Source organism: Elaeis guineensis, chromosome 7, assembly GCF_000442705.2.
Source record: "Elaeis guineensis isolate ETL-2024a chromosome 7, EG11, whole genome shotgun sequence".
NCBI lineage: Eukaryota > Viridiplantae > Streptophyta > Magnoliopsida > Arecales > Arecaceae > Elaeis > Elaeis guineensis.
In genome coordinates, this window is record NC_025999.2 from 76,376,893 (window position 1) to 76,448,981 (window position 72,089).

The 72,089-nt window shown below is 36.7% G+C and overlaps 2 protein-coding genes and 1 long non-coding RNA gene across 4 annotated transcripts; all 3 read right to left on the reverse strand.

Annotated features, from left to right (window-relative positions):
* Positions 1 to 2,182: 2,182 nt before the first annotated feature.
* Positions 2,183 to 8,150, reverse strand: LOC105048928 (triacylglycerol lipase 2). Its single transcript, XM_073261475.1, is given in 11 exon segments — positions 2,183 to 2,405; positions 2,408 to 2,524; positions 2,527 to 2,541; positions 3,077 to 3,172; positions 3,318 to 3,397; positions 3,530 to 3,588; positions 3,666 to 3,809; positions 4,315 to 4,425; positions 4,601 to 4,741; positions 7,704 to 7,814; positions 7,889 to 8,150. Coding segments are annotated over 11 exon segments (1,257 nt in total). The 5' UTR covers positions 8,093 to 8,150; the 3' UTR covers positions 2,183 to 2,226.
* Positions 8,151 to 24,696: 16,546 nt separating this feature from the next.
* LOC114914385 (uncharacterized) lies at positions 24,697 to 26,734 on the reverse strand. Its single transcript, XR_003801439.2, has 3 exons — positions 25,634 to 26,734; positions 25,051 to 25,551; positions 24,697 to 24,973 (listed from the first exon to the last, which is right to left on the reverse strand). It is a non-coding gene; the product is annotated as an uncharacterized lncRNA (long non-coding RNA).
* Positions 26,735 to 28,809: 2,075 nt separating this feature from the next.
* On the reverse strand, positions 28,810 to 35,156 carry LOC105048929 (uncharacterized protein At3g27210). 2 transcript variants are annotated; one of them, XM_010928427.3, is made up of 4 exons: positions 35,001 to 35,156; positions 34,649 to 34,900; positions 29,846 to 29,926; positions 28,810 to 29,735 (listed from the first exon to the last, which is right to left on the reverse strand). In XM_010928427.3, exons 2-4 carry the CDS (start codon positions 34,848 to 34,850, stop codon positions 29,278 to 29,280), a joined length of 741 nt encoding a protein of 246 aa, XP_010926729.1. In that variant the 5' UTR covers positions 34,851 to 34,900; positions 35,001 to 35,156; the 3' UTR covers positions 28,810 to 29,277. The 2 variants fall into 2 exon arrangements, with proteins under 2 accessions (XP_010926729.1, XP_029121524.1); XM_029265691.2 differs by having other exon boundaries at positions 34,649 to 34,890; positions 35,001 to 35,148.
* Positions 35,157 to 72,089: the final 36,933 nt, after the last annotated feature.

The window sequence follows — 72,089 nt, forward strand, 5'->3', positions numbered from 1 at the left end:
CATTGGTTTTGGCAAGATACTATCAAAACCGGCCTTTCACTCTGAAGCCACCACATCATCAGCAACTGTCGGTACTCTGGAAGGCAGTCCTAAAGGTTAAAAACCTATTCCAGGCATTAGTGAAATTCCAACTTGGCGATGGATTGAACATTATATTTTGGCATGATTCGTGGCTGTTTCACCAACCCATCATGGATAGGTTCCCTTGTTTGTTTGCGCTTTCGCCCGCAAAGGACATCTCTGTCGCAGAAGCTCATGCTCTTGCACCGGCAATGACTGCTGGCCACTTGCATCTCCAACACACTGTGATCTTGGCCATCAGCAGCTAAGGAAAGAGATGTCAGCAGTAGAAATCTCGGACAAGAAAGATTCAATAGGCTGGAAATGGTTTCCAGATAAGAAATTCTCCACAAAACAATGCTATCATTTCTTACTGGATGGAGGAATTAGGTCTTTTTTTAGTACAATTATATGGAAAATTAGAGTTCCAGAGAAAGTTAAATACTTTACTTTTTCTCTATTTCGAAGACACAATTCAAACTAAATCCAATCTCATCAAGCAAGGGTGGAAAGGTATGGATAGCTGCTCCTTATGTGACTCTTAACTCTGAAACAGTTGATCATCTGTTTCTGCAATGCTCATACTCCAGAATGGTCTGGTCAATACTCTTACAAAATTTCGATCTTAGCGATCTCCCACAAACCCAATTTCTGTGCTATGGAGTGCTTGGCGATCGGACATAAACATGCTTCCTCTGCAGAGTGGACTAGATATTTTGATGACAACAGCTCAATGGACGCTGTGGAAGGAAAGAAACAAAAGATGTTTTGAGTACCAAGCTTATCTATCAAAACCTGTGGCCAAGCAAATAGCAAATCTCTTCAAATCGTGGACAGAACACTTGTCTGATGAAAATTGCACTCCAATTCAACTGGTCAGAAACACCATAAATGAAAGGCTGCAGTCCCTGAAAAATTAAGGTTTTTTGTGGTTGGCTCTCAAACCAGTTGCGTGCGGAAGATTTTGGCAAACTAGTGTTGGGCAGCCAGTTAAGGATATCCACCATGTGGAGCTTCAATGGGAGCACGTCTCATCTTTTTATCAAATTCCTTTCAAAATTACCTAATTTGAGAGGTTGGCCAGCAAATTTTCAATCTCTTTAGACCTCACGAAGGGAAAAAAGAAGGCATGGGACCAATGATGATGGCGTTATGTTGGCAGATTTGGCATAAAAGAATGCACGTATCTTTCTCAAAGAACTCTTCAGTCTTACACTCTGTGTAAAATTTCCATGCTTGCCAACTTTGGGAATCCATCTGCCCATCAAATGGAAGGACACCGCAAGAAGCTAATGTCTATACTTTCTCCATTCTGTTAACATTCAAATGATCCATCTACTCTTGTTTTTTCCTGTTTCTATCTTTGTACAGACTTATCATCAGTAAAAATTGGGGCAAGTGTCTCATTCCTCCTTAACTTCAAAAAGAAGAGTTGACTTGGTCATTAATGAGAAAAATGTATAAGTTCTTTTTAGAGGTTATTTGACATGACCAATTCAAGACTTCAAGAAATGGCCTTCTTAGTCCATTGAATTCTTTAGGATAGGCCACGGGAGAGAAAAGGGTGGAGGGATGTGGTGATAACAGAGGAATTGTGAGCATGAATGAAGTTGGTGAATGTACAAAGATCAAAGGAGGCCCCTTATAAGAATACTAGTGGTCATGTGTTAAGAGACAAGCAAAGAGAACATGAGTGTAAGAAATGTGAAAATAAATGACTGTAGATATTGTTCCCTATGGAACGAAGGGTAAGAAGGATGCAATGCTGAAGCACATGCAATCAACTTTCCAAGGGTTTCGATAAGCTAATTAGATATCGACGAGAACTTTCTTGATGGCCTTCCATGGTTTTTCTTATAGTGATGGAACTAATTTTTGGTGAGCTGCATGTCAGTTACCACTGCTTTATTATAAGCTCTTCTAGTTAATATTTGAATAGGCCATTAATACAATAAGTTCCATTTCAGGGAGGAGAGCTATGAATCTTGTAATACGACATTATTACACTGTAACATTATAACTTTCTATCTGGTTGCAGGGAGATCCCATTTCAGACAGAATTTTTTCTGGTACACTTTGGCACACGACACATCCCTCATTTAGAGACTAGGATTATTATCTTGCGTCATGACTTTATCGTCCCCTCGATGCAACAAATATTGGTTCCTATTGGCGATTGAAGAATGCCATGACTGCAATATACAATTTGTGCAGCATTAATGCCATGACAAAGTCAGCATGGGCATAGTTCTCCACAAATTGAACAGTCAGCTTATCTCCATCATGAAACTTGAGATTATCCAACAAGAGCTCAACATCACGAACATCGGCGAGCGAGTCACGGCACCATAGCTGAGGAATAGAGGCAGATTGTTTGGAATGTTTGACATGTTGTAGATTGGAGGAGCGCTCTGCCCATAATTTTCAATGTTAATTTCTCGGTTCTCGAAGTTGTACTTTGTGAGATGCCCTCTCGAAAAGCTGTGGATTTAAGAGCCAAAAACTGTTAAGACTTATTATGAGAATAGAAAACTGCAGACAATATGGCTGTCAATCCTAATTAGCATGTTATATGTGATTATATGATATTTCTCTATGATAGTTTGTAGGTTATAGAAACAAATGTCAAAAAATCTGCAATAAGATCTGAGTCAGTTACGGAAAATTGACTTTATATCATTCACTTTCTTGTTCTTGGGTGGAGTGTTACAACTTTACATATTTCATAATATTACTGAAGAAATCCATTGATCCAATTATGGTATTATACATATAGTTGTCCACATGTGAGAAAAGGTATAATAAAATTAATTTAAAATATGGACATGGAAATGTCTACTTGAAGTAGAATCTTCCACTCATCAACCAACATTGCTTCGACAAAAAGAAGATCTCAACTTTGATATAATGTTCTTAATTGCATGAAGGTTAAGAAAAAGAGAGCAGAATTCATATTTCAGGGATATAGACAAATATCAAATGAAACAGATTTTCGCAATCTGCTTAAGAGTCTTACTTTGTGCCAGGTGCACCATGGTCCTTGTTGCTGTGGATTGCGGTTCATACTGCAAGAACAGCTCGACGGTGGAGGTATTAAGGCAGCAATTGTTCCCTAAGCTCAAAGGTTATATCACAGAAAGAACCATATATTAATTGACATTTTTATCATTTTGACAATCTAATGTTTATCAATATGCAAAGAAACAAATCTTATTATCTTGTTGCTTACAACATGGCGGCATCAGATGAATACATACCTGTAATGGATTGCAGAAGATTGTAGCAATCCACTCCTGGTTCACGGCAGAGTGTCTCCAAAAATTGTGCCACTTGTGGTCTATTCTCCTCAGTAAAAAAGAATAGCCCAAGTTAGAAGAACTCAAATCTAGATATCATTAACAAAAGAGATGGAGATTATTGGTGCAATCTTTGGAGAAAAGGCCATTGGATTGGTATCTATAAGAAGAACACTTTTAGTGTTGTATTACCCTTGGGATTGAACTCTGCCACTCCAAGCCATTTAACTATCTGTATGAGAGAAACAACAATCCCTCAGACAACCATACAACTATAGTTACAATAGTAGCAATATTATGGTAACTTACTTGGTCTACAAAAGCTCTAGCTCCAAGAATACCTAGTGGGGTTGTCATGTGAGACAGATAGGCCACTGGGCTTAGCAGTGCTGCTGACATTAGCTTATCCACTAACTTGCCTTCAGAGAATGATGCTAGTGCAATTAGAGTGCCCTGTAACATGAAGAAACAAAATATCACCATAGAAATTGTCTGTAAAATATGTTAAATAAAATTAATGGTGCACAAAACACCTATTGTAACATAGTCGATATAGGGATGCAAATGGCTCTGTTTCAGATGGAACTCGACCTTGTTTTAAACCAAAAATTATGCGCTATTACCGTAAAATTTGAACCTAGATGCATCACATTTTGCAAGTGGTTTAAGTTTAGTTGATCAAGCTGATTATTTCTATGTGATTACTGGTTGACTGGGTTGAACATGGACCTAAATGATTCTGATTTCCTGAATCTTATCTAATTTTGATACAATTGTTTGGTCCCATTTAGCACTTAAGCTGTCTTAGTCCAGTTGCTTGTCAGCATGGTGGAGACAGAAAACAAAGTAGCAATGATTATTCAAGATGGTTTGGACGTGTACAACTGAATGAATGATCATAAAAAAGAAGATGGAGACCGACCGAAGAAATGTTTGATAAAGGCATAAGAAAATTTACCAAGGAATGACCAACATAATGCAACTTCTGGCCAGTCTGCTGATACACAAAATCGAAAGTAGCAGGGAGATCATGAGTGACCAGCTCATCCCAAGACCAATGCCAGTATGCCTGTTCAATAATCCATCCTTTCTTCTGTAATCGATCTTAAATAAGACAAGCCATAATTTGAAAAAAAACAGTACTAATGTATTTTGATTCAAATAAATCAATAATATATATATATATATATATTTTTTTTTTATTTTTTTTATTTTTTTTTTCAGAGTAAGAAATGCTAATGAACCGGGTTGGATGGAGCAAGGGAAACATGGCGACGGCTCCACTTAGTTCCCCTAGTGTTTGCAATCCATACATCAAATCCATTGTCAGCTAAAATGTATGCAAGTGATTCTTCAGGAGGGTTTAGTATCCATGTCGCGCCGTCCTGCCATTATGGACAAATGAGTTAAACGACTAAGAATTTTGGTTAATGATCTCAATAAATTCTTGACACGAGATTTGTATTGATACAAATCGTAATCAAATTTTATGAGTACATATTTAGATAGCCAGCAGATAGATGAAATTGAAATTATGCTGTTATATGATTCATAAGAACTCTTGCTTCACTATATCACAGGGAAAAAACTATGGAACAAAAGATTGTTCCCAAAATTGGCATGTTTTGTCGGAAATATTACCAATGGAATGAGCCTTAGCTGCTAGGCATGCCCCAAATCCGATTGCCATTAGCAGGTCTTTTCTATTCATACTCTCTTCAAGCCCCAAAAAAAAAATCAAGTATATAGACATTTCAACATGCAGTATTTCTTTTCCTTTTTGTACTTGTTGAAGCTCTGATGCTACTGTTATATTTATCTTAAGTTAATAATTGACATCATTTATGCCAATTAGATCCATGGATCAAATCCACTGGATCCACAGATCGTCCGTTGTAGGGTATGTGTGATTGGAGGAAATATTGTTCTGAAATGAGAATGAAATGAGTGATTTCTTTGATTGAAGAAAACCCCGTCCATTCTAATTCGAGGGGATAGAATGCTCCAACGTCACAAAATTCAATTCAGATTCTCACCAAATATTCAAATATTATTTCAATTTTAGCCACAAACCAAACACATGGGAAAATATGATCATTCTAACTCCAACCGCGAGTCAAATGCATCTAGTATGCCGTATATAAGGCTCCAAACGCATGATTGAAGGCTTAGGATTAGAGATGGCAACGGACCGGATATGCATCGGATCGATCGATATCCGTATCTATCCCGTCAGCAAAAAATTCATATCTATACTCGCTCCATATCCATCTCGAATTTAGTTGGATTAGATCGAGCTCCAAGAATAAATTGGATTGGATCGGATCGGATATATCTGAAATTTCTATATAATCTTTTTAAAAAAATTCTGTAATACAATAGAGCCCTATAAATTAAAAATTTTGTAATCTAAGAAGAACCATTTCAATTAAAAATCTCCAATCCTATAAAATATCATGCTTCTACCAAGATTAATTAAGCTTTCAAAACCTTAAGGAACCAACTCACATCGCCGCAACATGAACAGAATCCCATATACTTGAGGCAAGAAAACCCAATCAAAACCTCGAAAACCCCTCTAATCTCTTTCAAGTGCTCTTCTTTTCCATATATTTTTGAAAAAAATAATAAAATAAAAAATAAAATAAAATAAAAAATAATCTATGTAGAAAAAATTATCTCTTAAATTTTTTTTATATATTTTTAAATTCAAATTAGATACCTAATGAATCGGATCAAATTAAAATGTGAATTTGAGTAACGTCCTTGCTGCTTACCTGTGCTCACGATGAAAGACGAGATTAGCAAATAGTGATACAATAAGAGATACATCAAATCGTACAATCTCATGCCACGTGTTGGGTTTATATAGTGGTGATATACCGTCTAAATTCTCGTGCCAATCGAGCACCCAGCAGTCCAGATTCCAAGATTGGGACCCCACCTTTTTCTTCATAGTCCACCAACTCCAGCAAAAGAAGGAAACAACCGAAAATTACGCCCAAAAAGCTCCTTCCACTCCATTGATGGTACGAACTTTGATCATCGTCACTCATGTTGTCGAGAACTCGGACTTTTCCCTTGCGGGGACATAGTTTAAGTTGCAGATGCATGCCTTTTTTTTTTTCCTTATAATAATGGAGGCTAAAATGGAGCCATCCGAGTTTTATTAAAAAAGAATGCATACCAGTTTAGAAATAGTTCATAACTAGATGATGGGATATCCAATAAATTATTCAATGTGGACGTGGGGATGGCCAAAAACGTGAGTAAAACTTTGGAATGGCAAAAGGAAAAATAAATATTATTCAAACTCAAGTTTTAACGCCCGTCTACCCGAGTTTCTGCTGTTGTGACCCTTGACTCTGCCAGTTCTATCCATTTAAAAGTAAGAGCCAATTAATAGCCACCAAACAAGGAGGAAAAAGTACATTGAACAAAGATCAACTGCTAATTTGATGTATATAGGTGCAACTAAAAGAAAAGGTAATGATCAATATGCATCAGCATTAGTATCTAAAAAGATGGGAATATCTCTACTGCATCATATAGATATGAACTATGATAACAGGAAAAGATCCTCTTCAGCATTAGCTTGCTTCAGACAATCCTCGCAGCTTTGGAAATTGGTAGCCGCCTTTAATGGGTCCAAAAAAGGAGAGCAGCCCATGAGCATCCAACTTATTATTTATATCTTCTTAGATCATGTGCCACCTTATTCTTTATATGGAGGAGTACTCTTATTTTGGATCCTACATCTGACTCCATATTATCTCATCCATTTGCAAGTTAAGGGTAAAGTTAGATATACATTATAAGATGAAGGGTGAGGACCACTTTCGGCTTTGATGCTGCTTTTCTTTGCAAGATCCGTCATCGTCTTTTGGTATGGCAAGGGGCAGTCTAAGTTGGCTGATTACTTCAGTAGAATATTTCTTTGTAAAAGAGGTTAAGGATATTCTCCTATAAAATGTGCACCGGAGTTAAAGTTGAATGATTAATTGGGACCCATTTAGTTGGCATCTACCAATTGCTACCATCTTGATGCATGACACGTTTTAATCATTACTATCATAGATGACATGATGGGTCTTCTTCATCACATATTTTAAACAAATAAATCAATGGAGAATTGAACCTTCAAGATTTCCCTATACACATCCCTGAAAGAGAGAGCATACCAAAAGAGGGGAGGGGGACAAAGAGAGAGCATAAAAATGTACTATTTCTTAGCAAGTTCGATGCATCATTATATTATAATATGAAGACCAATGCGGGCTTATAAGGACAGAGAATCTAAAATTAAAGTAGATGAAATTAAGTGCTTTCATGCATCAAAACCCATACCATGAGTACCCCATGTTGTAGCAGTACAGGCTTCCTCCTCCCTTCACCACCTCCAATTCTACCCACTGGGATCCTCTGCATGCTGAGTATGTATCCATCTTCTGTTGTCACCTGAAGGAAAAGAGAAAAGGAGTTCATAACCATGCAAAATTATACAAAAAAATTAGGGAATTTGGAATCACTACCTCATGTTCTTCACATTTGTAGCCTCGTGGGATGATAACTGAAGTGCATGCCCCGGCCATCTCCTGTGGTGGAACGGCGGTGTCGACATGGTCGATCGTTTGGAGCTCTTGCCGGTACAAGACACGAGCTTCGATGAGCTCCAATTGGAAGACAAGGAGGAGGAGGACGGAGATCATAGCACATGCCAAGCCATGAGAGCCCATGTTGATAAAGCTTGGCTTGTGCTATGATTAGTAGTGGGAGTGACATCTAGCTAAGAGAGATGGGGTGGCCTTTTATAACAGAAAGAAGAAGAGGGGGAGAAACAGATAGCGAAGTGTGAAAGCAAGGAAAAGGTAAGCATTTCTTGGCTTTTCTCCATGAGATAACGGATCCAAACGCCACCTTAAAGTGTGTGCATCTTTTCATGTTCGGTTTTAGCGTGGTACTGCACGGGATGGGGTCTTTTCCTTTTGATGTTTTAATTTATTTGGAGAAGAGTATTAATGCAAGTATGGGAGACGATTGGGTGAGAACAAGCACTGAAAACATCAATTGTAATAGAAAAATCATTCTATTTGCGATTATTACATACACGGTGCATTGTCTTGCCAATCTTTTTAAGGAAACAGTAAATGTATAAAACCTTCAAATATTTTATAATATTTTCTTGCAGCAATCAACTTTTGGGGGCTATATATCCTATCATGAATGGCTGGGAACTGGGAAGCTTGTTAGAGATAGCACACATTAGCCTTGATGGGCCATAAACTTCACCTGCTCATGTCTTATGCCTTACTACTTGTTCGGGGGATAATTTGTAATTCAGATCGAAGACATGAGCCAGAAAAAAGATATGTGATAAAATGTACAGGACCAACACCACAATATTGTTGGAGATGAATGTGTCCTAATGATCCTTATTTCCGACGATCTCCCTAAGCAAAACATTAGATTTCAGCTGGTCCGGACTTCGGCTTGTAACCAAGACTCCACCAACCAATCCCAATCCCCATAGCGAGCTAACATCTGAATAGATCGATTTCAGACTTCGACAGTAGATATACTTCAGACCCCACTGATCTTTATTCCAGTGAACACAACTGGCCCCGACTACCTCCTTCCTTCAGTGCCTATATTCATCAAACCGCTCTGAAGCCTCCTTAACCAAAATCGGTCCAATCATACTTGCGCTCTCATTTCAAATTCAAAAATATCTGTGACACCATAGCTAGCCGAAATAGATAAAGTAAGTGTAACAACCCAGTCCCGAAGATCTATGATGAAAATCTTACCATATCATGTCTAAATCGGCCAAACAACCTATCCAAAATGGTTTTTCAATCCTAACCTACCAAATGGTCTACAGGAGACCTCCAAGGTACGTGTATAATTTCTTCCAAAATGCTTCTTCTCCTCTATTTTCTAAGATCTGACTTGAACATCGGAGGATCGCCATTGGAGCCAACTCCGGTCAGGACTTGTCTTGCAAGTTGCTCTCCCGAAAGGATGCACCATCGCTCCAGTCAATTCGATCGAGAGCCAAATTTTAGTGGCAACAGATTGGTGCTAGAGAAAGGCCCCTGATCTGATTTTGAGGAGCAAGAGATTGAGACCATGGCCCCATGCAAAGCAACTTCTCGACGATCCAATGCCACCACCTCCCGATTGACGGAGATCACGGCCAATCATCAAGCCCAGGCGCAATTGCCAAAGATTCCTCAATCGCCTCCATAGCTGATAATGACCATCAGCATGAAGCAGTTCAACCTACAATTTCAGTAGGTGCAGAACTTGACCACTGCCATCTAGGTGATGCATAGATTAATGCCACACTGACGACAGCAGCAATGTAGCCGACCAATGCTGCACCGATGGTGGAGCCATGATCAGCCAACCCTATGCAACAACCTACACCGCCACCACAGGAGCGACTGCAGATTCTCCTGTAGAGCCCTGAGTGGGGGAGGCAGACTCACTATAGCTGGCCTCGAGACCCAAAGCGAAGAAGGTGGCGATCTTCGAGACTCTATTCTAAGCAGGACTCAACCCCTAACCAGCGATCTCTTCCATAATGTTTGGAGGACCGCATTGCCCGAGATGCGGTTATCAACCGCAAACTCCGAAAGATGAATGAGCGGATTGAAGCAATCCACAACCAAGCTCCAATACAAGATGAGGGATACAACACTGATCCACCATTTAGCATTTGGATCGTACAAGAGCCGCTCCCCAATAACTTTAAGGTGCTGCAAATGGAGAGCTACTATGGGATTACCGATCTCGTGGACCATCTGGAAGGCTTCAAAACTATAATGCTCTTTCATGGAGCTACCAACACTGCCCTCTATTGAGCTTTTTCATCTACTTTAAAGGGCATAGCTCAGTATTGGTATTCAAGCCTAAAGTCATGGATGATCCACTCATTTGACCAAATGAGTTGCTTGTTCGTGGATCACTTCATCAGCAGTAGGAGGCAGTGGAAAGAATCAAACTCTCTGGTCAATATCAAGCAGAAGGAGGAAGAATCAATCCGATTCTATCTTAGTCACTTCAATACGGCTATATTGGAGATCCGCGATCTAGATTAATCGATCGCCATGACTGTCCTGAAGAGCGGGCTTCTATAGAACGATCTTTTGTATTCTCTAGAGAAGACCTACCCTCGCAAATTCGTCGATATGTTAGCTCGAATGAAGAAGTATACACGAGCCGATGAAGCATTTGAAGATGAGCCCATGATAGATGTGGCTACCAGAGAGAAGAAGAAAGAAGAGGAGATGAAGTCTCCACCAAGGAACTAGCAGCGTTCTCGCTCTCCACCCAAAAGTTAGAGATCCCGAACTCCCCCATAAAATCACCAACAAAAGAATTCTTTTAGAGGGGAGAGATGTGTGTCTCCATCTAGAAGGTTTATAAACTACACGCTACTGAACGCTGCCTAAACGCAAGTGTTGATGGAGATTAAGGATTGGATCCCTCGTGTAAGGAAGTTGCGGTCTCATCCAGATCAGCAAAATCCTAACAAATACTGTCTCTACCACTGCGACCACAGCTACAAGACCGAAGACCATCTTCAACTTCGAGATGAAATCGAGGAGCTTATACAATGTGGGTGCTTAGATCGGTTCATCAGACGTTGGCAAGAGCAGTCGGAAGAATGACGGAGGCCGCCTCACCAACCAGAACAGCGGCATAGAGAATCCTTCAGAAATCGACCTCCTATCAAAGTAATAAACACAATAATTGGAGGACACCAAAGCTGAGCAGAAGAGTCAGCCGAACCTATCAAGAAGCAGAAAACTAAAGAATCCATTGCCTTCACTAAAGAAGATGCTCAAGGAGTTCTGTTTCCATATAATGATATGATGGTTGTATTTCTAAATATTGCAAACTATGATGTACGTCGTATTTTGATTGATAATAAAAGTTTGGTAAACGTGTTATTTTATGATACTTTCTCCTGAATGGACATTCCTCCTGAGCGGTTAGGGTGATTAGACTCACCTCTTGTGGGATTTACTGGAGATGCAGTATATGTTGAAAAAGTCATTACCCTCCCCATAGTCGTCGAACGATCTCCCCAACGATCCAAGACTCAAATTGATTTTCTCGTGGTTCGGGCACCATCAGCCTATAATGCCATCCTCGAACGTCTAAGCTCAACGCATTTCGAGCTATGGTGTCCACCTATCACCTGAAGATGAAATTCCCAACTAAGTTCGAAGTTGGCGAAGTCAGAAGAGATCAGGCTCTGGCGTAACAGTGCTACACTATCGCACTTCATGGCATGGAGCCCTCAGAAGTCTATCTGGTTGACGAACTGGACACCCAGGATGAACTAATCGAAGAACATGGGATGCCGGCAGAGGACCTTGAGACGATCCCACTGAATGATGACAATCAGGAGCACACTATCCAGATCGGATCGAACCTCAATCAAGTAACCAAAAAATATCTCATCTTCTTTTTGCAGAAAAATACAGATGTGTTTGCCTAAACCCTAGCTGATATGCCAGATATCGAGAGATAATGCATCGGTTAAGCATCAATCTGAACTATCGGCCCATTAAATAGAAGAAAAGAAGCTTTACTCCCAAACGATAGAAGGCAATAGCTGAAGAGATGGACAAATTACTCGATGCAGGCTTCGTTTGGGAAATAACCTATCCAAGCTAGATCATAAATATGATCCTGATGAAAAAGAAGAATGGCAAGTGGCGAATCTGTATCAACTTCACTGACCTCAACAAAGCATGTCCGAAGGATAACTATCCCTACCTTCGATCGATCAGCTAGTGGATGCCACTTCGGGATATGAACTCCTCACTTTCATGGGTATCTTTTTTGGATACAATCAAATTTGGATAGCACCCAAAGACGAAGAGAAAATCATTTTTGTTACTAATCAAGACCTCCTCTGTTATAAGGTCATACCTTTTGGTCTAAAAAATGCAAGTACAACTTATCAGCATCTTGTGAATAAAATTTTCAAGGATCAGATTGGATGGAATATGAAGGTCTACGTGAACGATATGCTTGTCAAAAGCAGAACCTCATGAACCCACTTTAAGGACCTCGAAGAGACCTTCATCACTCTAAAGAAGTATTAGATGAAGCTGAATCCAGTTACGTGTGCCTTCGAAGTTACTTTGGACAAGTTCCTAGGCTTCATAGTATCCAGTCGGATGGTAGAAGCCAATCCTGAGAAGATCCGAGCCATACAAGAGATGGACCCGTCTAAGAATATAAAAAAAGTACAGCATCTCACAGACAGAGTGGCGGTATTGAACTGGTTTGTTTCTAGACCAGCTGAATGCTATCTTTTATTTTTTCAGACCCTAAAACAACTAAAGAACTTTCGATGGATCGAAGATTGCCGGTGCGTCTTTTCGGAATTATAAAATTATCTCAGTTCTGCACCACTCCTCAGCAAGTCAAAGTTTGATGTAGAACTTTACTTATACCTGACGGTCTCACCAGCTACCATAAGCACGCTATTGGTCCATAAGCAGGATAAAGTTCAAAGGCTAATCAACTATATCAGCCAGATCTTGTATGATGCAGAGACCAGATATACTAGACTGGAGAAGCTAATCTTCGCCCTCATTATTACAATCTAAAAGCTTCAATCCTACTTCCAAGCGCATCCCATTGCAGTGCTAACTGATCAACCGCTCAAGATAGTTTTGCATCAGCCTGATACTTCTGGGTGATTGGCGAAATGGGTGATTAAACTTATAGAATTTGAGGTAAAGTTCTAACCTCGGCCTCCTATTGAAGCTCGATTCCAGCTGGTCCAGACTTCGGCTCATAACCAAGACTCCACCAATCGATCCTAGTCCCCACAGTGGGCTAACATCTGAACATGTTGACTTGAGACTTCGATGGTAAATATACTTCAAACCCCACCGATCTCTATTCTAGTGAACATAGCTAGCCTTGGCCACCTCCTCAATGAAAACCGGTCCGATCCTACTTACACCCTCATTTTAAATTCAAAAGTGCCTGCGACACCACAGCTGACTCCAAAATAAATAAGGCAAGCATAACTATCCAATCCCAAAGATCTTGAATGAAAATTTTACCATATCACATCCAAATCATCCAGACAACCTGTTCAAAATGGCTTTTCAGTCCAAACTTACAAAATGGCGCCTACAAGGGACCCCCTAGGTACACGTACAATTTTTTCCAAAAATGCTAATTTTTCTCTATTTCCTGATATCTGACTTAAGCATTGGAAAATCCCACCGAAGTCAATTTCAGGCAAGATTTGTCTTGTAGGATGCTCTCTTGGGAGGATACGCCGCCACTCCAGTCAATCCGATTGAGAGCCGGATTTCAACGGCAATACTACTCTACATTCGAATCTAGCTATCCTTTTGAAATGTTCATCTAAGCCCATCACAGTTTGAAAAGAAACTGAACATATGACTTCCACGTTAAAGGCCAATGCCAAAACACTCAAACCAACTCAATTTTTTTGAGGGAACAAACCAACTTCCTTTGCTAGCACTAGCACATAAGACAACCGACTTGCTATGTGGATTAGTTGGCATCAAACTAGGTTCCTTCTTCTACTACCAAAAAAAAAACTAGGTCCTTCTTTGGTATCTTTCCTCCCTCCTTCCTATACTTTGACTAAGTAGACATCCTTTTTGTATCTCACTGCCCGGATGAGATGATGAACCTCTGTTCCTTTTTCTCCTCAGAGAACCATCTTCCATTTGTCGAACTTTCAATTAATTGATCAACTTGTCCTAATTATTTTCCACCTTTTCTCATTGCTACGCTACAAAACAGGTAGTAGATCAAGATCAAAACATCTCTTACCAGATATAAGATAAACAAGGTTTTGATGGAAAATATCGATAGTTACGAAATAGAGATGGCAGGGTTTAACGATGTGCTTCTATTAGCAAAAAAACCAATTTGATAAGATTATACGGATAAAATATCATGCTTTATCTCACGTGCATGGTATGGACGCCTGCATGCCACAATATGGCATATATAGGTGCTAGGAACTGTAAACAAGTTAATTATGCAGTAGGATCATCTTTTATTATATTATAAATCAAATTTTCAACAAGATACAGATTGTATGAAACATCTTATTATCTTTATTTTAAAAAATTATCGCATGCACCGTATACACCGGCATGAACGTGCATGCAGACCGAGGTGTGTTACTGTAGATCAATCATTGAGATGAGTGCCTCAGCTACGGTAATACGTCTCGGTGATGGGCTATGTGCATGGCTGGCTGGAGCACGAAGTGCAAGAAATAATTTCTCCTATACTGTCTGTCCTTATTGGTGCTTCAAATATCAGTAAATGTATAATCATTCTTTTAGTTCTCCATCTATCTCTCTCTCCAATCAAGTCTATATGGCTGACTCCTCGAATTATCATCCCAAAAAGAGATCGGTAATACATCCAATAATATCTTGCTCTACTTAATATATAAAAATTGAAACAAATGATCAAATAGAGTAGCAGCCATTCTGACTTTCTGCTCCTCGAGTATGGACTCCATAAATTTGTCCATAACCTCAATGTAGTACCTAAAATAGCACTTTCATTGATCATATTCACCGGGCCGATACAAAATTCTTTGCCTCTTTTTGAACTAACCACCGTAATATTGCATCATAAATCAAATTCAAACAATATATATTAGAAACATCATCGTAATATTACAAATATATATCGATCAAAATTAACTTAAAAAACCTATAAAGAAAATTGTAAATGCAAAACTACTACCAAAGAAGCACAATTCTATTTCATAAATAATAATGAGTATTTAGATAATATCTATATTAGATTTGTAGAAGATTATAATTTCAATGCCCTAACTAAATTTTCTGTGACCTCTTCCCAATTCTTTACCGTAACATCATCAATATTTTGCAAAAGATACAAATCATGCTTTAGTGGCAGACATTGTTTCTAGAATGAAGAAAGCAAGCACATGGATTAGAGTTTGCAAACCCAAACCAAATTAAAGACAAACTATATCAACAAAAAACCATTCAGATATTTTCTAATTAAATGCTCTTCATGTAATTAATACAAGAACTTCTAAAATACAAGTTATATACATTGAAAATTCAAGATGTATACTTTTGATTCAATATTAATCATTGTACCTATTGTAGTGTAGAAGGGAGGATATCATTAGTCTCTTATTAATTGTGAGTCAAGGAAGACTCTGACTTATATAGGAGGGGATCATCTTTGCTATATAAAACATTTTTTGAAGGGCAAAATCGTGAGGCCCAAAATGGCCCATACAACCTCCGGATTATAAGCCATAAGTTAGAGCGGACAATACCTCACGTGCCGAATTATGAGTCTTTGGTCGCAATAGTGGCGCTAGAAGAAGGACACCACCCTCCATGGACTGTGGGGCTCCTCTCGCCTGTACATCAGTTTGTAGGAGTACACAGATACAATCTATCGGAGTTCATAGATTCTCTCTTGATTGGGAGCTATGTTATGGTGTAGAAGAGAGGGGCATCATTAGTCTCACATTAGTTGTAAGTCAAGAAGAACTCTGATTTATATAGAAGAAGATCATCCTTTCCATGTAAGGCATCTTTTGAAGGATAAAATCGTAAAGCCCAAAATGGCCCATATAGCCCTCGGACTGTAAGCCGTAGGTCAGAACAGGCAATACCTCATGTGCCAAGCCACGAGCTTTAGTTACAACAATATCTGCACAACTTTCTATACAAAAAATAAGAGGCCTAAGGAGTAATTACTGAAAATTATTGGAAACATGTAAGTCATTAATTAAATTGAACAAATTAATATATTCAAAATAACTAAAAAATGTCCATGAGATGGCAATACTCCATGGCAGGGTGCGGTAATAAAGAAACAGGGAGGAGATAGAAAGAGGGGCAGGGCCCGCCACAACCATAACGGAGGCTGGGTAGAAAGGAAGAGAGAAAAGACAGAAGAGAGAGAGAGAGAAAGAAAATTACTGATCTACCTCTTCTCCTCTCGTGTCTGCCATCTTCGTTGTCGTTACCGTTGAAGAGAAGGCTAGAAAATAGTGCTACAGCCACCATGCCAATAGCATGAGTAGAATTGCACTGAACTTGGTTGCCGGAGCTACTCGTCAGGAGGAAGGGAAGTAGGGAGATAGAAAATCCTTTTTCGGGAAGAAAATATCGTATTTGATTTGAGAGCACTTTCGTCTCACGGGGATTGAAAATGAAATCCTATTAAAAATGGATTAGAAGTTATAAAAATAGTCAACAGGACTTAAAAATTGAAGTCCGATCACTAATGGATCAGACATTAAAAACCCTATAAAATAAGCATAAATTATATATATATATATATATATATATATATATATATATATATATAACACACACACACACACATATGGCTGCCTACCCCTCATAATAGCTTCTTTTGATTTTTTTTCCTCCTAAGGGGTTGTTTGGATGGTTAGACCCAAAATCCTATATGATTTATGACCCAATCATAAAAAATATTGAATTATAAATAGACCATACCTTATATTGATAAGTATCTATGATCATTTTTGAGTGGACTGGCCTGGATCTTATAGGGAGAAATAAATGATCTGTTGAGGTCATTTTTTTCTTCCTATAGGATCCAGGCCAGTTCATTCAAAAATGATTGTAGATATTTATAAATAAATGATCTGATCTATTTATAGTCTATTATTTTTTATGTTTAGGCCATGAATCTATAAAATTTTGAATCCAACCATCTAAATAGATCCTAAGATGCTTCCCACCTGATCTCAACTGCTTCCCTGTGATATTTTTTTTTTGCCTCTTTTTTCCTACGCCAGATAAGTGTAGATTTGAGCAGGGAAACGCGATTCCAAATTGCGGCTCCCATCCGATCACCATCTATTGATACGGAGATCAAGTTGGATAAGGGTCACTACCCTATGACGGGAGCAAACCTGGAGCCACGTTAACTCTAAAGATGCAGCCATTTTCTGAGCACAAGAAAGGTGGCGCCATTCGCTTGTCATGCCATGCCACAGCTGTCATATCTCGGTGCATCAAAGTCCTTGAAATATGCAACTGACGCTGGCTACGGCGCTGGTCTAACTTCAAGGGCTCCAAAATTTTGGGACTCTTTTGTTTCATAAATTTCCTTCCATGGTATCATGCAAATTGCAGTAACAGACTTTCATTGTTCTTATTTCTTCATTTATGTTTTTCTTTTTTTCTTCTTTTTTTTTTATGAATAAAAATTTTTTATTATACAACAGCTACAAGGAATTGGAACATCATACATTAATGAGGAGCTCTTTACTTATAAAATTCTATTATGTTACTAACTACAAAATAATCAATCTCTATTCGATTTAGGCTTTCATTTGCAATTCCAGCTGCAGTTCCTATGCCTTCTCACATATCGTCAATTATCTATTATCAACCATATGCCATGGTCTCAAATTCATATAAATATATAAATGTGTCGAAATGGTGTTATATTCGAACTCAAATGTTTTATATATGGATAGATATGCTTAGGTGGCACGACGATGCAGTGTTACCATGTCAGAGTCAAATTAAGTAATGCTAAGCATAAGCTAGGTAGGAAATGCTGCCTTAGGCCACTTGTCATTGCCCTTCTCTTCCATTAACTACTGACCATTTCCTTCTCTCCAATCCGTTGAAGATCCATCACAGCCACCGTTACAATTCAAATTTCACTGAAGGCAAAAAGAAAAGTAGAAAACAATTTCCTAAAGGGTTTTTTTTATCTTTCTGGTTAGACCTAAATCCATTTCATATCACTATCGCCAGCTGATACTGGGACAAAAGGGAAGTTGGATCATGGAACCTTCCCATTTCACATCTTTAATGACAAACCATGGTGGCATTACCAAGTTAGCACGCCACATCATTGTGTCAGCTTACATGCCTTGGAGTTCTCCTTTTTATTCCCATCTTTCTGTTGTAGATGTCTCAATCTATGTGATTTACTCATAGGCCAAGTTGGTGGTCATAAATGATGCTGAGCCCATTCCATTCCATTGGGCTCATTCTTCTATAAGAAAGGATAAGCCAATGTCATAAAGAAACAGTTTGATCCCATACATTGTTAGGTAGACACCTGCACACAACGATATCCAGGATGTACGGCCATGTGCATTTTTTCAGACCTACGCACTGTCACGTCTCCGATCCAAGATTGTGAATCGAAGGTCATGACAACCGCCGCATACTCATAGAAAACTTTTCCATAAGCATGCAAGATATTTCATCATAATATCTTACATATAAAGTTAAATAATTTTTCAATTTTTAATAACCAAATCTTGGTTCAAATAATAAATCAAAACTCAGTGTCCAAAAGAAAAATAATTATTTGACAAAGTCAACACTTAAAATAAAAGTCTTGAATCAATTCTAAAAAAAAAAATCCTAAATCAAATGAGCTAACTCCATCTCTAATCGCTCTCCCAACCGAAATCCCCCATCATGCTAATTTTCTGGATCTGTAAGAAAAACATAAAACTCATCATGAGCTAAATAGTCCAGTAAGCAGTGTATACCTTTAACTGAATGAATCAGGCAATAATACTATACATATCGATTTACTGATAATAACAAAATCAATATGTAATTTCATGAAATCATAATCATACTATCAATCATATAAAAAAATGCAATTCATCATAATTTCAAATTATGTTTATCATCTTAAATTCATCAATTTCTTAGGTTCTTCTTACCAACCATGACTATAACCACATTTTCCCTATGGCAGGGTCATAATACCGCGTATCTGCTTGCAGTAGGCTGCGAATCATCTGGCAGCCAAGTTCTTTGGAACCGCTGGTCTCGCTGGCGGTTTGTCGCTGATCTCTCTGGCGACATGTCGCTGGTCTCGCTGGCGACATAAATCCTCAGGACAATCAATTGCCAACGTATATACCCCATTGGAGGGGTCCTTTGCATAGTCAGGTTGTCAATTTATATTGTCTTCCAATTCATATATTATTTTCAAAAATAATATAAATAAATGATATTCGAGTCAAATCAATCATATCATTCATTATGATCATACATCATCATAATAATTTTGCAACAAATAACTTCATAAATAATTTCTACAATTAATTTCAATCATAAATAACTTCAACAATTATTTTCAATAAATATTTTCAATCACAAGCATACCATGAATTTATTTAATTCAAAATTTATAATTTATCAGATAAATTTAATAAAAGTAAACACTACTTATCTCAAAAGAAAATCCAAACTAGGAATTCTAGAAATCTTAAAAATCCTTCTCTGGACCTGATACGTCAAATATCATATTTTGATCAAAATTTTATCAAATTAAAAAAAATAAAATTTATTAAAATCCAATGTCTCCACATGGATCAATTTGACGACAGCATCCAGGATTTTCGGACTGATCCATGAAAATTCTTCTTATATTTCTTTTAATTATTATTATTACTTTATTATTTATTTATTTATTTTATTTATTTATTTTTTAATTCCATAAATCCTAAAAATCTAAGAGAGAGAGAGAGCAAAAAGTTTCTCTCTCCCTTTTTTTTTTTCTCTCTTCTTTTTTTTTCTTTTCTTTTCTCTTTTTCTTCTTTTTCTTTTCTCGGACTTCTTCTTTTTCTTCTTTTTCTTTTCTCGGGCTTCTTCCTGGCCGAAACAGGGGACTGGCAGGTCTCCTCCTTTGCCAGGCCGTTCAGTCCACGGCCGTCATGGTGGAGGCCGGCGGCAGAGGGGGGCCACTCTCCCGGGTTCGGAGAGGCAAGGCCGGCGGTCGGTTGTAATCGCCGGCGTCGGAAAACCAAATGGAAAAAGAGACCAAAATAGGGGTCTCTTCTCCGACCAAAAATCAGCGACACCCATCGCCGACAGTCGCGCACAGAGGCACAGGAAGAAGGGAAAAGAAGAGAGAAAGTGGAGGAAAACTTACTTCGGCCTCCGGTGACCTCGTCGGTGAGCAATCACGGCGAGAATAAAACGAGTATTCGCGGCTCCAATCGGAAAAATCAGGGAGGAAGAGAGGGAAATAGGACCGATGATCGGCTTCTAAGAAAGGGGAGGGTCTTTTTATAGAGAGCCCTAGGACTCCTGGGGGTCCTAGGACTCCCGATTGTCGGGGTTTAATCGGAGAAGAAGACTCCTACCGGGAGTCTTCTTCCCGGTTCCCCTGCTTTCTTTTTTTTTTTTTTTTGGGGCTTGGGTCTTGCTAGATGGGCTTGGGCTTTGGGCTATAATACACACCTCACACATACCAAGGCAGGATGGAGGAGTTAGACATTGTGTTTCCACCGCCTTCGGGTGCAAAGGATGGCAATAGATATAGATCTGACTGATCAAGAGAAAATTTTTGTGCATGATATGCGATGCAATAAAATTGATATAGAATATATCATTTAATTATATAAAAATATATAATTATTATTTTTTAATATATATTTAATAATATATTTAATATTTATAATTTTATTTTTTTATTTAAAATTTTAAATAATGAATATATCTTTTTTTTTGAAAAAAATTAAAATATCTCATGATCATATTATGACTTTTATGACTTTCTGCACATAGGATATTATAATTTTTTTTTCAAAAATCATAAAAAAATAAAGATATTTTCATCATTGAAAATTTATAAAATTTTTAAATAATAAAAATATCCATCCTTTATGACATCTTATGTACAGAAAATCATAATTTGACTATATGATGTCATAATATGGTCACGGGATGTCATAATTTTTTTAAAAGTTGAGGGATATTTGCATCATTCAAAATTTCAAATGAAAAAGTAGATCTGCAACATTAAATGTACTTTAGAAAGTGGTAGTTACATAGTCCAATCAGATGGGACGGTGTATTTTTTCTACACCGGATACAGTATATAAAGAATTACTTGATTGATCAATATTCGCATCCATTTTATAGTTAAAAAGTTTGTATCCATGTTGCCTCATATCAGATTGGGTGTGATTAAGTAGATTTATGGATCGGATCAAGTAGATATATAGATCGGATCAGATAAGAAACTCGTTATGTAAATATTATAAAATAATTATAATTTAAAAAAAAAATTTAAATTAAGATTATGTTAGATCAAATTTAGAATGGGTTATACTATTAACCACATCTGATTTGAACCTACTTCGAATATTTTTTTTAGAATCTATATCTATCTCATATTACAATCGGATAAGATAAAAATCTGCTCCATTTCAATTAAGTCGAATACCCAATAAGTCTGCTAGAATTGCCATCCCTACCTGGCATGTGTGATGGGGACTAATTTGCTTTCTATTTTTTATATTTAAAATGTAAGCTCTCATTTTACTTTGATGAAACCTATAGAGTTCTTTACCCTAATAATATTAAAAAAAAATTTATAAAACAAATACGCCTTTCAACTTATTTACAGGAACGATGTAAAACCATAAAACGTCATTTAAAATGGTATTTTATTGATAAAAAATATCATTTAAAATGGCGTTTCTTCGCTCCACGTCATCTCTTCCCCCCGTCCCCCGTGGAATCAAAAGATCAAAAAAAAAATTGCCATTTGTAATGACACTTTTGAAAGCATAATTTCAAATGGCGTTTTAAAAAGCGTCATTTCAAATGGCATTTTCGAAGATGCCATAACAAATGACGTTTTCTTGATTACACCCCTCCATTCAAAAAAATCCATCCAATGGCCCAAAAAAAAAAAGAAAACCAATCCGTACCATCCCCATACGGCCCTGTACCGGTGTCGTACCGACCTATATCAGCTCAAACTGAATTTTTTATTGATTTACTGTTAATTTTAAAATAATTTATGAAAATAATATTCTTCAAAAAATATTTACAAAGAGGCTATTCGAAAAAAAGTCGCCCTGATAGAACGACTTTAGGCACCACCTAACCCACCCTCACATTATGTGGGAGTGCTGAATCAGCCAGAAAAATCATGGTGTGAAAGGGAAACTTTAGGAGTCGCCATATCAAACGATGACTTATAAAGCCGTTCTGATATGCACTTACGCTTGCATGTTGCAGGCACCCATAACTTAGCATCCATGACTTGCTTGGCACCCAGATGCTGTGACCTAACCTAAAGTTTTCATGATCTAACCTTAAGTTCTCGTGACCCACCCGTGACCCAACAGAAGTGAGCCAGGATGTAGGCGCCTAGAGGGATCAGGATGTAGATGCCTACATCTGGGTTGTAGGCGCCTACATCCTAGACGTAGACACCTACATCTGGATTGTTTTCTGATTTTAGGCGGCTACATCCAATCCTATTTTAGGCGGCTTCTTCCATCGCTTTTATATATTTTCAAATCATCGAATTAGTTCGGAATATCCACTCCTTCATCTTCTTTCTCTTCCATTCCTCGCAGAATCCCTAGCTCTCATCTTCACAACCATCTCCACTCACGTCTTTAATCTAAATAAAAAATCTCCTTTTCAAGCTAAAAATCTCCTTCCATCTCCTTCTCGACCAATGGCTCCGAAGATGCGTCTTCCCCAACGCCAAAGAGCAAGCAGAAGTGAAAAAAGCAAAAGGGAAGAAGAAAGCAGAAGAGGAAGGGGAAGAGAAGCAAGCGAAGCACCATCACCTCCTCCTTCAAGATCACCTCCTCCGAGAACTCCTCTTCCTTCAAGATCACCTCCTTCGAGAACTCCAGTAAGTGATAAAAATATTCTCTCCAGCCATATTGTTGATATCAACTTTTTAGATTCAGAGGGATTTGAGATTGCAAATTTAATTAGAGCCATGGGATGAGAATTTATCTGCACTGCTAAAGTCCCAATATTTATGAAGTTAGTTAGAAAATTTTATGAGAATATTTCATTTGAAGAACATACCGTATCATCTTCAGTTAAGAAAAAAGAAATTTATTTGGATGATGAAATACTAGGAGAAATTTTAAAACTTCCAACCATAGGTGAGCTGCGGGATAGTAAAAGAGATAGAACTACAAGAGTAGAAACTATTATTAGGGTAGAAGATCATGGTCAATTCCAGAGAATTTATGAAAGATACTTAAATATTGAAATAAGACTACTCCATATAATTATTTGCTGGACTATACAACCTCAGGTTGGAGGATTTGATACTGTAATAGAGAGAAATTTAGCAATTATGTATCATGTAGTCAAATGTATCCCACTCAACCTTTCAAGAATGATAATCAAAGTTATACAAGAAGCGATGGATAAGGCACAGATGTCTCTGCCTTATGCCATGATGTTAACACATGTCTTTAAACATTATAGAGTAAAAATTTAGGGTGAACAATCAACAAAATTAGGTAGAGGTAGCAAAATCAATGAAAAAGTCCTACACAGAATGCATTGGTTTAAAATTGATGGTGAGTGGACTAGAAAGAATGGAAGGAGAGAACATATAGACGAAAATATTTTAGCTGAGAAAGAAAAACCTAAGAGTGAAGTAGGACCTTCTTCCAAGAGGAGGAGTGAAGTAGGACCTTCTAGGTCTATGGAGGGTATGGAATCTATTGAGCAAATGAGGATGACTCCAAATATGGTCAGTGCAATCGCTCAGGAAGTTGTATTTATTCTTCAGTTATCGTCTTCAGGAGAGAGCACTACACGTATGGATCCTAGCGGGATACATAGTTCTTCTTCGTTCGAGAAAAAATTGGACAATCTTATTTCAGCAGTACAGGATATAAGACAGGACATTCATAATTTAGTCTGTCGTATCGAAGAATTAGAGAGATATTCATCTCATACAGATATGCAACATCAGCTAGGCGAGATTATCTGCACTCTTAGAGTGCTCCAGAATGCGATACATAGAGAATCCGATGGAATAGAAAGATAAAATATTCTCTCTACTGGATTGGCTATAGTTTTACATAATGTTATCCGGATCGGCCAATAGATGAATATTCTTGTTTCAAATCTTTTAAGTAATCAATCCAGTCAGCTTCCTCCCAGTCAACCTCCTCCCAATCAGCCATCCTCCTCTAGGCCATCCTCATCTGCTCGTCACTATCGTCCTACTGTTCAAGCTGATCCAAAGGATTAGATTATCAGATTTTATATCTTCTATAGTGCGATGATGTAGTAGTTTTTGGTTATATATATTGTGTGGTGTATATGTATTGTGTGGTGTGATGATGTAGTACTATATTTTCTTGTAGCAGTTTTTAATTTATGGTATGAATATATCTTCTTAGTATGAAAGAATGATGTTGAATGGTTAAAGGATGTTGAATGGTTAAATGTTGGATAATTTTAACAATTAATTTTTTTATGCAACTAATATAGTATAAATTATAATATTAATGATTACAAAATTATTTTAGCATATACAAATATCATAATTATCGAGAGCTGTATATATCAAGATACTGGAGCCTCCTACGCATCCGTCTCTCGTAAATGTGTCTCATTTCTGGTTGCCGATGGCACAATTTAAAGTCGTCTATCCTTTGAGACAACTCGCATAGTATCAATAAGGCCGTCCATAATATCGATAAGTGCTCGATCCTTACATCCAACAGCGATCGAATGGAATCTACTCCTTATCGTATAATATCACGATGTGATCCTATGAAACTGTAAAAAAATAAATATTACTCATAAGTATATTAATAACAACATAACAAAATGAGATAAAAGCAAAATATACTTACCACAATATCCATCATACCACTCGAAGTACGGAACCTCATCTCGAGATGCTCACTCATCAATAGCGAGATGAATCATCTGGTGATGCTCCTGTACCACTACAGACATGGATCATAATAATCCATCATGGAAAGCATAGGTGGACCAGCAACAATCAAATCCTCTCATCTCTCCCATGCATCAATATACTCCCAATGCTCTCGAACCCAATCATGATGATGTCGCCCTCATCGATCCAAACGGTGGAGAGCGTCTCAAGTGTCATATGGTGGGGGAACATCCTGGTGCATGCCAAACTCTCCACGATGTCGAAGCAAATGAGAGGTGCGCGTGTCCTCCATACATGCTGATCTGATCGACATATCTCGGGCAATGCGGTTAATATATCTGGTGTGTAAGGCACCCATAATATCTGATCATCATGCTGCTGATCTAACTGATCCCTATAATATATAACTGTGTGTAGCACCGGATTATTAGCACCAATCAATCGAGTCCTCCACCTGTCCAAAATAAAGCCACTATGTTATTATATGAAAACATACAGTCATTTATCATGTAAAATCAATGCTACTGGTTACATACCTGCATCCTAGTAGATCAACCTGATCATGCTGTATGCCAGCTAATAGACCCTCCAAAGCAGCATCATCCATATCTAATGGGATATGTCCCGTTACATATATATAAGTAGTAAGAGTAGTATTAGATAATGTATATGACTTTAATAAGATTTTTTTTATAAAAAATATAAGTAGTAAGAGTAGGATTAGAATGCTTACACCGCCATCTAAAATAGTCTTTGACCGATGTACTCCTGCAATGTAAGAATACTCCTATCTCGAGGGTCTGTATGCCGTAGATCATAAGCCATAACATACTAATGAACCTAAAATAATGATATATATCACAAGTGTATTAGAGTATAAGAAATATGATAGCCATTCATTTCATGAAAAATATAATTTTCAATGCATGAAAATGATGATGTCACTAATTCATTACTAGTAAATGTCTGGTAGCACAATATTGTCACATAATACAATTTAAACACACAATACAGTTCATCTCTAGATATAAAACAACATTCAAAATACAATCCCACAAAAATATATAAAACAATATTGAAAATATATTTCTGGAGCCTTTAATTTCTTCCACTGATAGTTAGAGTTCAATCTTCGACCAGCGCTAATACAACCACCATCATCTAAATTTATATTGTTAAAAAATTGTGAGGGTTCGTGCAAATGAGGTTATGGTTCTCCCACATTAATATCAGGCTGAACATCTTCATCACCATCTTCATCTTCATCATCATCATCACTGCTACTGTCCTCATCCATCCAATAGTCTTCATCCTCACTGTCATCTGACTCAAAACCTAGATTATCAGAATTTATTCCATTGCCTACCCAGTTATCGTCCCCTATATGAGTGTCGTATCCTGCACTTACTACTACTTTCACTATAGGAGAAGTCAGCATAGCAGAAGACATCAAAGGAGAAGTCACCATAGGACTTTAAATAATTGGACAACTAGGACCAACAGTAGTAGAATATTGTTCTGCAAACATAGCCTCAACACTATCGATTTGCACCATAGGAGTTACGAAAGGTGAGGAAGGTCCAGGAGTATTGCCCTCTTGGATTAAAAGCCGACTATAGTATCCAAAGCTCGATACATCTTCCTTTTCAATATATAATTCTAAAAATTGACATTTTGAATATTTCAAAGAAAATGTCAACATTTCTTGAATATCTTCATCGTCATCAATTGGAACTAAAGGGGGGGCGAAGTTGCCGCCGGGCCAAAGGGGGGCGGCCGCCGTCGAGGGGGCCACCGCCGAGCCAGGGGGATGGGGCTGCCATCAATCGAGGGCCGGGGGGATGGGGGGGTGGCCGCCACTGGCAGAGAGAGAGAAGAGGGGGAAGAGCGAGAGAAGAAGGGGAAGAAGGGCTTACCAGCATGGTGGGCTCATCGGAGATCGATCGGAGCAATTGGAGTGGGGATTGACGGTGAACGGGTGGAGAAAAGGTGAGGTTCGATAGTGAATGGACGGAGAACGAAAAATAGAAGGGAAGAAGAGGCTTAAATTGCCTGGGTCTTTGAAAATGCCATTTCAAATGGCGCTTTCAAAAACACCATTTGAAATGGCATTTTCAAAAGTGCCATTACAAATGGTGATTTTCTTTTTTTTTTTTGATCCTTTGATTCCACGAGAGATGGAGGGAGGAGATGACATGAAGCGAAGAAACGCCATTTCAAATGACATTTTGTATCAAAAAATATCATTTGAAATGATATTTTATAATTTTATATTATTTTTATAAATAAATTAAAAAATATATTAATTTTATAAAAAAAATTAATATTATTTAAATAAAAAATACCGAATCTATAGCTATCGAATAGACAGAAAAAACTAACCACTTCGGTATAGCAGCATCTTACCGCATGCTTCACATCAACACCAGTGTCATAATTATTTAAAGGAGTTTTTTTGCATATAAGCCCTACTAATATAAAGTAATTGTAAAAAAATATTTTTAAATGTACTTACATATCAAGATATCTTTTATTCCGGAAATCTCCTATAATATCGCCGACAAAACTTTCATGGTCATAATAACAATTTATCGTGTTTCTTTGCATTCCTCTCATTCGGTATTTGAGAGCTTCGATCCAGTGAAGTATGTTAACTGCCCCTAAATCAAGATAGAATCAAGATTTAAATTCCTGGAAGGATGGTAGAGAGGAACATAAATTCAATGATGGTGGTGTTTGAAAAGCATCAGTAGCTCACTAACTAAAAGCTCTAGAAAGCGGATGAAGGGAGAAATGGGAAACATACAATAAATATTTCAATATAGATGATGAAAAGTTGAGTAGGGATCCTATTGACAAATTTATACAATAATGGAGATGCTAGTTTCCATGCATATGAATGAGGAATTTGAACTTATGAACGAAGTCTCAATTTACGGTTTATCTATAAGGAAAGGGCTTACATGCAAAAAATTCCTCAGTTAAATTCTTGATGCTGTCTTCACCTGCATATGTATCCATAATATAACGGAACCAGAATGCAGAATTAACACATACCAACGCAGAGGGCCAGATTTAGCACCTCTAATTTCACAAAGATAAAAAGCCAATGCAGGAAAATCTATGGGATAAGGATTAGCCTGACTTACAAAATGATCTTGGATAGCCGTAAAATAAGCCAAATCTAACCCATAATTTATATTTTTGATAGTTGAACTATTTTATGAGCTCAATCATCTAAACAGATCCTAAAAAGTGACATGACAAACTTGTGACGCTGCATAGACATCACTACTTAGACCCTTTCCCTCTTCTTAATATCGCTGGAGAGTTGCTTAACTCACTGTACCATCCAAGAAAGGGCTCAAGTTGTTTGTGAAGGTAAAGCAAGTAATGAAGCGAAATAGCCGAGGGCTAAAGAATTTAAAAAAAAAAAAAAAAGAAAAGAAAATTTTACAGTGCAGTAGAAGATGAGGAAATGAGGGTTTTACCCTCTCATGATGACTGATATTAGGGACACAGATAAACATGAAGGCAGAAAATATATAAGAAAAGACAACTTACATGCTTCTTTATAGTATTGAGAAGTAATATAACGACACCCACATTCTTGAAATCTAAGAGCTACACTGGATAAATATTTCAGATAATATAAGGCATACACAACAATAAAGCTATAGTTTGGTGCAGTATAAAACATGAAGCAGTAGCGTAAAAAATAAGGCTCAGATTAGAAATTCTTTACATATTACCAAACTCTTCGAACATTTTGCCTCTAGGATTATCAACTTTAAGAAATGTACAACCACGAGGGACAGTCAAATTTACCTAACACGCATGTCCCTTGGTTCTCCTTCATCCTTCCCCATTACATGGATTTTCTGATCACTGATATCACCAAAACTACACTAGAGATGCATGTTTGTAAAATGTTTTAGAGTGCACTTTGATGACCATTAGGTATTAACATATAGACACATCCACCATTCTCTCTCCGTCATACCAATTTCGATCATCTAATACTTTCAAAGGTATCCAAGGAACAAGTGTAACGGCTAATATTCCAGTTCTATATGAACACTAAAATACAGATTGGACATCTAAATAGTGTTGCCCAAGTTGCAGCAACCAACAGGTAGACTCATTGAGGCCAAAGCCATCTCCTAGATCGATGGTGACGTCAGGCAGCACAGGGTCCTGGGCTCATTTTCTGCCTCCTCTCATCAAAGTTAAAACTCTGTACCAAACTAGGCAAGCAACAATGTACACTTTTCCATGTCCTCTCTTTTCTGTTCTTAGGGTCTCTAGTGGGAGACACTTCACCGCTGTACACAGAATTGGCTCCAGAGATGTAGGGACTTCCATCTAATGATTTCGGAGGTTGGTCAGAGCTGATTTTGCCACCATCCGGTTTCCCGTTGATTTCAAATTTCTTGTTATCAGAAGCATTTTGTTCCTTGATATTCTTTTCACCTTGCGATGATTCTCGAAGAAGTTCAGCCAGTTTTTTTCTACCAGTTGGAGAAGGTTCTGATTTAGAGTCAGGAAATTTGTCGATAAAGAAAGCATCATTTAGCCGAGGTGTTGCAGTTGTGGTTGTCTGGTAATTTGGAGTACTGCCACGAGACGGAGTAAATTCTGCATAAAAGAAAATAGACTATTGTTATATTCCTGAAAATGGAAATTGTATTTGCAACCATAACATTACTCTTTAAAAATCAAATTTCCTGAAGCTACAGTAGTTTTACCTCCATTGACACTGTAGAAATCATCTTCACAGTCGGAGTCTAACCATGGCCGCGAGTCAAAAAAGATCTCCTCCTTACTACCTGCCGAGTCATAGAAAGGATTACATTAATTTAAAACTTGGTGCTAAAAGTGCAACAGATGGACCTTTTTGTCAATGCAAGACAATCAAGCAACCTGCAAAGAGCTAAAGCAGCTCTTCTTTAATAAGATTAAAGTGGCTGTTTATAATAAATTCTACAAAAGATGTGCATTTGTGGATATTTAATTAGAGATTGTATCTTAAATCTTAATGGGAACACAAAATTACGAACCAGGGAATCTAACATAAAGGAAAATATTGCTAGACAGTTACCACAAATTAAGTCTTAGCTATCTTAATGAAGGGGCCGATAGATGAAAGTATTTATTTTTCAGAAGCCCTAAAACTTTATTAAATTGATACTGATCAAATCCCTCATATCAACACTTGTTTTGATTTACATTGTTTATTTGAGAAAGCTACATTATTCTTGAAACTAGAAATGAGTGGAGAACTTGAGCAAATCTTCCTCAATAGCCGAATGATAAAAGGGTAATTGCATCTAATGCAGAGAAGAAAGAAATCAACCATGAGGAGTCATCAAGGAGCAAAAATACAATACCAATTCTTCCATGAGGGAAGCTAATTTCCAGTTCAACTGGATAGAACACAGATACCCTGGCCAATTAAGTTTAAAGGTAGTCCTTTTAAGGCAACAATTTTTAGTAGCACACTGATTCCCTTTTTTGCAAATCATTAACCAGACAACGTGCTATACCCTGCAAGCATATAATCCCTGCCCATGCTCATGCTCGAAAAGAACCATAAAGTAAGCCACTCCTTGCCATTAATTGCAGCAAACAAGGAAAAGAATATCTGGTGCTGCAGACAAGCTTTACCCCTAGTGGAGCCTTATCCTTGGTGAACTACCACGATGCAAACTACCATTGACACTGGTACCCGGAGATCAAAAAAAAAAAAAAGCAATTCTCCATCACCTCATTTCCTTTCTGTGATATTGTCATGCATTGACTTTGCACTTAAAAGTGGTGGTCAAAAATAAAAGCTTGAGTAATGTTGAGAACTTAGAGCCTCCACATACTACCCTTCAAAATGCATTTGGATGACCATCCACCAACAGGCCTTTAAAGGAAGATACAAGATAGAATACTCCCACTTTTAACTTCCAAAAACTTCTATTATCCTCTTTTAACTGAAGCCCAGCCCTCCTTTGATAAGACCATTAACCACGTAAATCTTTATCATTAATCGTTAATACGAAAGATAAATGCAGATCTCTCATCCTCTTGACCAACCAAACAGTACCCACGGAAGTAACAGCAAACAAATTCAATGGGTAAACAACCAGCACTACATTGTCCATTCAAATATGTTTCCATATGCTTACTCTATATCCCTTCCCAATCACAAGCATAATCCATCCTGAAATCAACATAGGGACCTTGCTTCAAGACTTTCTTCTTCACAATCCACTATTCAAATCCTTTAACCCAACAATTCCTTGTCACATGTGTCTTTCTATATCCTAAGCCACCTTGGACAGGCATGCAGACCCTTTCCCAATTTACATGATAAATACTTCTTTGAAACCCTAAGTTTGTGCAAAATATATCCAAGTTAAATATTATATGTTGGGAAAGCTGCTCATCAATATATGCAACAATATGTTTTAAGAATCGTATCCTTGAAGAAAAGAAAATGTTAGCATATAGGAAACCAAATTCTAGTAGAGCCCTCTAAAACAGATTCCAAACTTTTCTGCCAAAACCGGCCTAGGGCTAAAGAATTTCTTTCAACTTCACATATGTCTGAATGCAAATTTGAATTTCTTGTTGAATTCAATGATGAGAATTGTCATTCAGTCTGTCTTCTTAGATGATGGTACCCATTGTTCAGTGAATAGAGCAATAAGTCAGCATTTCTTTCGAGGACACGAATAGTACAGGGCTTGCTGAGCTGGTCATAGATGTCATGGGCAGAGGTTTCTAATGACTAGTCTCCACCCAATTCCATTAGCATTTTTTTAAACCTAACAAATACTGAAAATATGAGTTGGAAACTTTGAATGTTGCAAGCTACCATAGTTTGAATTCAGTGCTTGGTGCCAACCACCAACTTGTACGCTTGCTGATGACACTTGCATCAACTTGATGATTTATATATAAAATTTATTATATATAAAGCAAAATAATATGTAATGATTTTGTGACAGCACTTTCATTTGATAACTAGTCAATGTGAATCTAATGGTTCCATAAACATGACATGCATTATGTTACCTGCATATGAAGAAAAACATCATATGCAACCTTTTTTCAAAACAAGGCAGACTAAGACAGAGTCCCTTTAAGAATTTTAATTCAAGATAGGGCTTGGAAATACAACTTCACCATACTCCACATTCAACAAGTGCTATCTCAACATCATTACAAATTGTAATATGTCTAGAATTATTTAAGAAATTCCCAACAAGTTGAGGAGTGAAAAACTTCACCTAAGGTAAGGTTTTATTCTTTGACTGAAAATAAGTTTAACAATTGCAATTTCTTACCCAAAGTAAAACCTCCATCTTCTCCATGTATTTAAGAAAGAAAGTATGTTGATTTTACCACTAAGAAAGTATGTTGATTTTACCTGGCTTCTATTTGATTTATATATGTCTAAAGTAATTTCTATTTTAATTCTTAAGAAGGCTAGAGCACATTAGTATTTCATATCTAGATACAAAGGGTTATTTTTCTAATGTGGTAGTAAAGCATGGAAAAAACCATGCTAGGTTATTACCTGGGGCAGAGGATTCAAACAGAATATAAAATTGCTTGTACTGACAAATTGATGATGGAATCAAACACGCTACCTAATTTATTGTTTTAACCAATGCTTAATATACTCCCCACCAATAATGGACAGGATAAGTTTTAAGTTGATAGGGCAAAGTCCTGATGACACTTATTTTCTTCTTCCATAGATGGTATTATATCGATACAATAAAAAAATGCTGTTAATGAGTTTCAAATCTGATCAGAATAGTATACCAAATTTCTACAACAAGTTATATAATGATGTCACATTTCTCAAAATTTATTTTCTAAGGAAATTTTGGCGTTAATGCCGTTGATGGGAGAGGAACAGGAAAAGTAATCAAAAGAAAAGGAATATCATCATAGTATCCTGAGTATAAAAGTATAGTTATCTACAAGTGGGGAAACAAACGAAAAAGAAGGCAGTCTTGTGTATTATTTCTGGATTCGACACTGTCAATTTTAAGGACCAGATTTTATTGATTTACAATAATTGAAAATTTTAAAATATCCAATTATAATTCACAGTTGCCAAAAACTATATAGAGAAACTGTAGCACATATAGATTACTGACACACCAATAACAAATTAAAATAAATTATCTCAGGGAGTTCAAGCACTTAAGATGTGTGTTTACCAGTACGCATAAGATGTGCATTACAGAAGTGGAATTATAGTAGCATCAAAAAGAATAGAACAAATAATGAATACACCGGAAGAGCAATATAACAAAAAATGTTTTAGAGAATTGACCGAGACAATTTGGATATTGAACCAAAAAAAAAAGATCAGTGAAGACCAAATTAACCCAGATAGAAGTGCTCAAGAAGGATTTTCCTTTTAAAAAGGGTGTTAGACAAAAGATGTAGCACCTATGAAGCACAAATGGATAAGAGAGAATCACAAGACCAATGTCAAAAAGCAACAGCAAGTCTTGGGTGCTTGCACTTATAAGTCAAACATCAGCATCAATATGTTACCATCACAACATATACTCTTCCCAAGCTTGAGTTAAATTGATATAATAGGCTGGATTTAGAAATTATGCGATAAAGGGTAAAAGGGCAGAAATCAATAATTCAAATTAATCATCCATGCAACTTGGCTAGAAGGAGAGCTGCGGAACTTTATTTTCTCTTTTTGATTTTACATATTAAAGTCAAGATGTAGTAACATAGGTATAACAGTAAATACAATGCATTTCTCCAAGGGCTGGCTCTTGGAGGAGGTCCCCTGTTCAAATCCTCAGTATTGATACATACATATAAAGTACCAAGGATAAAGAAACTACAGATGACTAAAATAGAGAAAGAAACTAGAAATAAAGAGGGCTTTAATAAGTCAGGAATATAAAAAGTTATCATACTAAAGCTTTCAAACTGATAGACAAATGGATGCTTATATAACCCTTGGCATACATCAGCCATGATCATGCATCAAATAAAATAGATATCCGGACTCAACAATTTGAGCTTCCCATGCTGCCGGCTTTTGACTATCCAAATTTCATGATCGGATAACCCAACTTGATGATTCGATATTTCAATTAAAAGATCAATCGGTATATTAAAACCAGAGGTGCAACAACAAAGACCACAACCCAATACTTTTTATAATGAATTATAATATGAATGAAAATATGAAGGCACTATTACCTATCTAGTTCCAGGTTACCTTCCACAACTCAATATTATTCAGTATTCACAAAATAAGTCTCAATATCAAGCGAATAAGAACATACTCATGCACTTACATAGACAAATATAAGAAGAAATTAGCATCACCCGAATAAAAAAGTTAACTTTTAAATCCACCAACCCCCAAAGAAACAAAAAAGAAAAAAGAGACCTACTTGTACGCAGAAAAAGCAACAATTTCTTTTTTCTAAAAAGAAAAGGAAAGTTTGCACCCAAAAAAAAAAAGGAAAAATAGAGGAATAAATGGCTTCAAAAGATCATACCAAATACTGGGCTCCTAAGATCCAATCCAGAGTCCACAACCTTGCCCTTGAAATCAAACCCACCAACCGGGTTCTCCTCCCCATTCAAAGGCTTCTCTTTGGCAGGGCAAGGAATGAAGAACCTCTTGGCCTTAGCGCCTAAACCCAGCCGAAATCCCATAGCGGTATCCGGATTCTTCTGAACCGAAGCGCAAGAACCCATCCGTACAGAAGAACTCTTCTCACCCAGCACCTTCAAAACTCTAATCTTTCCTGCATCAACAAGAAAAAAAAAAAAAAGAGAGAAAAAGTTAGAAAAAGTACACAAAAATAGATAAAAAGAGAGTTTTAATAGAAAGGTAGCAGATTCTACTTGTACTAACGAAGGAAAACCAAACATCCCATTTTGCTTTGAGATAGAGAGACGCAAAGAAGTCCCCTGCTCTTCCAAAGAGAGAGAAGAGAAAGAAGAGGGGGGAGGGGATGTTCCCTTTGATTATTTCCTCAGTTAATGAAGAAGGGTGTTAGAAAACAAGAATTTAAGTCCCTTGAAAGGAAAATTTGTGTGCGTGTGAGAGAGGGAGAGGGACTTGAAAGGGAAGGGACGTCCGGGGAGTGGGCACTTAATGCCATAAGTGGGGCCCACCACCATGAATCAGTGGGCATTTTATCTTTCTCCTAACTATTTATTGGCCGGTGCCATTTCCATGTGCACCGAGTTAGAAAGCTGGAATTTTTTTTATTTCTTTCGTACCAATGGTTCCAAACTTTCTAGCTTAAAAGATTGATTCCGAGATACAATGCCGGCATTTTTTATTTCAATACATGCAAGGCTCTGTTCCTCTACGCTGGTGTGGACTTTGTTGTGTGTAATTGATTGGCAAGAGGAGTATTTTATTGATTTGCAACAGGAAAGGATGCATCAGAGTACTGTAACTGCCATTGTTATGAGTATGATATAGTTTTATGTTTGTCTCGTGTGAAATATCGGATGGAGATCGGATGGGTGGGGGAGGAAAGCATGACACCTCTTTTGTCTCATCAGCTGGGGAAATGCCCTGGGTCACCAATTGGTTCATGCCAAATATTCTCTAGCCTATCTGATAGGCTTGGCATCTCACACTTTCAACTGCCTCCCATGGGTTGCGCAATGCATGAAAGGGACACCTTTTGAAATGTTCATCCAACTGCATAATAAATTTCTCAAGCTTATTTAAGATTGGATGACCAACTGATGATCAACAGTCTTTTATATACCAAAAGAAACACAAACTTTCCATGTATTATATCAATTTTTACAACTCATATTATTCACCTTATGCAGCCGATTCTACATAATTAGAAAAAAAACTAAATAATTATGATCATGGGGATAGGGTTGTATATATCTTTCCTACAAAGGCACGTGAAAGCCTTCGTATTGAGATCCATGCAAATAGATGAATATTGAAGTTTAGAATACTTTCATACGTATGCAGTGAGTGATTGAACTATGTATTTGTGCAAAGAAAGATGAATCTTTCTATCGTACGAATCCTACAACTTCTATCCATGATTATGATAATATTTACCTTGTAGCACAAAGCAAAATAGTTCATGTCCATCAGACAAGCACCCCTGGCAACACTCTTAGCAAACAATATCCATAGAGAGCAGTTATCAACTTCTTTATTTGCTATTTTACTTAAAAGATGCATTAGATTACTAGTAACTATCATTCTTGAGAACAAACCATAGTTTTATTTTGTCCCTAATGGAGGGGATATAGGATAAAGATTAGAAAGGTGGGGTATGATATGATAGGATGATTATTTTGATTTCTGGACCTTGCTTTTGTCTGTATCTCTTGTTGGGGCCGCTGCGAGAACAAACGTGTGGGAGATAGCGTTAGAATCTTCATTTAACCAGACAATTTAAGTTACAATTTTTTTATTTGGCGGAAGGGTTGCAATCTTTGAACACCGAATTGACAACCTCCATTATTTTGAGCGGACGAAAATAGGAATTTCCATAACGCCGATGGCCTGTGGGTGTCTCATGGGGTGCAAAAATTGTAGTGCCGCTCAGCGTGTTGATTAGAATGTCTATTAATTACCAAAAAAATTAGAATGGTTGTTTTGTGACGTTTGTTGCATAAAATTAGTTCCTTGGCGTTGCTGCAATACACTTGCAACATAATGTTGTATATTCTCTGGTTAAAATTTAGAACAAATACCAATTACATCAAATAACAGTAGTGGAAAAAAGTTAATCAATTTATTCAAAAAAATAAAGACCGATGCAATAAATTTAGCCCCTTTCATGCAAAGACATCTCACCTCACACAAAAAATTTTCTGCAGCTCTTCGAGTCAATCTCTTTTCCAACATAAAAACATACTCTCTCTCCCACTATAAAATAAAAACATCACCATCTTCCAAAAAAAAAAAAAACTTTTGCATATCGAAGACTCAACCTCACTTCATATCTACCTAAATTATAAAGTTATTGCAATTAGGGCACTTGGTTCGCAACCAAAATTAAAATATGAATGAATTAGAATAGGAACTCAAATAGCAATATCTCTTGATGTGTTTGGTCCATAGGCCGAATCAGTATCGAAATCGAATTTGATTTGAATACCAAAAGAGAATAAGGATTAGATTTTTGAAAATTATGATATTTCTATTTTTATCTGAAATCGGAATGAAAATGAGACCCTTCCAACCAAATGATTAAAATAGGAGCCACTCATTCCCATTTTCATTTCAGAATCAAAATATCTTCAACCAAACATGTCATTAAACTAGATCGGATGTTTGAGAAGATTAGAACTTGGCAATGATTTTTTATACGATCCATTTCCATTCTTTTTCTTCTTTTAGTATCCCAACGAAATGAAACTTGATTTGAGTTTTCCTTTGGTAGCTAGAGACAGATATTGATGTTTTGCTCCCTCAATTTGGTGGGAAGCTTGGCCAGGCGGCTAGGACCTAGGAGTTGGTCTACGGTACTAATTTTGAGTCTCTTTAGGAAAGTAGTCCTAAAAACAATGGCATATGAACTTTGACCATGTGATTCTCCTTTTGAAAAAACCTATGGACTAACATGGCATATTTGTGCCAAAAAAAAGAAAAGCTAATACAGCATGTGTCTGTGGAGCGAGTTTGATGGCGGACAAAAAGGTGATGGCTCCTCATGAGCATAGATTCAAAGCGAGGTCATTGAAATTCTATGAAAAAAAAGAGGAAAAAAAAAATGAAGAGAGAAAAACGTGCAAAGAGCCTAACTAGTTTAATCCAAATATTCCAGTGAAGAAAGTTATGAGAAAATAGAAGTATTTTGTCCGCAACCTAATCTCTATAATTGTTTTCTCGACTGCCATTGATAGAACTCTTGAGGATACGCTGAGGTAAAAGGAGTATGATATCACAATTATTCACAATTTAGAAGGTACACGGATTAAGTAGACAGACAACTATATAGATGGTCTAGGCCAACGGAATAGCTCAAGTGAATTTCTACTTTGACCTTTCTACAAGATTCGTGCTGGTCTTAAGATGTGCATGGAATAGCTCAAATTTCCATTCTTTTTTGTTTTCAAGATCGAATAGGAATTATGGAAAGTGTTAGATAGACTTCATATTTAATACGGGAGATATGCGAACCCATTTTTATAGACACTTATTTATTTATAAAATATTTTGTTTTTTTTAGTTTTCTATCTTTTGTTATATATATTTTGGTTCAAATAATCAGGCTTCAATATCTTTTAGGGTTACACCCTAAGAAATATGCGGCCGTGTCGCATGCTAAGCATGAGTGATAAGTCTAGAGGATGGTGGTGTAGTACTATTTTTGCTAATTTAAAGTTAGATGAATAATCTACTAAGAAAGTCGGATGAATAAAAGCAACCTAAGAAAACTACAGGTTGTAGAAAATCATATTAGCAAATTAGGTTCCACATTTCTCCTGAGATTTTTTTTTTTTTTTTCTGGTTGTGAGGTCAAACACAGAAAAATCTTTAAATTTAAGGTATGTAGAATATAAAAATCAAGCATGATAAAGAGGGTAAAATACATATATAAAGGATAAGACTGATATGTCGGCTGAGCTGATGTCGTGGTTACATCCCATTGCTTTCAAGATTTTGGCCTCATCCTTCTTAGGAATTTTCATGGTGTGAAAACTCCCGGTCTCGTGACAGCATAGTGCTCAGACTGCACTCCGACTGTCCAAGTACCTGATAAATTTAAGTCATGGGATGGTTCAGGCTTCTTTTTCAGAAAAGCAAAAGAAAAAGTTGGACATCAACGGTCTCAACTACGATGTGGCAAGGGGATGACCAAAAATTGAACGGGGAAGGGAACAGAAGTTCTTGAATGAAAAGAAAAAATTAATGAAATCCGAAATTTTCTTTTTTTTTTATATATATTAGCTTTAATTGAACAGCTTTTCTTTTTTTATATTAGCTTTAATGGAACAGCTTGGAAACCTATTAAATTAGTTTTATATTTTTTTTAAAAAAAAATTTTTTTTGGGGCAATCGAACATACACTGGAATCGTTCGACTTGCAACATATAAATCTTGGTTATATATTGCAAGAGTTAATATAATTAAAATATTATGTATAAAGGTAAATTGACTACTTACCCGGCACCTGTCGAACTTTTTTGAAGCGGTAGAGAGTTTTCTGTTATAACGAACTTTGGATCATTTGAAAAATTATTTTTTCTTATGTTTTCAAAATAACCATCTCAATGAAAATAGTATTGCGAGGATTCGTGTGGACATATACTTAGTCCCACATTAGTTATTTATCGAAAAGATCTTGGATACTTATATGAAATTAAAAAATTCAAATAATATATTTTGACTAGTTTTTTTGAATAAAATTCTAAATTATTACAAATGATATTAGAGTCGATTCATCTCATAGCCTATATAACCTAGGGGATATTATAGCATTAGTTCGTTAGAACTGACAGACTCATCGTGATGTTTATAAATAAATACATGAATTTAGATATTCAGTCTAACAAAAATGTGAGGACTAAAATGAAGAAAGTATGTGAGAACCCATGTGGACATATACTTGAAATATTCTACATCGGTTATTCATTTAAAGATCTTGAATATTTATATGGTTCAAAGAAATCTAAATAATATCTTTCGGGACCAACGAGTCTTTTTAGATGAGGTTTCAGGTCATTACAAGTATACTCCCAAGAACTCCATTCTTGTTCACCATTTATAAGTCGTGAGCTTAGTCTCACCATTTAGCATAAGAATATGTTATGTAATCCTAAGGCTAATATGGTCATATCTCCATCATTGCCTACCCAATGGACCATAAGTTGCCGTCGTTGCCTGATCGTTGTCTCTTTCCGTGACCTTAGACCCTTATCATCCACTTGTATAGATCTGATTTAAAGACAACGAAGCTACGTGTCTTCCAATCAAGAAGAATAGAGATGTCGTTTTGTAGGCGTGGAAGCCATTTAATTGAATGGATGCAATTATTGATCGCTGTGCACTGCTAATACTCAAGAAGCCACTGGTAGGTTTCGAGATGACATTCTCGGAAGGTTTACGTAACACTTGGAAGCAAATCTTACAAATATATTGCAGGAAGGTTGGTCCATTGTGGAATATAAATGTGGCGTGGCAGTTGGGGCAAAACAGAGGAACATCAACGCCCCGTGGCTTCAATTGCTGATCCTAAAAGGTGACATGTAATTGTTAGTAATGAATTCCATCGTAGAATTGTCTTCTATGAAAGAGCTGATGGTTGTCAAGTAATTATGAACCGAGAGGGTCACTAATTTTTTTTTTTTTGGGGGGTAGAAAAAGAAATTTGATACGGACAATTTTAACTGTTATAGAGAAGACCAAACAAGGTCATGGAGCAATATTTACTATATTGGAAAGCTAAACCGTGAGTTAAATTTCTAAAGGTCCAAAATTTATCCGTACAAGATCCCATTATAATGTTTTCTTTAAAAAAAAAAAACTTTTTCACTCTACACTCTATAATATAGCACGATCTCCTTTAGGTGAGGATCGAGCAATCAGAGTAAAATTCCATTATTTAGGTCCTAAATCAAACTAACCAAAGCAAAAAATTTCTTTTAGGAAAAAATTTGATCAGCTGTATCTTTCAATCTGAAAAGATTTGGATGAAGTAGTTAAAGATAAATTCGATCCACGTCTTATGAGATTTTAATATTTTCATAATTATCTCCACTAATTTAATAAACGCAGTATCTTTTTTTAACTAGAAAATTTGGTCCTGACCTCACTAGTATAGAAAGAAGATTTGTAGCTCGATTTGTGAATTATCTATTTTCAGCATTTTTTTATTTTTAAATTTTTTAAAAAATATTTGAGCCGAATGAGGTAGAGGAATTGCTTCTTTCTTTCCGATATTTGATTATCCCTATGCCAGTATGGTACATTGGGGGCTAGAATTAAGAATGGCCATCCCTGACCACGCTCGTCCTCAAATTTTCGAAGCTTTAAGCTGGGCTTAGGCCCAAAGATTTCTTTTCAAAAAATTGCCCGAGCTTAACTGCCCCATGGACCATGGTCTATCCCGATGCTATGATCCATTGCGCCAAGCACATCCTCATCCTTCAATCCATCTAAGTGCTGTTTGATAAGAAATGATATTTCACATCATTTTAGTGATGTGAGTTAGATGATATGATTATCTTGTTTGGCATTACCAAATTTCATCCAGTGACGAAGGATCTAGTGATAAATTCGATGATAGCATCATTGCATTGTACAGTGATACTATCACCACACATACCCCAAGTGATAGCATATCACCGGATATTGATAATATACTGAAATTATTTTAGGATAAAAATATCTTTAATCAATAAATATTCATTCTTAATTTATCATGTAATGTCTAACTGGATGTCTTTTATTTATTTTCATTGATATATGTGCCTATTTTATCTTGATTGATAAATATGATAAATTGACATAGATATCTTTTATTTATCTACTAGATGTCTATTTTATTTTTATTGACAGATTTAGTAAAATGATATGAACATCTTTTATTTATTTATTGAATGTCTATTTTATTTCTATAGGTAAATATAGTTAATTGGCATGGATGGAGTATACTAAATCCTTTGTACTTTTTTTTTCTTCATTTTGTTTTGATGGGTTAAATTATTTCTAATGGGTGGCCTTGACGTTGATGGTTAAAATGGGTTAAGCCTAACCAAACCGATTATATATAATATTATGATAATATCATTTTAATAGTGTTGCCCAGCTATGCAACCCAAGAGGGGGGGTGAATTGGGTTTCTAAAAATTTTAAGCCCAACCGATAACTTATGAAGAACAAAATAATGGCTTTAAATCAATATTAATTAACTAAAGCAGTATTGCAAGGATATAAATATGATAAAGCGATAAAGCACACCACAAACACAAGGATTTATAGTGGTTCGGTGCTAACCTTGCACCTACGTCCACTCCCCAAGATCCCACTTGGGAATTTTAATCCACTATCCTTTGTATTCAACCCGAATACAAAACGTCGGAAACTCCGACACTAGCTATCCCAAGCTAGAATACAGGACGTCGGAAACTCCGACCCTAGCTATCCCAAGCTAGAACACTTGTTTCCCGGGTACAAGCCAACCCACAACACTCCGATTTCAGGTTCGGATCAACCTTTCCTTGTTTTGGAAATCCTCCAAAAACAAGAGCAAAAACTCACAAAGAGTAAGAATATTTAGAGCACAGATGAATACAAAAACAGCTCCTTAAATGAGCAAATATAACAATAAAAACTTTACTCAAATGAAGAACCCCTTTTTCAGATTTTCTCAAGATGAATGAACGGTTGAACGCTTGAGAAGAGGTTGATTGTTGATTGAAGATCTCTTGAAAGCTTTGAACGATCTCTAGATCAAGGTTGAAACGATAGGCGTGAAGAATTCTCTCCTTGAAAGATCTTCCTTTTCTCTTTCACAATCTCTCTGGTATATTGTGGATCCTCTCTCTTTTTCTCTATGGATATTTCGTTGATCTCAGGCTTTTTCTTGCAAATTTCGGATCCTTTCTTCTGTTCTTCTCTTTTTCTTCTCTTTTCTTCTCTTTTCTTCTCTTTTCTTCTCTTTTCTTCTCTTTGTTTGATTTCACGTTTGATCCGCTATTTAATCTGCAATTTCTTTCATCATTTAAAGCATTTTGTAGCATTAGAAGCAAGAGAAAACAATTTAGGCAGATAAAGAGCCGTTAGAGGATTTTTAGGAAGCATAAATGGCAATTAAAACGGGCAAAAAAATAGCCGTTGCTGACATTTCCCGTCGCAGGGGTCGACTCATGAGTCGACTCATGCTTCAGGAGTCGACTCATGAGTCGACTTCTGTTGCAACAGACCAGAAGATCTGATTTCTGAATTTTTCGGTTCAAATCAGCAGGGGTCGACTCATGAGTCGACTCATGCCTTGTGGGTCGACTCATGAGTCGACTCACAGGTCGTGCCAAGCCAAAAAATCCAGCGTGCCATGGGAATTTTTTTCGTGCCATTCAGCTCATAGTGCCATGAGTTGACTCATGAGTCGACTCATGCACTTTAAACCTTCATAACTTCAAAAATATTAGTCCAAACACAATGAAATTTTCACCAATAGATTTCAAATCATTTGTTCTACCAAATGGTACTATCAAATCAGGATTTTAGCAAAATTACGATTTTGCCCTTGAAGAGCATAAGGACTTTTTCAATTGTTTGTATCCCTTCAATCTGCTTTGTAATCATCAAAATCAATCTAGGAGCAACAATCTCCCCCTTTTTGATGATGACAAAACATATGAACAAAAATATTTATGTTAAAGCATTAATTTCAAAAGAATCCATTATGGGTGTATATGCTTGAAAAGAGTATGATTCTTTTGGCATGTAATATAAATGCAAAAATAGTTTGTCCATTTTCTTAAAGATTTGAAAAGGGTATTAGATCATTTTGAGTTCAAGATATTTCAGAGCAAGAGAAGATAAATAACTTTTTCTATGTATCAGAGCAAAAATAATTTTTACAATGATATCAGAAAAGATTTTATAATGTATCAGAGCAAATTTCATACAGTATTAGAGCAAATGTTATAATATTTTAGAGAAACCTTCACACTGTATCGGATCAAATGTTATCATGTATCAGATCAAGTTGAAAGAAATTGTAGGATGAATCAGAGTAAAACAAATTTCTTATTGATGTCTTAAGGTGAGTAAAATTTCAAAAGCAAGTTTGAATATCAGAGCATATATATAAAAAATACTTATTTGCATTGTACTCATGATTTTGCTTTTGATGGATTAAAGTTCTGTCTGATACCAAATTTCTCTGTCTGATACCAAATTTCGATACCAAAATTTCTCAAAGTTTTGTTTAATCTTTCAATCCTTGTTTTTGTCTAATTTCTCCAATATTTGTTTAATTTCTTCAATATTTGTTTTAATTTAATTTCTCCCCCTTTTTCTCATAATTTAGGGTTTTGCTTTTTGTCTAATTTCAATTTTTGTTTAATTTTAATTTCTCCCCCTTTTTGACATCATCAAACATAGTTAACTCTTTCTTTTCCTTTTCTGAAAATATTCTTTAATTTCTTCCTCTTTAGAGTTTTTCACAGATGTTTGCTCCCCCTCAATATAGCAATTATCAATAGCAAACAACAATAAGGAGAAGATAATATTTCAACAGATGTATCGGAGATTGAAATATAACCAAAATATAATCATTACAAAGAGGTAGAAATATAGGTAAAAGATGATTCCATTTATATCATAATTGTTTCAATACATAAAATTCAACCAGCTAAATGTCAATACATGGCCCCAAGGTATAGATCCTAGAACAAGATACTAACTCCTAGAACCTAGTAAAGATCAAGATAAGTCAATGATCAAGACAAATCATGGATCGGAGTCATCAGATATAGGGTGAGGAGATGATGGATCAGAAGTGCGTCCTCTATCCCGTCTGCCTCTGCCACGAGCAGGAGAACGAGATGAACTGGGTGGCTGAGAACGCTGAGATGCTAGGGACTGAACAGAAAGGGTGAGTCTAATAGAATCAAGTACGTTCAGTGCTCTGGAAACAGATTGAAGTAGAGCAGTGAACTGGGTGGTAGCATGCTCACTCGATCCTCTGATCTCTTTCCTCAGTAGCTCATATCCACCTTCTAGTGCTCCTCTGAGCCTGCCAGCCTCTGCAGTGAGGTCTGTGACCTCAATAGTAGACTCCTGTGGCTGGGGATGGGCCAATGCAAGGACTTGCCCCTGCAAGTCAAGAACTCTGCCAGTAAGTCTCCAGACAGTATCCTCAAGCTGCTGTATCCTGACGGACTGATCTGAAATCATCTGAAATATAGTGGAGATGTGGGGAGTAATGGTCTGATCAGAAGAAGTAGCTCCAGGTGCAAAAGAAGTACTACTCCACTGGCTAGACAACAAAGAAGCCACACGCTGAGATATATGCTCGATCTGATCGTCAGCCAGTCTGAACTCTGAATGAGGTGCTCTGCTCTCTGGCTGATACACTGGTGTGGGCATCCTAGTAAACTCAGAAGGGCCAGCCTCAGTATCATGAATGAACTGGGTATCTGGTGAAGCTGCCCTGAAATCATGTACAGGAGAAGTTGGACCTTCTTCTTCTACTCTGCCTTCAGTTCTGTCTTCAGCTCTTTCCTCAGCTCTCTCCTCAGCTCTTTCTTCAGAGCCCTTGATCCAACCACCAACAGTCTTTGTAATTCCCATTCGGTGCAGGCTGTGTTGGTTGAAAGTGTCCACATGTGAGAGCTTGGTAGGTGTCTCCCCTTCACAGCTAACTCCAAACCTCCTAAAAATTCTAGTAAGGGCCATACCATAAGGCAAGTGTGCCTTGGATCTGTTCAAAGTTTCTCTCATGGCCTCTATCATAAGTGTAGGGAGGTTTAAGGGGGTCTGAGTGATGATATGAAACATGACACATACATCTCTGCCAGATAGTAAGTCATGTCTACCACTCCTAGGAAAGAATAGTTTTGTCACAATCTGATGCAGGACCCTCATCTCAATGGACAGTAGCTTTGCTTCCAATCTGTTTAAACTTCCTGAAAAATCTTCTCCTAAGATAATTCTGATCCCTTCTTCTTTAATTGGGAGTTCCATATATGAGTATCCTTCACTAGGCAACTGAAGTATCTCTCCCAATATCCTAGAATCCAAACAGATGTCAATCCCCTTTACAGTTGAAGTCACAGATCCGTTTCCATAATTTAGGTTCTGGTAGAACTCTCTGACTAGATCAACATAGGTGACTTCCTTAAGAGAGCAATAAAGTTCCCATCCTTGATTTTTGATCTTGGTAGCAAAAGTAAAGCCTTCTTTCTCAAAGAACCGAAAATCTATATTTTTCCCGGTTTCTACTTTTCTATCAGAAAGAAGATTTACATTGGGGCTTATGGAGGGTTGAGAGGGACCTTGAGCAGGTACTGAAACTGGATTGGGAACAGTGGAAGACTGAGCATGCCTTTTCTTTCGGACAATTTCCTCAGGCTCTCGGATTGATTTCCTTCTTTGGGGAAGTTTCATCTTTGGAGCCATATCCAATAAGGTAGCAGACAAGAAGACTTGAATTCAGTGGAGGAGGGATCACTAAAGAGTAAAGAAGAATTTTGGTGGAAAAAGAAGTGGATTTTGAATGAACGGTGAAGTTCTAGGGCACGTTCCACCCGCGCCAAACACTGCGAGAATGCACAGAAAAATCCTTTTCAAGGAGGCGATTTTTGGTGGAGAGAAGGAGGGAGAATTGCCTCGAAATTAATCTTTGAATTTGGAGCAAAACAGAAGTTTGGAGAGGACGGCTTTCGGAAGGAAGACGACGAGAAGATGAGTCGTCTCATAAACAGGTTTCCCGTTTTAAAAACAATGAACCCGATGGAAGTTGGTGGGATTTACAAGTTTGCCATTGAGTCGACTCATGGGGGTCGACTCATGAAGTTCAGAAAATCAGGAAAAATGCAAATAAATTCCAGAAAAATTCAAAATTTTGGGAGAAAGAATTTTGCTCAATGATAAGTTTTTAGAGTGATAAAACTGAGCTTTTGGAACCAGGATAGATGTTGAAAATTGAGCTCTAAGAGATTTTGACATCTATTCTTTGGAAATTGAGAAATTTCAGACAAATGGATCTAGAATTCCTAGATTTCTCCTAATTTCACAGAATCTTTCCTCACTAAGGGCCTTTGTAAAGATATCAGCTAATTGATTTTCAGTGCAAACATATTCAAGAATTATATTTTTATTTTGAACATGTTCTCTTATAAAATGATGTCTTATCTCAATATGTTTAGATCTTGAGTGTTGTATTGGATTTTTAGATAGATTTATAGCACTTGTATTATCACATTTTATTGGTGTTTCATTAAGTTTGATTCCAAAATCTTCGAGTTGTTGCTTAATCCACAAGATTTGAGCACAACAACTTCCGGCTGCAATGTATTCGGCCTCAGCCGTAGACAGTGCTACCGAATTTTGTTTCTTGCTAAACCATGAGATTAGGTTAACTCCAAGAAATTGGCAAGTTCCACTTGTGCTTTTTCTATCTAATTTACATCCAGCAAAATCAGCATCAGAATATCCTAACAAATTAATTTGTGAGTCCTTAGAGTACCATAACCCTATAGTTTGTGTACCATTTAAGTATCTAAGGATTCTTTTAACAGCATTCAAATGAGATTCCTTAGGATTAGATTGATATCTTGCACATAAGCAAACACTAAACATGATATCAGGCCTACTTGCAGTTAAATATAATAATGAGCCAATCATACCTCTATAGTATTTTAAGTCTACGCTTTTACCTTCATCATCCTTGTCAAGCTTACATGAGGGACTCATTGGTGTGCCAATTGGTTTGCAGTTCTCCATTCCAAATCTTTTGAGTAGATCCTTGGTGTACTTGCTTTGGGTGATGGAGATTCCCTCTTTTGATTGTTTGATTTGGAGTCCGAGGAAGAAGGTGAGTTCTCCCATCATGCTCATCTCGAACTCTCCCTGCATAAGCTTAGCAAAGTCTTGACAAAGGGATTCATTAGTAGACCCAAAATTATGTCATCAACATAAATTTGTATAATTAGCATATCATTTTGGTTTCTTTTAATAAATAGAGTTGTATCCACATTGCCTCTTGAGAAACCATTATTTAGTAGAAATTTGCTTAGCCTTTCATACCATGCTCTAGGTGCTTGTTTTAGACCATATAAAGCTTTATTTAATCTAAAGACATGATTGGGAAAAGCATGATTTTCAAATCCAGGGGGTTGTTCTACATATACTTCTTCAGAAATATATCCATTTAAAAATGCACTTTTAACATCCATTTGAAATAGTTTGAATTTCATAAAGCAAGCATAAGCAAGTAGAAGTCTAATGGCTTCTAATCTAGCAACAGGTGCAAAGGTTTCATCAAAATCAATTCCTTCTTCTTGATTATATCCCTTAGCAACCAGTCTTGCTTTATTTCTAATTACATTTCCATGCTCATCTAATTTGTTTCTAAAGACCCATTTTGTGCCAATTATTGAATAATCTTTAGGTCTTTTCACTAAGGTTCAAACATTATTTCTTTCAAATTGACTGAGTTCTTCTTGCATAGCATTAATCCAGTTATGATCATTTTCAACTTCTTCAAAAGTTTTAGGTTCAAGTTGAGATACAAAAGCACAATGATTAAGTACATCTCTAAGTGAAGAACGTGTTTTTACCCCATGCATAGGATCACCGATAATTAATTCCTTAGGGTGGTTGTGAACATACCTCCATTCCTTGGGTAAGTCATTTGTACCTTGAGGTTGTTCTTGAATTTCTTCACCTTTCTCATTTTGTTCATCTTCTTGATCCTTGTCTTCTGGAGTTGCTGAATCTTTTAGAGTGATCTCCTTCATACCTTCTATTAGTGGATCTGCATCATCAACACCCTTATTCTTCCTTGAAGGAAGATCGTTAGATTCATCAAAGACAACATGTATGGACTCCTCAACTACTAAGGTTCTTTTGTTGAACACTCTAAATGCTTTACTAGTGGAGGAGTAACCTAGAAGGATTGCTTCATCTGATTTTGCATCAAATTTACCAAGTTTTTCTTTGCCATTATTTAATACAAAACATCAGCAACCAAAAATATGAAAATATGCAATATTTGATTTTCTTTCTTTCCAAAGTTCATAGGGGGTTTTCTTTAAAAATTATCTAATTTAGTTAAAACATTCAAGTCTTCCATATAAATATTGCCATGCCTATGTCCTATAAATTTAATGCCATCATTGATAGGACTAGTCACAATGCAAACAGATGATTCATATATCAAATATATGTAGTTTCAGATCTAAATAAAAATGCATCACATATACATCAAATTTCAGATCTAAAACTAAATTTACACATATCAAATATATATCTAAAAAATAATTAAAATATTTTAAAAATATCTTTTCAAAAATCGATTCACATCAAACTAGGACAACCTTTACAGTATAGGGGGTAAACCCTATATCAGGACAACCTTATATCAGTTTGATGTAAACTTTTAATCATTCTAATTTTAGAACATGCTAATTTTTAGATTTAAAAGGATTTGATTTAATTATGAAGATTCAAAAATGACTTTGTTTCCTTTATCACAAAATTGACTGATGCTAAGTAAGTTATGCTTTAAACCTTTAACTAGTAAAACATTCTCAATGTATTTGGAGGGAGTGATACCAATGTTACCTATCCCGATGATCTTTCCTTTGCCATTATCTCCAAAGGTGACCATCCCTCCATCCTTAGCATCAAGCGTGATGAATTATGATTCATCACCAGTCATGTGTCTCGAGCATCCGCTGTCAAGATACCATTTCCTGTTTCCTTCTTGGGATGCTAGACACACCTGCAAGCACAGATCAAGTTTCTGTCTTAGGTACCCAAGCTTTCTTGGGTCCTTTCAGGTTAGTCAGAATGGTTCCTTTTGGAACCCATATTTTCTTTGTGTTTGCATATTTGTTAATAAGACATGTGTATGATTTATGTCCTATTCTTCCACATTTAAAACAAGTAATATTTGTAGGCTTTTTGCTTGAATAATTTGCATAAATATCCTTCAAAAATTTTTGTTTCTTCAGGGGTTTATAACCAAGTCCAGCCTTATCATATATAGCTTTCTGATTATCAAGGATCATATTTAGCTTGTTTGAACTTAAGGTGAACTTATCTACTATAGATTTAAGCCTGTTAATTTCATCCTTAAAGTTTTGATTTTCTTGAATCAATGTGAATTTTTCAATTGAAAGAATTTCAGCTTGTTTCACTAAGGACTGATTTTCCAATTTCAGCTCTTTGTTTTTCTTCCCTAGTTTCTTTAATTCATCAATTGAATCATAGAAAGCTTCATGCAATTCTTCAAAAGTAAATTCACTAGTGGATTCAGAAGTTACCTCATTTTCATGTGCCATCAGGCACAGATTGGCTTATTCGGTTGAGGTTTCCTCGTTGGAGCTTGAGTCATCACTCGCACTCCAGGTCGCCATCATTGCCTTCTTTTTGAATTTCTTTGGACCTTTCTTCAATTGAGGACATTCGGATCTGAAATGTCCTGGCTTCTTGCACTCGTAGCATATAAGGGTTTGATCTTTCTCCTTTTCTATGCTTTGATCCTCTTTTGTGAATTTCTTTCTCATCCCCTGTTTCCTTTTTCTTAGAAACTCCTTGAATTTTGGGTGATGAGAGCCATCTCCTCATCCTGATCTTCATCTTCAGAGTCATCTGTTTCATAATCAGGTGAAGTTGTGGATTTGAGGGCAATGGTTCTTTTCTTTTTGATTTCATCCTCTTGATGTTGCATCATGCTAAGTTCATGAGTCATCAAGGATCCAAGAAGCTCTTCTAGAGGTAGAGTGTTCAAGTCCTTTGCTTCTTGGATGGCAGTCACCTTGGCTTCTCAAGTTCTTGGCAGTGACCTGAGAATCTTTCTTACAAGTTCACTGTTAGTATAAGATTTGCCAAGACTCTTTAAACCATTGATTATATCAGTAAAACGAGTAAACATAGCAGTTATGGACTCATCATGCTCTATTTTGAACAATTCATATTTATGTATAAGCATGTTTATTTTAGACTCTTTTACTTGATTTGTTCCCTCATGGGTGACTTCTAACCTATTCCATATTTCTTTAGCAGATGCACAAGTAGAAATGCGATTAAATTCACTAGCATCTAGTGCACAATAAAGAACATTCATAGCTTTGGCATTTAATTGTGCTAATTTCTTGTCAACCTCATCCCATTCTTTCTCGGGTTTGGTTGACTCCTCACCATCTATAATCTTGGTGGGTGTGTGAGGACCATTCACTATGATACTCCACATATCATAGTCGAGTGCTTGTATGAAAATCTTTATCCGAGCTTTCCAATAGGTGTAATTAGACCCATTGAAAAGTGGAGGTCGGTTTGTTGATTGCCCCTCGGCTAGAGAAGTTCCAACATGGGTTGTCATAGATCTTTGGCTCTTTGATTGTTAGATCAAAGAAGGGCTAGAGCACTGGCTCTGACACCACTTGTTGCCCAGCTATGCAACCCAAGAGGGGGGGTGAATTGGGTTTCTAAAAATTTTAAGCCCAACCGATAACTTATGAAGAACAAAATAATGGCTTTAAATCAATATTAATTAACTAAAGCAGTATTGCAAGGATATAAATATGATAAAGCGATAAAGCACACCACAAACACAAGGATTTATAGTGGTTCGGTGCTAACCTTGCACCTACGTCCACTCCCCAAGATCCCACTTGGAAATTTTAATCCACTATCCTTTGTATTCAACCCGAATACAAAACGTCGGAAACTCCGACACTAGCTATCCCAAGCTAGAATACAGGACGTCGGAAACTCCGACCCTAGCTATCCCAAGCTAGAACACTTGTTTCCCGGGTACAAGCCAACCCACAACACTCCGATTTCAGGTTCGGATCAACCTTTCCTTGTTTTGGAAATCCTCCAAAAACAAGAGCAAAAACTCACAAAGAGTAAGAATATTTAGAGCACAGATGAATACAAAAACAGCTCCTTAAATGAGCAAATATAACAATAAAAACTTTACTCAAATGAAGAACCCCTTTTTCAGATTTTCTCAAGATGAATGAACGGTTGAACGCTTGAGAAGAGGTTGATTGTTGATTGAAGATCTCTTGAAAGCTTTGAACGATCTCTAGATCAAGGTTGAAACGATAGGCGTGAAGAATTCTCTCCTTGAAAGATCTTCCTTTTCTCTTTCACAATCTCTCTGGTATATTGTGGATCCTCTCTCTTTTTCTCTATGGATATTTCGTTGATCTCAGGCTTTTTCTTGCAAATTTCGGATCCTTTCTTCTGTTCTTCTCTTTTTCTTCTCTTTTCTTCTCTTTTCTTCTCTTTTCTTCTCTTTTCTTCTCTTTTCTTCTCTTTTCTTCTCTTTGTTTGATTTCACGTTTGATCCGCTATTTAATCTGCAATTTCTTTCATCATTTAAAGCATTTTGTAGCATTAGAAGCAAGAGAAAACAATTTAGGCAGATAAAGAGCCGTTAGAGGATTTTTAGGAAGCATAAATGGCAATTAAAACGGGCAAAAAAATAGCCGTTGCTGACATTTCCCGTCGCAGGGGTCGACTCATGAGTCGACTCATGCTTCAGGAGTCGACTCATGAGTCGACTTCTGTTGCAACAGACCAGAAGATCTGATTTCTGAATTTTTCGGTTCAAATCAGCAGGGGTCGACTCATGAGTCGACTCATGCCTTATGGGTCGACTCATGAGTCGACTCACAGGTCGTGCCAAGCCAAAAAATCCAGCGTGCCATGGGAATTTTTTTCGTGCCATTCAGCTCATAGTGCCATGAGTTGACTCATGAGTCGACTCATGCACTTTAAACCTTCATAACTTCAAAAATATTAGTCCAAACACAATGAAATTTTCACCAATAGATTTCAAATCATTTGTTCTACCAAATGGTACTATCAAATCAGGATTTTAGCAAAATTACGATTTTGCCCTTGAAGAGCATAAGGACTTTTTCAATTGTTTGTATCCCTTCAATCTGCTTTGTAATCATCAAAATCAATCTAGGAGCAACAAATAGTCTAATTAAAATAGATATATATTATAATATTATTACTACTATTATATATTTTTTGAGAGAAGTTGTAAATGAAGAGTGTTTAATCAAATTGTAAAGTCATTATTACATACTAATGTATAAGACTATTTATAGTATTTTATACATTATTACTATCAATATTTGATAATATATCAAATACAGTGAAGTTTTATTTCCGATGATATTCCGATGATATATCAAATATAATGATCACACATCACCTTAGTATTTACATATCACCCCAATGCTCACATCACGCTGGTAATCACATTATCCCAGTAACCACATCTCTGGTGATATACCAAATAACACCCTAGGGGACTTCAACCACCGCCACGTCCTGCCCTCCATCTCCATGATCTTCCTATCAAGCCCCCAAGGTGGAACCCTATACCCACGACCTCAAGGAGCCCACCCTACACACCTCAGTTAGCTCTCCTCCAATTCGTTCCCTCTACAACAATGTAGCCCTTGGCCTTGATCTTAACCTCAGGTCCTGTGAGCACTGATTTAACGATGAGAGCCAGTTTGAGGACTTAATTCAGACTCCTCTCCTTTAAAGGGGCTGGTAAATCTAATGTCGTTGGTGATGGAATCGGCCATTTGGTCTCAGGAGGCAATAACAAGACTGGTAGCGGATCAGCTAAGCAGCCAAAAGCAGCGGAGTAGATCATCTGGCACTCCGAGCAGGCGGAGTTTAAGTTAGCATGGTTAAATATAGGGTTGGATTAAGCCTCGGACTTATTTTCGCTCCAACGGAGTTATTTTTTTATGGATAAATATTATAAATAAATATTATTAAAAAAGTAATTAATTTTTTCATTAACCAACTTATTCATATATTCATATTTTTTAAAATAAATAAATTATTTTTTCATAGACAGTAGTTATTCATCAAATGAAAAAAAAATTTTATCTACTTAGGGGATGGTTAAATCAATTTTCATCAATCAAAAAAATATCTTTTTTAATTCATTCCTAATATAACCTTAACCTTATAATAATATGATATATTATAATATAGTATATCATAATAATAATATAATATATTATTATATATAATAATATTTATATAATATATTATAATATATTATTATAATATAATATACTATATTATTTATATTTTAATATAGTATAGTATAATATAATATATATTATTATAATATTATAATAATATAATATATTATTATAATAATAATATAATAATATAATAATATTATATATCATATTATATTATTATATAATAATATTTATATAATAAAAATATTATGAAAAATATAGATAGATCTTAACAACTTATCCAAAAAAAACTAGTAATGCAAAAGAACATAGGTAGTAGATTCTCGAGCTATTTTTTAATATATAAAAAAATATGAATAAATTATTTTTCTATCTAAATATGATATAGAAAATATTTATTCAGAAAAATATAGATTTTTGAGTAAATTTTTTATCCTCCAACGAACAGACGCTTATTCTAGGCTAGTTTTAAGCCTGATTTTGGGCTCAATTTTTGGATCAGGCCCAATATTGATCCAAGTGTGGCCCAAGTTGTCTCAGACCAAACCAATGACCTAAGCAGAATGTGGGCCCATTTCGAGCCCGAGGTACATTTAGATCAGAAGATACTGATCTAAATATTATTGGTTAATTTCATAGCTGCAATATCTGAGATTCAGATCTTTGCTGATCGACCTCCTGCGCGCATTGAATAAATTCATCATGATATTATCATCACCAAGGAATTTAATCTGAGAAGGTGAAGGGAAGCACTTTGAGATGATCAAGAAACTGGGAATATAGAACGAATAGTGCTGGTCACTTTAGAACCTGGAATCTTTCTGGCAGAGAACCTTTATGATGACCTATCTCACTTAACTCCACGACCTCTTGAAGTAATTCCTTCTTATCCATTCTCACAACAAATTTTGGAAGTGAAGTTATTATTATTATTATTATTATTTTTGGATAATATTGGAAGTGAAGTTATTATTCTGCATTGATATAACATAAGTTCAAGAATCTTGTGAAAAGAATTATTAGTATATAAGGAAGGAGAAATCAAACTATAATCAAATGGGTAGATGAACTAAGCTTGTCTATACCATTAAATAAAAAATATTTTACTTCTCCTTAGTAAAAACTGTAGAAACCTCCCTCCCTTGTAAGTACACAACCTCTGCCTGTCGCAAGTAGATGTACCTCTATAATTAGGGATATGCGATTTGGATCAGTTAAAGGTCAATTTTTTAAATCAAATCAATTTAAATTGGTTTTCTAAAATCGGAAAAGAATGAACCACATAAAAAATTTGATTCAAACTAAATAAAAAAATTGATTTATTTTGATTTAATTTATTAAGTTGTGGACTATTTGGCTTACGTCAAATAGGCAACTTATTGGATGCATTAAATGGATTGCTATCTATTTTATTTTTTTCTAATCATATTAAATTAATAGTTTATAAGATGGGCTAAATAGATAGTTTATGAAATGGTCTAAATGGGTTAAATATAAAAGTAATAAACTATTGAGCCTAAGACAAAATATAAGTGAGCCTAAGATAAAATATAAGTAAACTGATGACGGTTCATATATAATTTCTAAAATTTTTAAATCATAATTAAATTAAATTTGAAAAAATTGGTCCAAAGTAAACCAAAATTGGCAGTTTGAATTGATTTTGTGGTTTGATCGGTTTGCTTGCACACCCCCACCTATAACTATGGTTTGATAATTTAATATAGTAATAAGCATTATTAGTTTGTTACCAGCAAAGTTGGCAAGGGATTAAATTTCGTATGTATGAATTGCTATTATTGATTACCAATAAAATATTTTTTAACTTGAGTAGGTATTAAAATTTTAAATTATCATTTAATTTGATATGAGCAGCGAAAAGTTTGTGTTATTACCAAAATTTGTAAGTCATGAAAAATATATATTGTACATCATTTGAGTTATATGGTCTTAGAACGAATTTTTTTTTTTATATTAATCATGTATAAAAATTCAAGTACAAGCAAAAAATATCATCATACAATTTATGAAAAATTATTAACTTGCAAGAACAAATTTTCCGCATTAGAAAATAGTTTACTGCCTTGAAAACATTGTGTATAAGTATAATTTGAGTTACTATATAAGTATTTAAAAAATTTATGCAAACATATAACAGACTTATTAATTATCATGTTATGTTACTTTTACAGCAATCATGTATGATACTTAAAATATATGGTACTTAAAATTATTGTCTAGGATAAACTAAAAAATGCTCATTCATTAGCTAAATATTTTATATTAGAATATAATATTATCGTACTAGAAAGTATAATTTTATGCATATAAAAATATCTATATATGTACTGTTGGCCAGGTAATACAAAATTCATAGTATAGCCATAAAATATTATAGTACAAGTTAGAAATATATGGCAAAGCTTGTAAACATATGTTTAGACTTGTAGATCTTTGTACCTATTGTGAGCTTGGTGAGGTAAGATAGATGAAAGCATCTGAATAATTGGGAGCAAATTAGCAATAAAATTAGAGGTGCCAAATGGTTCTAGTAGAGCAATGCATTACTTCAATAGTATCACACCCCCGACTCGAGATTGTGAATCGAGGGTCATGGCAACCGCCGCATACTCATAGAAAATTTTTCTCATAAGCATGCAAGGCATCTCATTATGATATCTTACACATAAAGTTAAATAATTTTTCAATTTTTAACAATCAAACTTTAGTTCAAATAACAAATCAAAACTCAGTGTCCAAAAGAAAAATAATTGTCTGACAAAGTCAACACTTAAAATAAAAGTCTTGAATCAATTCTGAGAAAATTCTAAATCAAATGGGCTAACTCCATCTCTAATCGCTCTCCCAACCGAAATCCCGCATCATGCTAATTTTCTGGATCTGTAAAGAAAAATATAAAACTCATCATGAGCTAAATAGTCCAGTAAACAGTGTATACCTTTAACTGAATAAATCAGACAATAATACTGTACATGTCGGTTTATTGATAATAACAAAATCAATATGTAAATTCATAAAATCATAATCATACTATCAATCATATATAAAATTTTAATTCATCATAATTTCAAATTAAGCTTATCATCTTAAATTCATCAATTTTTTAAGTTCTTCTTACCAACCATGACTATGACCATATTTTTTCTGTGGCAGGGTCATAATACCGCGTATCTACTTGCGGTAGGCTGCGAATCATCTGGCAGCCAAGTCTTTTGGAATCGCTGGTCTCGCTAGCGGTTTGTCGCTGGTCTCTCTGGCGACATGTCGCTGTCTCGCTGGCGACATAAATCCTCAGGACAATCAATTGCCAACATATATGCCCTCATTGGCGGGATCCTTTACATAGTCAGGTTGTCAAATTCATATCATCTTCCAATTCATATATTATTTTCAAAAATAATATAAATAAATGATATTCGAGTCAAATCAATCATATCATTCTTTATGATCATACATCATCATAATAATTTTTCAACAAATAATTTCAATCATAAATAATTTCAACAATTATTTTCAATAAATATTTTCAATCACAAGCATGCCATAAATTTACTTAATTCAGAATTTATAATTTATCAGATAAATTCAATAAAAGTAAATACTACTTACCTCAAAAGAAAATCCAAACTAGGAATTCTAAAAATCTTAAAATCTTTCTTCGGACCTGGTACGTCAAATATCATATTTTTGATCAAAATTTTATTGAATTAAAAAATTAAAATTTGTTAAAATCCAATGTCTTCACATGGATTAACTAGATGACAGCGTTCAGGATTTTCGGATTGATCCATGAAAACTCTTCTTATATTTCTTTTAATTATTATTATTATATATTTTTTTAATTTCATAAATCCTAAAAATCTAAGAGAGAGAGCAGAGAGAGAAAGTTTCTCTCTCCCTTTCTTTTTCTCTCTCTTTTTTTTTCTTTTCTTTTCTTTTCTCTTTTTCTTCTTTTTCTTTTCTTTTCTTTTCTTTTCTCTCAGGCTCCTTCCTGGCCGAAACAGGGGACCGGCATGTCCCCTCCCTTGACTGGCCGTTCAGGCCATGGCCGACACGGCGAAGGCCAGCGGCAGAGGGGGGCAACTCTCTCGAGTTCGGAGAGGCAAGGCCGGCGGTCGGTAGTGATCACCGATGCCGGAAAATTAAAGGGAAGAAGAGACCAAACAGGGGTCCCTTCTCCGATAAAAATCGGCAACACCCATCGTCGGCAGTCGTGTAGAGGCACGAAAAGAAGGAGAAAGAAGAGAGGAAGAGGAGGAAAGCTTACTTCGGCCTTCGATGACCCCGCCGGCGAGCAATCGCGACGAGCATGAAACAAGTATCCGTGGCTCCAATCGGAGAAATTAGGAAGGAAGAGCGGGAAAAAAGATTGGTGGAGGGCTTCTAAGGAAGGGGAGAGCATTTTTATAGAGAGCCCTAGGACTCCTGATCATCTTAGGACTCCCGATCACGGTGGTTTAATCGGAGAAGAAGACTCCTACCGGGAGTCTTCTTCCCGGTTCCCTTGTTCTTGTTTTTTTTTTTTTTTTTAAATGGGCTTGGGTCTTCTCAATTGGGCTTGGGCTATAACATTCTTTACCCCTAAAAAAAATTTCGTCCTCAAAATTTTTCATACCTGTGGTCTCGAAGAGCTGGAGATATTTTTGCATCATTTCTTCCTCTAGTTTCCAAGTAGCTTCTCTTTCCGAATGCCGACTCCACTGTACCTTGACATGAGGAATGTTGCGACGTCTCAGCACTTATTTTTTACAGTCCACGATCCGTACAGGATATTCTTCATATGATAACTCCTTTCTAGCTTGCAATGGTTCAAGTTCCACGATGTGACTTGGGTCTGGTAAATATTTTTTTAACATAGAAATATGAAAAATATTATGTACTCCTGCAAGTGAAGGTAGTAAGGCAAGTCTATACGCCACCTCACCAATTCTTTCCAAAATCTCAAACGGACCCACATATCTAGGATTCAATTTGCCACGAATGCTAAATCTTAAAATTTCTTTTGAAGGAGATATTTTGAGAAATACATGGTCACCAATTTGAAATTCTAATTTTCGTCTCCTATTATCTGCATAACTTTTCTGTCTGCTTTGTGCTGCCCGAAGTCATTCTTTAATTAATTGGATCTTCTCGATGGCTTGTTGAATAAGTTCGGGATCCAATATTCTCCGCTCACCAACATCATCCCAGTGAATCGATGATCGACATCTTCTACCATATAATGCTTCATAAGGTGCCATACCAATGCTAGCCTGATAACTGTTATTGTAAGCGAACTCAATCAAAGGTAGATGCTCATCCCATAAACTTTTCATATCCAAAATACAAGTTCTCAATATATCTTCTAAGATCTGAATAGTTCTCTCTGACTGACCATCAGTCTGTGGATGAAAAGCTGTACTGAAGTTCAATTTTGTTCCTAATACCTTGTGTAAGCTCTTCTAAAATTATGATACAAATCTGGTGTCTCGATTCGATACGATGGTCACTGAAATTCTATGTAGCCTTACAATTTCTTTCATATATAATTTTTGCTAGTCTTTCTAAAGTGAATCCAACTCTTATTGGTAGAAAATATGCAGACTTTGTCAATCGGTCCACAATCACTCAGGCTGCATTATTTTTACTTGGAGTCTTAGGTAGTTCAGTTACAAAATTCATAGTGATATGTTCCCACTTCTATACTGGAATATCAAGACGTTGAAGTAGTCCCGTAGGTCTCTGATATTCAGCTTTAACTTGTTGACACACCAAACATTGAGCCACAAATTGAGCGATCTCTCTCTTCATATTATTCCACCAGTACATTTCTTTTAAGTCTCTATACATCTTAGTACCTCCCGGATGAACGTATAACTGGTCTGATGTGCTTCCTGAAGTATTTCATGCTTGAGTACTGAATCATTGGGTATGCAAATTCTATTTTCGAACCTCAATGATGTTGGGAATAGTATCCCAAAGCCAATCGTCAGCCTGTTGACGATTGTGCTCCTTTTTGTATTAGTACATGAATTATAAATAAATAAAAATTATTTTGGTATTTTTTTCATCACAAATGTTTCATCTTCTAATGAACTCCTGTGTTGTGGTGAAGTCCTTAGGACTATTTAGACTCGACAAAGGAGGATTTATCGCTTAGTCCTTAAACATGTTCGCGACCAAATGATACGTTGTTACCAAGGACGACAACGTTTATCGAGCATAGGTCGTTGTGTGCCATATGGGTTGGTTGTCCTCATAACCAAAGAGTGTGGAGACACTAGTATGGCATACAGGTGAGATGTAATGGTACATCTGCACTGAACGTGACCAACTCCGGAGCTATTTCTACTGTCAAGATTTGCTCCGATGGGATATGGGTATAAATGTCCCTCCGACCTGAAACCGCCACGGTGACTTGCAAGTAACTCACTGTACTTAGGCACTGGACTACCTGAATTTCTAATTCAGTGACGGAAGGTTGCTGGGTGTAGTCAAGTACTTGACTTGTCGGTGCGTGTGTCAAGATGGGATTGACCACTCCAGTTTAGGAGCTGTGTACAGTCGTGTTTCAATTTAGCAAAACTTTGGCTAGGGTAGTCCTAGTGAGGAGTCACAGGACTAATTGAGTTGAGCACGATTCGGATGATATCATCAGGGTTGACAGTTTAACCCTGAGTCGTCCTAAACATAGGGGTCAAAAGGGATGAATTATACGGTAACCATATTCACGCAGGTTCTGAATGTTGCGATTGCGATTATTCGACCTATTCGGTCGTCGGGTATCATTGCTAGATGATCACTTTGATTAGTACAGAAATTAGTTCCTGTGCTACCGGCTTAGGTGCGAACCTGCGGGGTCACACACATTAGAGGTTCCTTTCTGATCTGATGGTTGATTATGAGTCTTATCTATCTGAGACTCTATGATTGAGAATTAGGATTCTCTAATCATGAGTTCCACACATTTTGGGTACCGGGGTCAAAATTTTGAATTTCAAATTTTGAATTTGAAATTTGAACTCTTTGATCAGGGTTTCATATCGATGGTCTCTGATGCCTGATTGCCCATCGGATTTGGACTCAATATTTATGAGAGGTTTAATTAGTGATTTAATCACTAATTAACTCAATTTGATTGAGTAATTATTTTTGGATCAAGTCCAATTGAATTGGATTCAGTTTGGATTGACCCGATTAGGTTAAATGTTGACCTAATCGCTAAGGTGGTTTAGTCCCTGATTTGATCAGGGGTTAGGTTTAGTTAATTTCTGATTTGATTAAGATTTTATTGAGCCTAATTAAGCCTAATTATGTTGGGTTTAATCTGGTCTAATTGTGCTGAACCTATTTTAAACTAGGTTGGCTCAATTTGAATCAAACCACCTTGTTTTAAATTCTCTGCGACACCCAACTTCCTTGCACCCATTTGAATTCACGAGAAGAAACTTCTCGTGAAATTTTTCTCATGCAAAACCCTTCCCCACGCCCTCATTTGTGTGCCATATGGATGGATAAAATAATTAGTTAGCCATTCAAATTCAAAGCATGTTTGAATTTGAATGGATAACTTATCACTTGCCCTTTCATCCTTATCCATTTTGTGCGTCACATTACTTACACGAGAAAAAGTTTCTCATGAAATATTTTCCACGCACAAAGAGCCACGCCCCTTCTCTTCTCACGTCCAAAAGGATAGGGATAAGTTGGTTTTCGTTTGAATTCAAATTTGATTTGAATTCAAATATGTAACCTCTTGTCTTTATCCTCTCACGCGGATAAGACACGTTCGACGTTGTTTTAAAAAGAGGAGAAAGGTGGGACGTGCGTAGAAATTTTAGGAGAGAAACTTTGGGGTGTGAGAAAGGCTTTTGCGCAAGGTGAAGGTCCAAAACCTTCCGAGAGAAAAAGAAAGAAAAGAGAGAAAATTGGGTGCAGGGTTTTTGGTGTGTACCCTAGGGTTTCTACCTAGGGTTCGGGAAGTGAGATTTGTGTGCCACGAGTGTCGTGAGTCTACCAAATTTTAGGAAGAGATCCATCAGCCTCTCAAGCAACTGTGCAGATGATCTGGAGCATCCGAGAAGTCAACACACATCGATCAAAGAAGTTCGATCAACATCTGCCATCAAAAAGGTGAAATCACGAACTAGCATTCGTGAGGAGCTGATCAGACGGGAGCTTCGTGTGGACGATCCGTAGAGGTCAGGCATTTATGTGACTATGACGTGATGATCAGAGCCCTCCGACGGTGATCAGATTGCGGTGATCGACTACCCGCAAAAGGTGATGTGTTCTGAACACAGTACTGTAAAACGTTTACTGATTCAAATTTGAATTTCAAATTTAAATGTATGCTATTGTATCATATTTAGATCCTAGTGTAGGGTTAATTAGTATTAATTAATGAGATTAATTAATAATTTGGCTGTAAAATAGTAATTTTGAAAAAATTTTAAAATTACCATTTTGCCCCTACACTAAATTTTCGCTTCAAATGGTATCAGAGAATGGTTCTAGAATATGATATACATATGCATGCGTAGATTAAGATGTAATCTATAAGTTTAAATTTGAAATTCAAAATTCAAAATTCAAAATTCAAAAAGATTTGAAATTTGAAATTTGAAATTTGAAATTTGAAATTTGTTAGAATTTTCAAATTTGAAATTCAAAATTTGAAATTTAAAATTTGGTTGAAATCTCAAATTTGAAATTTGAAATTTAAAATTCGAAATTTAAAATTTAAAATTCAAAATTCAAAATTTAAAATTTGATTGAAATCTCAAATTTGAAATTTGAAATTTGAAATTCGAAATTTGAAATTTGAAATTCAAAATTTAAAATTCAAAGATTGAAAATTTGAAATTTGAAATTTGATTGAAATCTCAAATTTGAAATTTAAAATTTAAAATTTAAAATTTAAAATTTAAAATTTGAAATTCAAAATTTAAATTTTGAAATTGGTATATTTAGATATACTTGATCCAAGTAGCAAGTAATCTAATTGGGTTGGTTGCCATGGCCGTTCGGTCATAGGAGAAAAGTAGGGTTTAAAGGCCCTCTCTTCCTATTCGATGGGGTCTCCTATGGCGGTAGGGGTGTCGATGCAATTATATCCCATACCGATGAAGCAGCGAAAGGACTTAATTAAGAAATTTATCATGAATGTGTTAGAGTAGATCTAAAAGAAAATTTATGATTTATTTTAAGTTATTTTCTGTTATGAAATGAGCAATAGAATTGCTGTTTATGAAATGTGCTGATCCGTTTGTGAAATGAGTTAACACATTTGGTGAACAGAAAATAAAATCTTTCAAATTTGAAAATTATTTTCGAAATACCAAACCCTGATCCATCAGCCCAAATACTTAATTAAAAGAATTAAGTGTTGTCTAGTAGGTCTAGAATTATGAATTAAGACCTAAGACAATTGCATAAACTTGTGGGTCAATGGGTTAGATGAATTAGGTCCATAATTGGGTTAGACCTAAGGTTAGTTTAAAAAATGGACTAAATGGAGTAATTGGTCAAATCTAATCAAAAGTTGAATTAAATTAGGTCAAGGATACTCTAGACTCAACTTCAATAGTTGTAGTTGAATGGGTCCATGTCTTTAACTAGACCAAGATGGACTTAATTCATGGCTACGCAGTGGAGCCCTATTTACTAAGTTGATCAAAATTAAAACTAATGAACCGGTTGGTGTCTAAGGTAAGTTCGGCAGTTTTGACCAGTGGTTCTTAAGCGGGAGCTACTCGCATTGATTCGATCATTGACGAGTTAATGGCAAATCCCCACCACTGATCTTACTTACCTGGCCAATCTGGTAAGTTAGATTTTGATTAGATCACTTGGTGATTAGAGCTCACCCATGTCATTAGGTAAATCAGTGTGACTGATTTAGGTGCTCCTAATGCCAGCTTTAATTAAATCCTTTTTTAATCTGACTTGGTGAAGTCAGTGGGAGGATTAAAATTGGCTGGATGATTTCTTCTCTACTATTCTTTAATAAAATTCTCAAAATTATTAGGTCCCTAAAATGATTAAGTTATAATGATAACTAAGTCATAGCCTCCCATTAAGTGAGTGATAATGAGTCCATTAGTTCAATGATCATTGGAGGCCCAAAGGCCTGGTGCTCATTGGCTAATGGAATTATTATTCATAATATAATAATTTGATTGAGTCTTTCTGATGGTGGTTAGGTTGGCCGGCCAAAGTCGGGCCTGATCATTTATTGGTCCGATTCACTAAATTAAGTCATGTTAATGGTTGGACCTAACCAGATCTTTTCAGTGGAGGCCAAAGCCTACTGATTAGGTTCTGGGGCAAAATCAATTACTAGAAGTTGTTTAGAGAAACAACTGGTTAAGAACCTACCCATAGATGCACATGGGTTGACCAACCAAAGTTGGGCTCGTATGTAGTCTGTGTGGATTCTAGTACCCATTAAGGAATTAAAGTAATTTCTCGAATTGGAGGATGAGGCTACCAGTTTGTAAAAATATTGAAAAAAACTTTAGACTAAAATCCAAGTCTTTAGTATTAATTTATGTACTAATAGAGGTCTCGTTTTCCTTTAAGCAGCTATGGCCACTACCCTGTCGCTCCGGTCATTATTAGATAATGACAAGCTCATGGGATCCAATTTCGATAGCTGGTATCAAAATTGAAAATCGTCCTTGAGCATGAGTGGATCCTTTATGTAGTAACGGATCCAGCACCTGAAGAGCCAGCTTCGAACGCTAGTAAGGCGATCCGAGATACTTACTTGAAGTGGCTCAATGACCGCACCACCGTTCGATGTATTATGCTGGCAGCAATGAATGATGAGTTCAGCCGAAGGTTTGAGAATGCCCAGCCACAGGAAATGCTTCAAATGTTGAACGACTCCTTTGGCACGCCTGACGACGTTGAAAGGCACAAAACTAGTTGTGCCATTTTCAATGCTCGGATGAGGGATGGGGCCTCAGTCATTGATCATGTACTGTACATGATCGAGATGATTGAGCGCCTAAGCAAATTGGGCTTTCCTCTGCACGAGCAGCTCAGTAAGGATGCGATCCTTAATTCCTTGCCCAAGTCTTTCCTCCCATTCCTTACTCATTTTCGAATGACAAAGCCTGCAGTAAACTACCACGGATTGTTGGGGTTGCTGCAGAACTTTGAGAAGGATCACCAACTCCATAAGGAGTCGGTGAATGTAGTGGGAGGGTCTTCTTCTCGTCGTCAACCCTTTGGGAAGGGGAAGAAGAACAAGAAGAAGAAAAATAAGAAGGTGCAATCTCATGCTGGGACAGTAGCACGGGGTCAGACCAAGAAGCGCAAGCACGACCAGAACCAAGCGGAGTCTTCTTTTGCAAGAAGCACGGGCATTGGAAGAGGAACTGTCCTCAATACATTGCCTCCCTGGACCCGAACAGGCCAAAGAAGAAGCAAGGTAATTATATGATAACTCCTTGCAACTTTTTGATTTGTGATACTACTGCCTGGGTATTGGATATCGAAGCCCTTATCATATTTGTAATTCGATGCAGGGTCTGCAGGTCAGTAGGAGATTTGATGAAGGCGAGAGGTTCCTGAATGTTGGAGATGGAAACAAAGTTCCAGTTCTAGCTTTAGGAATCATGAGTCTTGTAATCAATTCTCGTAATGTAATTCTGAGTGAATGTCACTATTTCCAAGTTTTTTATTAAATATTATTTTTGTAGGCCTTTTGGCCATGTACGGTTATGATTTTTTAATAAAAAGAAATATTTGCAATATCATTTTGAATGGTGTTACAATATTTGTTGGACAATTAAATAATAGAATTTACTTACTATCACAGCCTGTTAATGTGGTTCAAAAATTCGGTAAACGCTCTAGAATAGATAATGTGTCAGAAGTCTACCTTTGGCACTGTAGGCTAGGTCATATCAATAAGAACAGGATAAACAGGTTGGCTCAAGAAGAAATTCTTGAAGTTAGTGATTGTGAATCACTTCCAACCTGTGAGTCCTGTCTTCTTGGGAAGATGACCAAGTCACCTTTTACTGGAAAAGGTGAGCGAGCCAGTGAACTCTTAGGTCTGGTACATTCTAATATATGTGGACCCATGAGCTCAAGTGCAAGAGGTGGATTTTTCTACTTCATAACCTTCACAGACGACCTATCTAGGTATGGGTATGTCTATTTAATGAAGCATAAGTCGGAATCATTTGAAATGTTCAAACTATTCCGAAATGAGGTAGAAAAATAAACTGGGAAGTGTATTAAAACTCTTCGATCTGATCGAGGAGGTGAATACCTTTCCAATGAGTTTCTGACGTATCTAGGGGAGAATGGGATTCTCTCTCAGTGGACTCCTCCTGGAACACCACAGCATAATGGTGTGTCTGAAAGGAGGAATCGGACCCTGTTAGACATGGTTCGATCATGATGGAGTTTGCTGGTCTGTCGATCTCCCTCTGGGGATATGCACTCGAATCGGCTTGTTACCTTCTAAATAGAGTTTCGAGTAAGTCTGTAGCCAAAACGCCATATGAGATATGGATAGGACGTAAGACAGTACTCTCGCACCTTAGGATTTGGGGGTGTCCGGCTTATGTTAAACGTTTAATTACAGACAAGCTTGGACCTAGGTCTGACAAGTGTAATTTTATAGGGTACCCAAAAAGACCAAAGGGTATTATTTCTACCTTGCTGATGAGCAAAAGGTGTTTGTCAGCCTTAAGGCAATCTTTTTAGAAAAGGAGTTCCTTAGTGAAGGAACTGTTGCCTCTAAAGTCGAACTTGACGAAGTTCGACAGGTGGAAAAACTGACACATGTTACTGAACCTGAACCGGATTTGATTAGATCAGATCCGGAGCCCATTGATTATGCACCCTTAAGGCGGTCTGGTAGAGTACCACATCAACCGGACAGATACTATGGTTTCTTGGTCCGGAGTGGTGATCCTGTCGAACTTGATGAAAATGATGAGGATCCGATCACCTACATGGATGCAATGCAGAGACCTGACTCTGAGAAATGGCTAGAGGCCATGAAATCCGAAATGGAGTCCATGAAGGTCAATGATGTGTGGACATTGGTTGACCCACCCGAAGGAGTAAAACCCATAGGGTGTAATGGGTCTTCAAAAGGAAGAGGGGCGCAGACGGAAAGGTGGAGACCTATAAAGCCCGTCTGGTTGCCAAGGATATCGTCAACGTTATGGTATAGACTATGACGAGACATTTTCTCCTGTGGCAATGCTCAAATCCATTCGGATTATGCTTGCGACAGCTGCCCATCTGGACTATGAAATCTGGCAGATGGATGTGAAGACAGCTTTCCTAAACGGAGAGTTGGATGAAGAGGTGTATATGATACAACCTGAAGGGTTCACATCCACAGATGAGTCTAAGGTGTGCAAGCTACAGAGGTCCATTTATGGACTTAAGCAGGCATCTCGGAGTTGGAACATACATTTTGATAGGATGATCAAAACGTATGGCTTCGTTAAGAATGGAGAAGAACCCTGCATTTATAAGTGGGCTAATGGTCCAGTAGTAGTATTTCTTGTATTGTATGTGGATGACATTCTCTTAATCGGGAATGATGTCCCTGCATTACAGGAATAAAGATTTGGCTATCGTCACAGTTCTCCATGAAGGATCTGGGAGAAGCTTCCTACATCCTAGGGATGAGGATCTATAGGGATAGATCCAAAAAGTTGCTTGGCTTATCCCAGTCCACGTACATTGATACTATGCTGAAAAGGTTCAGCATGGAAAATTTCAAGAAAGGCTATCTACCGATAGGCCATGGAATTTCTCTCTCGAAGAGGGATTGTCCGACAACACCTCAAGAGAGAGAGCGTATGGATAGGATTCCATATGCTTCGGCAGTGGGATCTATCATGTACGCCATGACATGTACACGACCAGATGTGGCATACTCACTAGGGGTAGTGAGTAGATACCAATCTGATCCAGGAGAGAATCACTGGAAGGTTGTTAAAACCATCCTGAAGTATTTAAGAAATACTAAGGACCAATGGCTTATATATGGTGAATCGGACTTGAGACTTATAGGGTTTACAGACTCTAGTTTTCAGTCTGATCGCGATGATAGCAAGAGTGTGTCAGGATTTATTTTTACCCTTAATGGTGGGGCTGTCTGCTGGAAGAGTTCCAAGCAGCACACTGTGGCTGATTCAGTATGCGAGGCGGAGTATATTGCTGCATCAGATGCTGCCAAAGAAGCGGTGTGGCTGAGAAAATTCATCACCGAGCTCGGAGTAGCACCCTCCCTTGTTGGTCCAGTTCTGCTCTACTGCGACAGCTCTGGAGCCATTGCTCAGGCGAAGGAACCAAAGGCACACCAGCGGACGAAGCATATTCTGCGTCGCTACCATCTCATCCGGGAGATCGTGGATCGAGATGACGTCGACCTTTAAAAAATCGATGGAAAAGAGAACCTGGCCGACCCATTCACTAAAGCCATTGCGGTGAAGGAGTTCAACGACTACAAGTCGAAGATGGGTATTAGATACTGCACCGATAGGCTTTAGGCCAAGTGAGAGATTGTTGGGAATAGTGTCCCAAAGTCAATCGTCAGTCTGTTGACGGTTGTGCTCCTTTTTGTATTAGTACATGAATTATAAATAAATAAAAGTTATTTTGATATTTTTTTCATCACAAATGTTTCATCTTCTAATGAACTCCTGTGTTGTGGTGAAGTCCTTAGGACTATTTAGACTCGACAAAGGAGGATTTGTCGCTTAGTCCTTAAACATGTTCGCGACCAAATGATACATTGTTACCAAGGACGACAACGTTTATCGAGCATAGGTCATTGTGTGCCATATGGGTTGGTTGTCCTCGTAACCAAAGAGTGTGGAGACATTGGTATGGCATACAGGTGAGATGTAATGGTACATCTGCACTGAACGTGACCAACTCCGGAGCTATTTCTGCTGTCAAGATTTGGTCCGATGGGATATGGGTATAAATGTCCCTCCGACCTGAGACCCCACGGTGACTTGCAAGCAACTCACTGCACTTAGGCACTGGACTACCTGAATTTCTAATTCAGTGACGGAAGGTTGCTGGGTGTAGTCAAGTACTTGACTTGTCGGTGCATGTGTCAAGATGGGATTGACCACTCCAGTTTAGGAGCTGTGTACAGTCGTGTTTCAATTTAGCAAAATCTTGGCCAGGATAGTTCTAGTGAGGAGTCACAAGACTAATTGAGTTGAGCACGATTCGGATGATATCATCAGGGTTGACAGTTTAACCCTGAGTCATCCTAAACACAGGGGTCAAAAGGGATGAATTATATGGTAACCATATTCATGTAGGTTCTGAATGTTGCGATTGCGATTATTCGACCTATCCGGTCGTCGGGTACCATTGCTAGATGGTCACTTCGATTAGTACAGAAATTGGTTCCTGTGCTACCGGCTTAGGTTCGAACCTGCGGGGTCACACACATTAGAGGTTCCTTTCTGATCTGATGGCTGATTATGAGTCTTATCTATCTGGGACTCTATGATTGAGAATTAGGATTCTCTAATCATGAGTTCACACATTTTGGGTACCGGGGTCAAAATTTTGAATTTCAAATTTTGAATTTGAAATTTGAACTCTTTGATCAGGGTTTCATATCGATGGTCTCTGATGCCTGATTGCCCATCGAATTTGGACTCAATATTTATGAGAGGTTTAATTAGTGATTTAATCATTAATTAACTCAATTTGATTGAGTAATTATTTTTGGATCAAGTCCAATTGAATTGGATTCAGTTTGGATTGACCCGATTAGGTTAAATGTTGACCTAATCGCTAAGGTGGTTTAGTCCCTGATTTGATCAGGGGTTAGGTTTAGTTAATTCCTGATTTGATTAGAATTTTATTGAGCCTAATTAAGCCTAATTATGTTGGGTTTAATCTGGTCTAATTGTGCTTAACCTATTTTAAACTAGGTTGGCTCAATTTGAATCAAACCACCTTGTTTTAAATTCCCTGCGACACCCAACTTCCTTGCACCCATTTGAATTCACGAGAAGAAACTTCTCGTGAAATTTTTCTCATGCAAAACCTTCCCCACGCCTCATTTGTGTGCCATATGGATGGATAAAATAATTAGTTAGCCATTCAAATTCAAAGCATGTTTGAATTTGAATGGATAACTTATCACTTGTCCTTTCATCCTTATCCATTTTGTGTGCCACATTACTTACACGAGAAAAGGTTTCTCATGAAATATTTTCTACGCACAAAGATCCACGCCCCTTCTCTTCTCACGCCCAAAAGGATAGGGATAAGTTGGTTTTCGTTTGAATTCAAATTTGATTTGAATTCAAATGTGTAACCTCTTGTCTTTATCCTCTCACGCGGATAAGACACGTTCGACGTTGTTTTAAAAAGAGGAGAAAGGTGGGACGTGCGTAGAAATTTTAAGAGAGAAACTTTGGGGCGTGAGGAAGGCTTCTGCGCAAGGTGAAGGTCCAAAACCTTTCAGAGAAAAAGAAAGAAAAGAGAGAAAATTGGGCGCAGGGTTTTTGGTGTGTACCCTAGGGTTTCTACCTAGGTTCGGAAAGTGAGATTGGTGTGCCACGAGTGTCGTGAGTCCACCAAATTTCAGGAGAGATCCATCAGCCTCTCAAGCAACTGTGCAAATGATCAGAGCATCTAAGAAGTCAGCACACATCGATCGAAGAGTTCGATCAACATCTGCCATCAAAAGGGTGAAATCACGAACTAGCATTCGTGAGGAGCTGATCAGACGGGAGCTTCGTGTGGATGATCCCAAAGGCCAGAATTTGTGTGGCTACGACGTGATGATCAGAGCCCCCGACGGTGATCAGATTGCAGTGATCGACTACCCGCAAAAGGTGATGTGTTCTAACACAGTACTGTAAAAGTTTACTGATTCAAATTTGAATTTCAAATTTAAATGCATGCTATTGTATCATATTTAGATCCTAGTGTAGGATTAATTAGTATTAATTAATGAATTAATTAATAATTTTACTGTAAAATAGTAATTTTGAAAAATTTTAAAATTACATTTTGCCCCTACACTAAATTTTCGCTTCAAATGAACCATCATCATGTATCTTGAATTCAGATTGAACACCAGCTTCTACTGAATCCCTTATTTTCATTAGTTGTGGATCATCATTCTGGGCAACTATAATTCTTTCAATGAGTGTTGGCTAAATCTTCATATTGGCTAATCGTACTGTTGAGTCATATATTCGATGTTTAATTTCAGTTTTCTTATATCCTCCAATAATTGGCTTTGATGTGTGATTAAAACCGCCAAATTTCCCACGGATTTTCTACTAAGGGCATCAGCAACGACATTAGCTTTTTCGGGATAATAATGAATTGTTAAATCATAATCTTTCAACAATTCTAACCACCTTCTCTGTCTCATGTTTAATTTCTTCTGCGTAAAAATATACTTCAAACTCTTATGATCAGTAAACACTTCACACTGCGCATCGTATAAGTGATGTCTCCAAATTTTTAGGGCAAAAATCACTGCAGCTAATTCCAAACATGTGTCAGATAATTCTGTTCATATGGTTTCAATTGTCTAGAGGCGTAGGCCATTACCTTACCATGTTGTATCAATACACTGTCGAGTCCCATTTTAGATGCATTACTATATATTGTGAATCCTTCATCTCCTGTTGGTATAGTGAGGATAGGGCTGAAACTAATCGTTGTTTTAACTCTTGAAAATTCTATTCACAAACTTTGGTCCACTCGAATTTAACCCCTTTTTGAGTAAGACGAGTCAAAGGTGCAGCTATACGGAAGAATCCTTCTACAAATCGTTTGTAATAACCTGCCATTCCTAAAAAGCTTCAAATCTCGAAAATATTTGTAGGTTTGTTACACTGCATCACAGCTTTCACTTTTGTTGGATCCATAGAAATTCCATCTTTAGACACGATGTGTCCTAAAAAGACTATTTTGTCCAACCAAAATTCACACTTCTTAAATTTGGTATAAAGCTTTTCTTTCCTCAATATTTGTTGTACACACCGTAAATATTCTTCATGCTCTAATTTGCTTCTTGAATATATCAAGATATCGTCAATAAATACGATAACAAACTTATCAAGATAGGATTTGAATATTCTGTTCATTAAATCTATAAAGGCGCTGGAGCATTGGTTAACCCAAATGGCATCACTAGAAATTCATAATGTCCATAACGAGTTCTAAATGTAGTCTTTGGTATGTCTTCTATTTTAATTTTTAACTGATGATATCCTGAACGAAGATCAATTT

Bases quoted from the DNA above. Each gene is read 5' to 3' on its own strand.
- LOC105048929 (XM_010928427.3), bottom strand. From the start codon at position 34,850: ATGGGTTCTTGCGCTTCGGTTCAGAAGAATCCGGATACCGCTATGGGA. The intron at 29,927-34,648 runs GTATGATCTTTT...ATGACTCGGCAG, and splicing joins TCTTAGGAGCCCAGTATTTG to GTAGTAAGGAGGAGATCTTT. The intron at 29,736-29,845 runs GTAAAACTACTG...TCTTTTATGCAG, and splicing joins TTTCTACAGTGTCAATGGAG to AATTTACTCCGTCTCGTGGC.